Raw genomic sequence first — 72089 nt, forward strand, 5'->3', positions numbered from 1 at the left:
CAAGTTCTATGCTTGGCTCCTCATGCAAAATAGGATTTGGACGGCGGACCGAGTGCAAGCTAGAGGTTGGCCAAATTGCGACCGTTGCCCCCTTTGCAACCAAACTCTTGTGACCATTGACCACCTCTTCATCAAGTGCCGGTACACCATTCGGATTTGTGTTGCCATCAAGGAGTGGATTGGCATTCCATCCATCCATCCAACACAATGGGTCGGCCTCTCCATCGAGCATTGGTGGAACATGATGGCGGGGGGCACCACTCCTAGTAGGAAGGCTATTTCCTCGCTCACGCTTCTTGTCACCTGGGAAATTTGGAATGAGCGCAACGCAAGGGTCTTCCGCAACAAGCATACACCCTCTCGAGTTTTTATTGAGAAAATTAAAGCCGAGGCTCGTTTGTGGGTTAGGGCGGGTGCTAAGCATTTGGGAAACATCATGCCGGGAGAGTGATCCCTTGTAATATCTTTGGTTACTTTTGTAAAACTCTCCTTAATTAATAGATTAGGGCAAAGCTTTTGCCCTCGTTTCAAAAACAAAACTACGTGGTTTTCCGGAGGTTGGAGATGCGGTTCACGCACACGTCCAGGGCCTAGGTTCCATGCGTTGGAGTGAAATTCCACCAAAATCCAATAGAAGTTGACTAATTGCTTTCATCAAAAACCTCTTGTATTGCTCCCGGCTATGGTATCAAGTGGGATCCCATCTGAATCTCACTTGTAGTATATTTTGTTTTTTCTAGTATAAATTTGAACATAAGAAATTGAACTAAAAAAGACAAAATGATACGGGCATAGAGGCCTATGTGGAGCCCAGATTCAGGACTCCACCAGCTTAATTATCTTAGTTTATGTAATGGTCATATGTGGACCAATTAGGGTTTTTAATAATTTGAGTCAGTTTGGTTTGGGCCTGTCCAAACCAAGTTAGGGAGGCCCACAAGGGCTGGCCGGCCACCACTCCCCCTCATATAAGGAGGTGGGGCGGCTAGGGTTTAGATAGACAAGTTTAGACTAAAGTTTAGGGTTTACCCCATTGCGTGTGTTCACGTGTATCATCCCTCCGGGGGTACGGCGCTGCCGTTTATCTATTATATCCGCTGCGAAGGTTCTTGTGTTCATCAAGGATTGTCTAGCTCGTAGTTTGAGGCGTATCGTTCATCGATCCGTTGCTTGCTGGATTCGTTCTCTCTTCTCCAGGCTGCGTTCATCGCGTTGTTGGGAGGATTTACTACCCCGTGTTCTCGCTGTGAAAGATCGGGCATCAACCTAGGAGGATCTAGTGGGATCCCCCCCATATCATGTGGTATCAGTTTTCTGGGTTGCTCACGGCAAGGTTTTGTTGATCGATCTCTTTGGATCGGTTTGCATCGGGGAAGATTGGTTCTAGATCGGAGGAGATTGGCTCTCGGTCGAAGGAGGTTGAGTTGGAGGAAGTTTGGAGCTGTTTAGGTGCAGTTTGCCTATCATCCATGGCGGTTCCAGGTGCCAAAATCGCGTTTTCTGGCGTTTGGGATCGGAAAGAAGAGGCAAAATCGCGACGCGATCCGGCTCCAGACCGGACCCAGGACCGGCCGGGCGGGCTCTAGACCGGCCCCATCCGGCCAAGATCGGGCCCCAGGCTGGTGCCATCCGGGCAGGTTACTGCGGCTCCGGGCCGAGCAGCCAGTGGCCAGGCCGGTCAGACCGGGCTCTGGGCCGGCCCAACCGGCGCCCAGGCCGGTCCAACCGGGTGCTGGGCCGGGCAGGCTGCTGCTGCTGCTGTTGTTTCGTTTCCGGCGATGTTGGCTGATGCTGTTGTGTTATCACCAGAATTTGACCGAGTCAGAGGTGGGCCGTGATCAAGATGGGCTTGAAGAATATATATAGAAGAAATACGTGAATCGGCCTTACATGCAAAGTATTGGGCTAGTTTGCCCTTGTATCTGTAACATAGTAGATCGTATCTTAAATTAGAAGTTAGAGTTTGACCCGTGCACCGGTTAGGTGCACACCTAAATTAGAAAGTCCCCGGGACTATAAATATGTATCTAGGGTTTATGGAATAGACAACAACCAACGTTCAACACAATCAATCTCGGCACATCGCCAACTCCTTCGTCTCGAGGGTTTCTCCGGTAAGCACCATGCTGCCTAGATCGCAAGCCTAGATCGCATCTTGCGATCTAGGCAGCACAAGCCTATCCACGTTGTTCATGCGTTGCTCGTGCTGAAGCCTTTTTGATGGCGAGCAACGTAGTTATCTTAGATGTGTTAGGGTTAGCATTGTTCTTCGTATCATATGTTGTCGTAGTGCAACCCTTATACATCTAGCCGCCCTTACACCTATCTTAGGTGTAGGGGCGGCACCCCGCTTGATCATCGTTTAGTAGATCCAATCCGTTACGGTTGCTCCTTGTTTTGCAAGGATTAGTTTAATATCCGCAATAGTTAGGCCTTACAAAGGGTTGGAGGATCCAGCGGCGTGTAGGGTGTAGTTTGCTAGCCCTAGACAGGATGTTCCGGGGATCAACCTCGTGTTGGTTTTTAGGCCCTGTCTAGGATCGGCTTACGATCACCGTACGCGAGCGCGAGGCCCAATCGTGAATAGGATGATCCGATTATGCGGTGAAAACCCTAAATCGTCGTAGATCGCATTAGCTTTATCTTGATCAGCGTGACCACCATATATTCGGACACCTTGTACGAATCATGAGTGGATCGGCTCTTTGAGCCGATTCACAGGATAACCCGAGAGCCGATCGAGGCTCGTATTTAACGTTTACGTGTATGCCCTGCAGAAACTAAGCGAGGCATCATCCAACACCTTCCCCGACCAGGTATAGGTCGGGTGGCACGCCCTTGCGACAAGCATCGGATGTGTGACCGGAAGGCTTTGCGGGCCGTCGCTCCGAGGGACCGGGGCCAGCCCGCAGCCCTAGTTGTTCCCGGCTCTACGGTGTTGCCGCCGCTGCCCGCCGGTGGGTTTCGACCGCAACACATTCTGGCACGCCCGGTGGGACAATCTTCGACATCCACCGCATCACCATCTACATCCGAGATGGCGGAAAGCACTCCGGTCAAGTACGAGGATCTGCCTGACGAGCTCAAGAAGAAGCATGACGAGATCAAGGCAGTCCTCGAAGCCGACCTCATCGGCTCTTTCCACAGAACCCGCTCCCACGACGTCAGGTGGAAGGGGTTCTCACCTGAAGGCGCACTCGATGGAGTGGACCTGTCCGCCCCGTTGGAAGAACGCACCAGGTCGCTGCGTCAGGAAATCAACTACATGGTGGCTCATTCGCTGCACCGCCACTCTGAGAGCCTGGTGAACACTTTGGAGCGTGTCGCTCTGCGCGTGATCCAGGAAATCATGAGCCATCGGTATTCTCCGTCGGGACCAGCTCCGGGGACTTACAAAGGAGAGATGCCACTCCGAGTCCCATCCACCGCTGCCATTCGCGTGGGCAGCACCGTAAGTGCCGAACTCATCGGCATACGTCGTCTACAAGATTGGTGGTGATCCTAGTGACTACCAATTCCTACCGAGGCGCCCAAGGAGATCCCGCACGGATACACGTGCGCATACGTACCGGACCGCAGCACTCGGGCACTCTCGAACCAGAGCCGCAACAGCAGGGGCCTCCGGGAACAGCAGGAGGGACGTCGGAGCAGATCTTGAGAAGCAAACGTGGTTAGCTAAGTACGCCACTCCGACAAACCTCCGAGCTCAGCTCCCGCAGCTTGGCTCGGAACCGGAAAAGCAAGCATGGCCGGCTAAGTATGCCACCCCGGCGAATCTTCGTGGTTCGACACCTTCAGCCATCACCGCGGATCAGATTTGTACAATTCGAAAGATCAGTTCGGCATGATGCCGAAAAGGAAGACGTTCGGCTATACCAAGCCGTACCCCAACGAGTACGAATTGATCCCGCTACCACCCAAATATCGGCTCCCGGACTTCACAAAGTTTAGTGGATCAGATGGTTCCAGCTCCATCGAGCATGTGAGCCGATATTTGGCACAACTGGGCACGATCTCAGCGTCAGACGAGCTGCGTGTGAGGTTCTTCGCACAGTCCCTCACGGGATCGGCTTTCGGGTGGTACACATCGCTACCACCGAACTCAATCCGGACTTGGAAGCAGTTGGAAGAGCAATTCCATGAGCAGTATCACTCGCAGGCTTCCGAGGCCGGCATTGCCGATCTAGCACAAGTACGACGAAGCGCGGGGAAACAGTTTCGAATACATCCAGCGCTTCAGACCATTAGGAACCGATGCTATTCGGTTCACGTAAGTGAAAAAGAAGCAGCCGAGTTGGCGGTGGTGGGTCTCTCATCATCGATCAAGGACGTGGCCTCCCAGCAGACTACCCTTCATTGGCGCACATGGTGCGAAGCTGTCAGCATATGAACAAGCGCCACCCGCATGTTTACCGAGACAAATTCAAGCGTGCGGTGGTCCTGGTTGAGGCGTACGAGGATGAAGGTGCTGCGGGAGATCGAGAGGTAGCAAGGGCTGAATGGACTCGGGCGGCAGGCCCCGTGTCCTGCAAATGAGTTAAGCCACGGAGGCCCTCCAAAAGGGTTCGACTTCGACGTGACCAAAACCGAGCAGATTTTCGATCTCTTACTCACGGAGAAGCATATAAAGGTACCCGAAGGCCACAAGATCCCTACGGTGCAGGAGCCGAACGGAAAGCCATACCGCAAGTGGCATAACACGTTCACCCACACCACTAACGACCGCAGGGTGTGGCGTCGACAGATCCAAATGGCGATAGAAAAAGGACGGCAAATTTTCAACCAAGTACGCCATGAAGGTCGACACACACCCCTTCCCCGCCGTTAACATGGTGGAGTATACTTACCATGGAGGGTGCCAGCCAGATTTCTCGTGCAATATCAACATGGTGGGACCCGGGCACCACTCGGTAAGGACGGAGATGAGGGCAGCTGCTCTCATAGCAAAGACACAGAAGAAGCCGCTCCACGCGATCGGCTCCGCCACGACGGCAAGCGCTACGTCACAGAGGGAGAAGTAAAGAACATAAGATATCAGCGACCTCTCTCTGATCACCTCCTCAACAAGTATGTAAGTCAGTATGACCAACGCCGACGATACGACGACGATGATGAAAATCGTCTGGCTAGGGACGACAGGAGACGTCGTCGGCATGATCACGACGAGGAGCGATATGAGCGCCACGCCAAGGGAAAGTCAAGGGAGCAAGACGACGAGGATAGGCACTGGGACTGCCCCTTCTTCAGACACTGCTGGGATTCAGGAATGAGCCGATTGCCTACAATTGGCAACTGCCCAGAATGCAAACAAAAGAAGAAGGACGCAGCTAACGTGTATGTGTTCAAGCGTCTAGGGCCTCTCCCGCCTCGGAACAAGCGTGCTGAGTCCGCTCGGGTGGAAGATCTCGAGGAACTGGAGGACGATGATGAAGAAGACAAATATCATCGGCCGAGGTGGTGCCCTGATGGGCTCAGCCATTCCCAGAAGCGAAGGGTTCAGCGTTTACATGGGTTGGAAGAAGCCGAAAGGTTATACCTGCACACGTTGAGGAAGGCACGGCCTGATCTGGCCGCCAAAATTCAGCGAACCCTGGACGAAGAAGGTCGCCCACAGAGAAAAGAGTGGCGCCCCAAGCAAAGGAAAGCCGATGATGAGACATCGGCTGGCACAAACATGGTGCTCGTCCTTCCAACGAAGTCTGGTGCTCTAGGATTGCACGAGGCACCCAATTTCGACGACTGCGAGCGCATCGACGTGACAAAGGATGGGACTAGGTTGGTCTTATCCACGGGCCCGACCGTGTAGCGAACGCAGCGTCTATGGACAAACGTGGCGATGCCGATCCAGGAGATCGGCCCCAAGGATTTATGGAGGAACATTACAAAACCTTCATCGAGCAAACAATATGGAGGCCGATTCCAGCAATCGGCCAAAATTATCCTCATCATACATTCTGCCTGGGTTCAGCATTTGATCCAACAGGGGATACCTGAAGAGCCGATACCATCAAATCCCTTGAAGAATCGGCTCGGGGGGGCACCTAGGAGGATAAAACACGAGGATATGAAGTAGAAGCGTCTTACAATGCCCAGCAGCCCAAGATATCCTTTGATGATGGGTATTGAAGTATGGGGCCGATACATAAATCGGCCGTAAAAAAAATTCAAAAATTTTTAAGCACAGCCGATGCAGCAGACATCGACTTAAGGATAGAAAGCCGATGCATGACCATCGACTTAAGAGGTATAACTGTTATAAGCGGAGGGTCAATGGAGCAGGAAGTGGACTGAAGGAGCTCGGGGGGCAGCTCGCCCTGAAGATTTTGTGCTCTGAGGAGCCAATTTTGTTGAAATCGGCTAACTCTTCATTATGACTTGAAGGCCAATGGTGGCACATTTGGCTGACTTACCACTTTCTCGCCTTAAGTGAGGCTTGGGGGGCAGCTTGTCCTAATGGACCCTTTGCTATAGGAAGCCGATTTTGTTGAAATCGGCTGGCTCTACATCTCAGCTTTTGAGGAACGAGTCTGTCGCGGGAAAGATGGAGTGGGAGCCTGTCTCCGCGAAGTGTCATCTCCAGCCTCCGGGTTGAGTTAGTAATAGTCTCGCAGAGCCCCCGAAAGCAAAGGGGATTTGGAAAAGAAGGGTCTGGCAGGAAAATGTCTGAAAACCTGAGGTTAATGACGAGGCCAGGCATTATTTCAGAGGTTTTGCCGCTGAATCCAACACTACGCTCAGTGACTTCGGATTGGACATGTTCGGTTGGAAGTTTGGGGATCTGAATTTGAGCAAGGTTCGCAGGTTACCGATACGTTGCTATCGGTTTACTGAGCAGTGATCAAATTGACAATCGGCCAAATCAGTACAAAAAGAAATCGGCGGAATCAAGTTAAAGGAAATTCTTCATTAATATTGGGATTTCTTACAATGAAGAGCCGACTGCTCAAAGGAGAAAGGAAGAACAAAAGAAGAGCCGATTGCTCAGGGGTTACTAATCCTACATTGCTAGTCCTCGCTAGCATCATCGTCGGCATCGGAGTTGCCGCCGGCGCTACCTCCGGAGGCTTCCTCGTCGCTCGCCCCAGCCTTCGGCCGGAGCCTCTTCCTCCTCGTCATCATCATCATCATCCTCGCTATCCGCCCAAGTGCGGAAGCGCTTCGTCGGCGGGTACCCAGCGGAAGAGGAGGAATCATCTTCCTCCTCCTCCTCTTCTCCTTCCTCGGCATCATCTTCGTCCTCGCTGTCCGCCCACATGCGGGAGCGTTTCTTCGGCGGGAGCTTGGCGGAGGGGGAGGCCGTGACCTTCGCTACTTCTCCTTCTTTCTTCTCCTTGTCGGAGGAGATGGGGTTCGCCCCGGGGTGATGGTCGTCCTCATTCTTGCTCTTCGGCGAGGATTGGAGGGGGAGGCCTGAGGGGGAAGAGGAAGAGGAAGACATTGGTACAGGGGAAGAGGGTTTTTTTGGTGCTGGTGGACAGAACAGAGCAAGGGGATGGAGTGGCGAACCGTTTGGCACAGATAAATAAAGTGGGTGTCGTGGAGGTTTAGTTCCATGACGGTTCTCGAGGACGTTATGCCGAAGTTATCAATTCGTGCAGAGAAGCCCAGGAGGCGAGGTGAAATGATGGAAGATTCTGCGGCAGTTCTGCTCTGCCCCGACATGACCCGACGGAAGAAAAGCGCAATGATTTTGGAAATGTCATTTCCAAAACCAGGGGGGCATGTGTTATCACCAGAATTTGACCGAGTCAGAGGTGGGCCGTGATCAAGATGGGCTTGAAGAATATATATAGAAGAAATACGTGAATCGGCCTTACATGCAAAGTATTGGGCTAGTTTGCCCTTGTATCTGTAACATAGTAGATCGTATCTTAAATTAGAAGTTAGAGTTTGACCCGTGCACGGTTAGGTGCACACCTAAATTAGAAAGTCCCCGGGACTATAAATATGTATCTAGGGTTTATGGAATAGACAACAACCAACGTTCAACACAATCAATCTCGGCGCATCGCCAACTCCTTCGTCTCGAGGGTTTCTCCGGTAAGCACCATGCTACCTAGATCGCATCTTGCGATCTAGGCAGCACAAGCCTATCCACGTTGTTCATGCGTTGCTCGTGCTGAAGCCTTTTTGATGGCGAGCAACATAGTTATCTTAGATGTGTTAGGGTTAGCATTGTTCTTCGTATCATATGCTGTCGTAGTGCAACCCTTATACATCTAGCCGCCCTTACACCTATCTTAGGTGTAGGGCGGCACCCCGCTTGATCATCGTTTAGTAGATCCGATCCGTTACGGTTGCTCCTTGTTCCGCAAGGATTAGTTTAATATCCGCAATAGTTAGGCCTTACAAAGGGTTGGAGGATCCAGTCGGCGTGTAGGGTGTAGTTTGCTAGCCCTAGACAGGATGTTCCGGGATCAACCTCGTGTTGGTTTTTAGGCCCCGTCTAGGATCGGCTTACGATCACCGTACGCGAGCGCGAGGCCCAATCGTGAGTAGGATGATCCGATTATGCGGTGAAAACCCTAAATCGTCGTAGATCGCATTAGCTTTATCTTGATCAAGCAGGACCACCATATATTCGGACACCTTGTACGAATCATGGGTGGATCGGCTCTTTGAGCCGATTCACAGGATAACCCGAGAGCCGATCGAGGCTCGTATTTAACGTTTACGTGTATGCCTCGCAGAAACTAAGCGAGGCATCATCCAACACCTTCCCGACCAGGTATAGGTCAGGTGGCACGCCCTTGCGACAAGCATCGGATGTGTGACCAGAAGGCTTTGCGGGCCGTCGCTCTGAGGGACTGGGGCCAGCCGCAGCCCTAGTTGTTCCCGGCTCTACGGTGTTGCCAGTCGCTGCCCGCCGGTGGGTTTCTGACCGCAACATGTTGTTGCTGTTGTTGTGCCAGATAGGAGTGCAGATGTCTATTACGACTACCTCGGTATGATGACGGGTACGCGTTTGATGCATCTACAATCAAGTGGAGGTTGGCTAGTTCCGCGACACCGACGGAATTTCAACTTTGTGAATCACACATTGAAGGTGGATTTGAGAGATGCAAGGTGTTTGATAGTTCTTTTGGTGGCCAGACGGAATTTGTTATTGCATACAGGCGTGTTGATGATGTTGTGGCTAGTTGGTACCGTAATGCTCTCATAGTTAAGGGTATCATTGGTCTACGGTCTAGTTGGGCAGATTTCAAGTAGTTTCTGCGTGATAGCTTTAAGTTTGCAAGCTTGAATAAGCCTGGGGTGTGCTCTAAGCCTCTAACACTACCGTGGAGGAGGTTGTTCCAGTACAGACAGTCACTGAGGAGAGGAAACCTGGCTCTGATACCAAGAGCACTACTGTGACTGTTGAGGAGGATGTACCATTGAGCGGGCTGAATATGCAACTCAAGAAGGTACAAGATGATGCTTGCAAGACAGTTGACAAGGGTCAGCGGTGGAGTTTGTTTCAGACTCAGTGCATTATAAAGGGCAAGGCTTGCAAGTTGATGATTGATGGTGGTAGTTGTACTAATGGCATAAGCAAGGCGATGGTGGCAGCGTTGGGGTTGTCTACATGGCGTCTTCCTGAACCTAAGCATCTTGAGTGATTGAATAGATGTGGTATGCTAAAGATTACTCACAAAGTGCGTGTGCCATTTACAGTTGATGACTATGTTGATGAGATAGAGTGCGATGTGTTGCCATTGGAGGTGTGCGGATTGCTACTTGGGCGTCCATGGCAGTATAATCGTAATGTGACACATCCTGGGAGAGCAAATACATATTCTTTTATGCATGGTGGCAAACAACGGACTTTGAAGCCTATGGGTGATGATCATATCAAGTCCGATGTGGAGTTAGTGGTGCGTAAGGAGAAGTTGCACAAGCCTAAAGTGCAGCAAGAGGTGCATGATGTTCCGAGCATCGATGTTGGTGACGTTTCAGCCATGCCTGTAGATGACAAGCCAATTCTTGTTGGTGACAAGCCGGATGAAGCTACACTTGTTGTTGATGTGGATGTTTCAGCATGTGCTATAGTTCCAGTTTGTGTTGATGCCAGTATACAGACTGATGATGTTTGTGATGATGGTGTGTCAGTACATATGGCGCAGATGCGCGTGGGAGGAGTGGGAGGCGAGCGCGTCAGTGGAGACAGTGGGCAGCGGCACTACCGTGCTAGGAGTACTGCAGTCCAGTTTTCCGCGACACCGCGGATGCATCGAGGCAAGGATGGACATGTGAGACATTTATGTGGCCCAGGCATTACACATCTTGTGCAGGGTCATGTTCAGCGACACAGGGGTCCATCAAAACCTCGCAAGAAGAAGGTATTGGCGCCGAAGTCCAAGTTCATGTGGAGAAGAAAGGAGGCGCCAAGTGTTGTATCAAGTCAAGCAAGCCGCGAGGGAGGATGTGGTGTGGAAGGCAAGCAAGACCTGAGGACGGCGAGGACGTGTCATGTTCATATCACGTCACCTTTTCCAGAAGACCCTCACGCGTTGGGGACAACGCTTCTTGAAGGGGGGGGGATGATATGGACATGGAGGCCTATGTGGAGCCCAGATTCAGGACTCCACCAGCTTAATTATCTTAGTTTATGTAATGGTCATATGTGAGCCAATTAGGGGTTTTAATAATTTGAGTCAGTTTGGTTTGGGCCTGTCCAAACCAAGTTAGGGAGGCCCACAAGGGCTGGCCGGCCACCACTCCCCCTCATATAAGGAGGTGGGGCGGCTAGGGTTTAGGGCAGACAAGTTTAGACTAAAGTTTAGGGTTTACCCCATTGCGTGTGTTCACATGTATCATCCCTCCGGGGGTACGGCGTTGCCGTTTATCTATTATATCCGCTGCGAAGGTTCTTGTGTTCATCAAGGATTGTCTAGCACAGGTTTGAGGTGTATCGGTCATCGATCTGTTGCTTGCTGAATTCGTTCCCTCTTCTCCAGGCTGCGTTCATCGCGTTGTTGGGAGGATTTACTACCCGTGTTCTCCCTGTGAAAGATCGGACATCAACCTAGGAGGATCTAGTGGGATCCCCCCCATATCACAAAATACACTAAAAGTGAAATCCCACGGGATTACACCTTACTCCCGACGGAGTCCAAGGGTGAAAGCCTAATCGCCTCTGTTATCACCAGAATTTGACCGGATCAGAGGTGGGCCGCGATTGGAGATGGACTTGAAGAATATACATGGAAGAAATACATGAATCGGCCTTGTATACAAAGTTTGGGCTAGTTTGCCCGTGTATCTGTAACATAGTAGGATACGTGTCGGTTAGATAGAGTTTGGGCTCGTGCCCGGTTGGGATTATTCCCACGTTAGAAAGTCTACGGACTATAAATATGTATCTAGGGTTTATGAAATAAACAACAATCACGTTCACCACAAACCAATCTAGGCGCATCGCCAACTCCCTTGTCTCGAGGGTTTCTTCCGGGTAAGCATCATGCGCCTAGATCGCATCTCGCGATCTAGGCGATACACGTTTATTCGTTGTTCATGCGTTGCTCGTGCCGAAGCCTTTTTGATGGCGAGCAACGTAGTTATCATAGATGTGTCGGGGTTAGCATTGTTCATCGTATCATATGCTCTGTCGTCGTGCAACCCTTAGACGTCTAGCCGTCCTTACACCTATCTTAGGTGTAAGGGCGGCACTCCGCTTGATCATTATTTAGTAGATCCGATCCGTTATGATTGCTCCTTGTTCTTCAAGGATTAGTTTAATATCTGCATAGTTAGGCCTTACAAACGGGTTGAAGGATCCAGTGGCGCGTAGGGTGCAGCTTGCTAGCCCTAGACAGGATGTTCCGGGGATCAACTTCGTGTTGGTTTTTAGGCCTTGTCTAGGGTCGGCTTACGATCACCGTGCGTGGCCGCCAGGCTCAATCACGAGTAGGATGTTCCGATTATGCGGTGAAAACCCTAAATCGTAGTAGGTCGTTTTAGCTTTATTTTGATCAAGCAGGACCACCATCCGATCGTACACCTCGTACGGATCATGGGTGGATCGGCTCCTTGAGCCGATTCACGAGACAACCCGAGAGCCGATCGAGGCTCGTATTTAATGTTTACGTGTATGCCATGCGAAACTAAGCGAGGCACATCCAACACCTTCCCGACCGGGTATAGGTCAGGTGGCACGCCCTTGCACCAAGCATCGGACGTGCGTGCCGAGTCTTTGCGGGCCGTCGCTCGGAGGGACCAGGGCCGGCCGCGAGTCCCGGGAGCCTCCCGGCTCTACAGCATTGCCCGTCGCTGCTCGCCGGTGGGTTTCGACCGCAACACATTCTGGCACGCCCGGTGGGACAATCTTCGACATCAACCGCATCGCCATCTACATCTGAGATGGCGGAAGGCACTCCAGTCACGTACGAGGATCTAACCGAGGAGCTCAAGAAGAAGCATGACGAGCTCAAAGCGATCCTCGAAGCCGATCTCATCGGCTCTTTTCACAGAACCCGCTCACACGGCATCAGGTGGAAAGGGTTCTCACCTGAAGGCGCGCTCGATGGAGTGGACCTGTCTGCGCCGTCAGAAGAACGCACCAGGTCCCTGCGTCAGGAGATTAACTTCATGGTAGCACATTCGCTACACCGCCATTCTGAGAGCCTGGTGAACACTTTGGAGCGTGTCGCTCTTCGCGTGATCCAGGAAATCATGAGGCATCAGTACTCTCCGTCAGGACCAGCTCTGGGGACTCACCAAGGAGAGATGCCACTCCAGTCCCGACCACCATTGCCATTCGCGTTGGCAGCACCAGAAGTGCCGAATTCACCGGCATACGCCGTTGGCATGGTGGAGTGCACGTACCCTGGGAGGCGCCAGCCAAGATTCTCGGTCAACATCAACATGGTAGGACTCGGGCACCACCCTGGTAAGGACAGAGACAAGGGCAGCTCCTCTCACAGCGAAGACAAGGAGGAAGCCGTTCCACGCGATCGCCCCCGACACTTCCAAAAAGTCCTGGTTACAATCAAGATGAAGGCCGATTCCAGCGATCGGCCCGTATTATCCTTACCACACGTGCTCCCCGTATTTGGTGTCGACCTCACAGGTGACGGAAAGCTGGGGTATGGGTTTACATCGGCTGATGAGCTAGAAGAAGTCGACATCGGTCCTGGGGATAAGGCGCGACCGACTTTTATCAGCAAGAAGTTAGATCCACATCTTAGGGGTCAGATGATAGCTCTGTTGAAAGAATACCCAGATTGCTTTGCGTGGGATTACACAGAGATGCCTGGGTTAGACAGGAGCATCATCGAACATCGACTCCCCCTTAAGAAAGGATTTCGGCCGTTCCAACAACGGGCACGTCAGATGAAGGCCGAAATTCTGGAAGAGGTCAAGAAAGAGATCGAGAAGATGTTGGCTGCCGGGTTCATCAGGCCATGCAGATATGCTGAATGGATCTCCAGCATCGTTCCTGTAGAGAAGAAGGACGGCCGATGGCGTGTGGCCATCGATTTCCGAGATCTCAACAGAGCCACTCCAAAAGATGAATATCCGATGCCTGTGGCAGAAACGTTGATCAATGCAGCCGTCGGCCATAAGGTGTTGAGCTTCATGGATGGCAACGCCGGCTATAACCAAATCTTCATGGCTCCGTAAGATATACACAAGACCGCATTCAGAGTACCGAGGGCGTAGGCTTGTTTGAATATGTAGTCATGACCTTTGGGTTGAAGAATGCCGGTGCAACGTACCAAAGAGCCATGAATTATATATTTCACGATCTGATCGGCAAGGTGGTGGAAATCTACATCGATGACGTGGTAGTCAAGTCTATCTCCATGGAGGGACACTTGGATGATTTGCGACGCATCCTAGACCGAACTCGGAAGTTCGGACTGAGAATGAATCCAAAGAAGTGTGCCTTTGGTGTGACGGCCGGTCAGTTCCTAGGTTTTCTGGTTCATGAACGGGGAATTGAGATCGGCCTGAAAAGTCAGGAGGCAGTGCGTACCATGCAGCCGCCCACCACGAAGAAAGAGCTCCAACGTCTTATCGGCAAGATCAACTTCGTCCGACGATTCATCTCTAACCCGTCGGGACGAATCGAGCCGTTCATGGCGCCGGTGAAGATTAAATCCGATGACGAGTTTCACCGGGGGCGTAACAGCCAGCAGGCGTTTGACGAGATTAAGCGGTATCTGACAACACCGCCTGTGCTAGTTCCGCCCCAACAAGACAGGCCGTTCTATATCTACTTATCAGTAGCTGACACGTCCATCGCTTCGGTGGTGGTGCAACTCTATGAGGGTGTTGAAAAGGTCGTTTTCTACCTCAGCAGAAGGATGTTGGACGCGGAGACAAGGTATCCTGAGGTCGAGAAGCTTTGCCTTTTCCTGTTCTTCACCCGCACCAAGCTTCATCACATCCTTTTGACGGCAGAGATCATCGTCATATGCAAGTCGGACGTTGTCAAGCACATGCCGTCGGCCCCTGTTTTGAAAGGCCGTCTTGGTAAGTGGATGTTTGCGTTGACGGAGTTCGATCTTCGGTATCGCCTCGCGAAAGCAGCCAAGGGACAAGCGTTGGCCGATCTTATAGCTGAACGGATTAATACTAATATAGCAAGCACTATCCGTACGTGCGTGGGCTATGTTCTTCGATGGATCGGCTTGTGACGATGGTTGTGGCATCGGCATCCCGCTCGTGTCGCCTCGGGGGCAACATATTATTTCGCCATCGGGCTATCTACCCCTTGCACCAACAATGTTGCTGAGTATGAGGCAGTTCGCAAGGGAATGGAGTTGCTTTTGGAAGCCGGGCAGCAGGCGGTGGAGCTTTTTGGAGACTCGAAGTTGGTGATCTCTCAACTCACGGACGAATACAAGTGCGAGAGTGAGTCACTTTTTCCATATTGGGTGGAGTGTCGTGAGCTGATGACACATTTTCGGTACATCAATTTCAATTGGGTCCCAAGGTCTCAGAATACCGACGCCAATGATCTTGCACAGATGGCGTCAGGATACAAGGACATACCAGACGGGTCAGAAGTTCAGGTGCAGTTCCTGGAACAGGATGATTGGAGAGCCGATATCTTCAATTATTTGAAGGATTCGGCTCGGGGGGCACCTAAAAGGGTAAGATACAAGGCTATGAAATATGTCCTTATAGGAGATGACATGTTCTACAGGACGTTGGAAGGGTTACTACTCAAATGCCTGGGACCAACTGAGTCTAATCGGCTCTTACATGAGGTGCATGAAGGCGCCTGTGGAACTCACCAATCGGCCCATAAGATGAAGTGGTTAATTAGGCGATCAGGGTTTTATTGGCCTACCATGCCTGGAGGACTGCTTCAAGTACTACAAGGGATGCCAAGCGTGTCAGATGTTCGGAAAAATCCAGATGGTACCCGCATCAGCGATGAACCCCATCATCAAACCTTGGCCATTTCGAGGTTGGGGTATGGATATGATCGGCAAAATCCATCCTCCGTCGAGCAAGAACCACGAGTGGATTCCGGCCATTACAGATTATTTCACCAAATGGGTGGAGGCCGTTCCCATGAAGAAGGTAAAATCGGAAGATGTTATCCAATTTGTCAAAGAACATGTCATTCATAGGTTCGGGATTCCCAAACCATCACGACCGATGGAGGTTTGGTCTTTGTCTCTAAAGAATTCAGGAAGTTCTCGCGATGACATGGGGATTAAGCTAATCCGATCATCTCCATACTATGCTCAAGCCAACGGGCAAGCCGAAGCATCCAATCAAAGCCTCGATCAAGCTGATTAAGAGGAAGATTGACGAGAACCCTAGGGTGTGGCATGAGACGTTGTCAGAAGCTTTGTGGGCCTATCGCATGTCATGCCATGGAGCTATAAAGACTTCGCCGTACCAGCTTGTCTATGGGCAGGAGGCCGTATTGCCTTGGGAGATTACGGCTGGATCGAGACGTGTCACGTTTCAGAATGATCTGACGCCTGAAGAGTATGCAACCCTGATGATTGACACTATTGAGGATGCAACAGAATTTAGACTTTGGTCGTTGGAGAAGATTAAAGAGAACAAAGCCAGGGTAGCTCGGGCATACAATAAGAAGGTGAGACCAAAGGAGTTTCAAGTTGGTGATCTAGTATGGGAAGCCGTGTTGCCACTAGGAACCAGGGATAAAGCTTATGGAAAATGGTCTCCTAATTGGCACGGTCCTTACAAAGTCATCCAGGTTCTGAAGGGCAATGCCTACATGCTTGAACAGTTGGATGGTGTGAGGTTCCCAGTGGCCGTCAATGGCCAACATCTCAAGAAGTATTTCCCAAGCATGTGGGATGATGGGCAGTGAGATATGGAGGCCGATTTTAAATCGGCCAGTAAAAAAAAATCAAAATCACAGCCGATGCACAGACATCGACTTGAGAAAACATGTGGAGACAACAGTATGCGTACAGCCGATGCACGGGCATCGACTTCAGAATAATAAAAGCCGATGCATTGCCATCGACTCTAGAGGAACAAGCTCAATTAAGCAGATTAACAGATCGGTTTCCAACCAGAAATCATGATATTTGGGATGAGTCTCCTAGTGGTTGCTGAGGAGTTCGATCTGCACGTTTAAGATTGGAGGATGGTTTGGACGTGAGCTAGACCTGTCGGACCGTGTGGATAGGAAACGGCTTGGCCTCAAATCGCGTTTATAGTACGAGCCGATGCCCTGCCATCGGCTCTCTGTACAGCGACTTCGTTCGACGATCGGCAAAGTTGACAAGAAAGCAAGATTAATTGGGGAATATTTTCTTCATTAGTAGTGGATTTTCTTACAAAGAAAGAGCCGATTGCTCGGGGAAGAAAGAACAAAAGCCGACTACTACTACTAGTCCCTAATCTAAGGGCCGTTGCTACCCTCGTCATCGTCATCGCTGCCGCCGGCGCAGCTGCTGATAGGCTCCTCATCGCTGCTCCCGTAGCCTTCTACGGGAGCCTCGTCTTCCTCATCATCGTCATCGCTGTCGTCGTCCCACCAGGCGCGGAGGCGCTTCACCGGTGGGTAACCTTCGACGGAGTCGTCGTCGTCCTCCTCCGCCTCTTCCTCGGAGGAGGTGAAGTCGTCCCAGGAGAAGCGGTCGTCCTCGCTCTCCGCCTCCTCCTCCCCGTCGACGAGGAATTGAAGGTCGTCCTCTCCGTCGGTCAAGGATTTATCATCCTCGGACCAGATGGAGGAATCGTGTTCCTCCTTGTCCCACGTCGTTGGGGCGAGGATGTCGTGCGCCACCAACGAGCCCCACTCTGGCGTCGGCTCACGGAAGGGAGATGATACGTAGGAGAGGTTTGAGGAGACAGAAGAGGAGGAGGAGGAAGAAGACATGGCTATGGAGGAATGGGGGTTTTTTGCCGATGGCTAGTACGGAGCAGGAGGGTGAAGGGGCGAACTGCTCGATGCGGTTAAATAATGGGATATTGGGGAGAGTTAATGTTACAGCTGTTTCCGAGGAAGTGGTGCCAAAGAATTGTCAAATCGTGCATAGAAGTCAAGAAGGCAAGGCATCATGATGAAGGATACTGCAGCGGTTCGGCTCTGCCACGACGTGACCCGACGAAGGAAAAGCATAATGATTTTGGAATTGTCATTTCCAAAACCAGGGGGGCATGTGTTATCACCAGAATTTGACCGGATCAGAGGTGGGCCGCGATTGGAGATGGACTTGAAGAATATACATGGAAGAAATACATGAATCGGCCTTGTATACAAAGTTTGGGCTAGTTTGCCCGTGTATCTGTAACATAGTAGGATACGTGTCGGTTAGATAGAGTTTGGGCTCGTGCCCGGTTGGGATTATTCCCACGTTAGAAAGTCTACTGACTATAAATATGTGTCTAGGGTTTATGAAATAAACAACAATCACGTTCACCACAAACCAATCTAGGCGCATCGCCAACTCCCTTGTCTCGAGGGTTTCTTCCGGGTAAGCATCATGCTGCCTAGATCGCATCTTGCGATCTAGGCAGTACACGTTTATTCGTTGTTCATGCGTTGCTCGTGCTGAAGCCTTTTTTATGGCGAGCAACTAGTTATCATAGATGTGTTAGGGTTAGCATTGTTCATCGTATCATATGCTGTCGTCGTGCAACCCTTAGACGTCTAGCCGTCCTTACACCTATCTTAGGTGTAAGGGCGGCACCCCGCTTGATCATTATTTAGTAGATCCGATCCATTATGATTGCTCCTTGTTCTTCAAGGATTAGTTTAATATCTGCATAGTTAGGCCTTACAAACGGGTTGAAGGATCCAGTGGCGCGTAGGGTGCAGTTTGCTAGTCCTAGACAGGATGTTCCGGGGATCAACTTCGTGTTGGTTTTTAGGCTTGTCTAGGGTCGGTTTACGATCACCGTGCGTGGCCGCCAGGCTCAATCACGAGTAGGATGTTCCGATTATGCGGTGAAAACCCTAAATCGTAGTAGGTCGTTTTAGCTTTATTTTGATCAAGCAGGATCACCATCTGATCGTACACCTCGTACGGATCATGGGTGGATCGGCTCCTTGAGCCGATTCACGGGACAACCCGAGAGCCGATCGAGGCTCGTATTTAATATTTACGTGTATGCCATGCAGGAAACTAAGCGAGGCACATCCAACACCTTCCCGACCGGGTATAGGTCGGGTGGCACGCCCTTGCACCGAGCATCGGACGTGCGTGCCGAGTCTTTGCGGGCCGTCGCTCGGAGGGACCAGGGCCAGCCGCAGTCCTGGGAGCCTCCCGGCTCTACAGTGTTGTCCGTCGCTGCTCGCCGGTGGGTTTCTGACCGCAACAGCCTCCCCTCGCAACCTCACGGGGCCACCACCGGGAAAAGCCTAACTGGCTTTTGGTGGCAGTAAGGCCATTTTCTTCTCCCTTGCAAGGTTGGAGGGGATGGCTCACCAGCTATGCTCGTTGTGACGTCTTAGTGGCGGTTACTGCGTGTGCCACATTTCATCTTATGGACGGTGTGGCTTGGTGGAAGTCTTGGATACACCAATATCGGATGGCGTGACAAGACATCAGGAATAGGAGAGCGGTGCTGGTTCAACGGTGCCGACGGGCGGGCAACATGAAGGACTGATCTTAAGATGGCCATGGTATTCTGCCCCACTCGTAGCTGTGATTTTCGAAGGTGGTTCTGTAGTGACTGGAAGCACACAGGGGGTGTTGAAAAAAATCATCTAGAGGCAATCATGTGAAAATGACATTTCCCCATCTATGCATGATATTTTTGTATTGTCGTTGAACATCATGTATGGAACTATGGGCTCGTCATTTGCACATTAATACATAACAAAAAATCAAAGAGTGTGTGAAAAACTATTTAAAAATCTTGGTCTTCGCACTGACCCATTTATTGGTATAACTCGCCACGAAAAAAATCGCCACCTGATTTTGGAACTTTGCTCAATTTTATTTTTTTACCAATTTGCGCTGTTTTTGTTCTGGACCCATCACACCACATGGTTTTCAAAGACAAATCAAGTCCACAATTCATTTGAACTTGCATTAATTTTATTTTAGATTTTACGTGTTTATATTCTCACGCTGATGTACTTTTTGTGTGGTTTCCCTGGCGAAGTTTTCAGGCTGTGTAATTATCTAACCACAGGGCGGTTGTGAGGAAGGAGCTCCTGCTGAAATGAGAGGCTCACATGGCTCTCTTTCGTTACGAGCGTTGTCATGACTAGTGAGGATTTTAATATGTCTCTTCTTTGAATTATCAGAGTATGATCATCGAGGATTAAGTATCTCTCTTCTTGCATGCTTGCTATTTTTACGCTAATGAAAACAAACGTATCTATGTTGAGGCCACATAATTCCTTTAATAAAAGGTTGTGTGTATCTATTGATGCAGAGGCGGGGTATCCCCATTTCTAAAAAAATGATCTTATCTCTTTAGCCATATAACTGATTCATTTCATTATTTATATGTAAATAGGTGAAACATGGTGCAATTCACGGGCTATACCTCCTCCAACTATAGTGTAACTTTGAATCACCGACGTGCATTTGCTATCCAGGTGAAAATATGGTGTCATTGTTTTTTCAAAAAACACTGGCATTGTTTTGGACATGTTCATGTCCATATTCTACACGCTCATGTAAGACTTCATAAAAAAAGGTCCAGCTTTGGTGTCTTGAAAAACAAATCCGATGTTGTTAAAATTGCTTTTAAGAAACTTGCATTTTGTTATTGGCACGGCACACCAGATGTCTTCACTTCGTCACACACGTATAAGATACAAACTTGCATTTTTTTTTCTTATACTTTTGATGTCTTTACTGTTCATCTGCGTGAAAAATACACCTGGGGTACGCTCAGATTGCATATGCACAATGTCCACTCTCTTCTTGTACCCATGCATACTCTAATTTTACAAGTTTTACAATAGTTGACATTTTTAATAACCGTTCATCGACTCCGATCTGACGGTGGAAAAAAGACGGAACCAAACTAACGGAACCAAAAATGTGGGACCGGAACCAAAATCTGTAGGACCGGAACCTCCATTATATTTTACGAAAAGTATAAATAGCGAGCGTGCTTTTAAATGACCGAACCATCTGATAAAATTACGCGAATCGTACAGCAACAAAAACAAAAATCTTAAAGCAAGGAATTAAATTACTCATCCTGTCACTCTCTCGCTCTCCATCCGCGTGTCTTTCTCAGGCGACCCTCAGCTCCCTCCGTTGTCTCTCAGGCGACCCCCGCGTCGTAGAGGAGGTAGCCGTGACTTCATCCCGACAGCTGAATCCGTGAATTCGCCCCGGTTGCCGCTGACGCCACAGGTCGCTGCAGATTCTCCAGCGAACGCTCCTCTCCCTCCACCGTCTCTCCCGGCGATCTCTTGCCAGCAGCCATGGAGTGGAAGAAAATCTCCTTACGCTGCTTGATCTCGTCCATCCACGCGAGGTCAGGGAGGTTGCTTTCCATGGCAATAGAAGTCATCGCGTATTAGGGATCTTTGTTCTCATCCAAGTCGGACAACACCAGCTCGCCCCGGCTGCCGCGACGGAGGGGGAGGGGCCGCAACTTCGCCCCGGCCGCCGCAGGCACCCCAGGTCGCAGATTAGCCCCGGCCGCCGCCGCATCCGCGACTTCGCCCCGGCCGCCAAAGTCGCCCGAACTCGCCGCAGCTTCTGCCTCCACCGTCTCTCCCGTCGATCCCCGCGACGGAGGGGAGGGGGCCACGACTTCGGCCTGGTCGCTGCAGCCACCCCAGCTTGCAGAAGCTTCTCTGGCCATAGCTCCTCTCCCTCTGCCGTCCCCTCGGCCCGCCTCTGCCGTGCGTCGTCCTTGGCTCGGCTTCCCTGCTGTGGTCGCTGGACGCCCTGATCTTCGACGGTGACAACGTCATACTGTAGTCGGAGCATCTCTCTCTACCGGCAGGAGTACAACACCGGCTTCATGCACTTAGGCTCTGTCGGGGCAGCAACCGAGGAGAAAATTAGTTCTTATTCAAAGTATTGCGGTGGCGGACGCCTCCTAGGAAGAAACGCACGAGCTCCTTTTTTATCCTATTCTAATTTGATGAATTGATTCCTGGAACGTCCATTTAGAATAGTTGTAGTAATAATGTAATATAGAAATTACACAAAATTTATCACCAATTTAATCAACGGTTACAAAAAATTAGATTAGACGGAACCTAGATTTAATTAGACGGAGCCAAGGTTCCGTACCAATCACTGTAAAAGAGCTCCTCTAATTTTCTGTTGTCGTTTTTTCACCACGACAGATTGCATGTGTACAATGTCGACTGTCGATCCATTTTACAACGAAATCTTAATCAGCTGATCAAAAAGGATGTATTCCAACTGCGTCGCCTACTTGCATAAGCTGTTGCGAATCTGTTCTTTCTCATAGTTGGTAGTAGTGGTATAAGTGTAGAAACTTCCCGTGTCCAATTATTGTTCCGATGTGACTCAACATGTTTCTTTCCTTTTGCCATATATTTCTTTGATCCACCGACTATAATCTAGAGTACATGTTTGGCTTGACTTGTGTTAGCTTACCAAACTTCTCTGATCGAAACTGATTGCGATTGCAGGGTAGTATACTGAAGAAAGGAAGATCGCATGCAATTTCTTCCATCCTGAAGTACTACTTTCTGACAAGTACTAAGAATCTATGAATCGTTCACATTTAGTAGTATATGATTCATACTTTGTGATCTGCCCATCATGTTATCGGTTTTTAGCATTGTTTCAGTGGAGTCGGTGTAAACAGAACTATTAACCAATTCTTTTCCTCGACACCCCCATAGTTTTCGTGGGTACACAAGAAAAGATAAATATCTACCGAATTATAATTCGGCTTCTGGATGCATATGATGTCTCTACCTAAAAAAAAGTATTATTAATTGTCAAATGAATTCGCATATGCTCTTTCCATCTAAAAAAACATATTTATAATTGTCAAAAAAATTCAACAAAAAATTCTGTATGTACTTCTTGACAATCTATGCGCGTTCGTACAGTTCGAAAAAACGATATATTTTGTGGTCGATGTAAAAATGACAAAACATGTCTCACAAAAAGTCTTATTTTAGCACCAAATTTTGTCTTTTTGCACCGCCCATACGACATGCCATTTTTCCATGAAAGACTTTGTACGCACGTAGCATGTAAAGATAAACACATGAGTTTTTCTTTTAATTTTTTTAACATTTCAAAATGTATCGAAGATGAATTTTAAAATCAAGGGAGCATATACACCCAAGAGTCAAAGCATCACTCCCAGAGTGCTACATCATTTATCTAGTTATCATCATATAATAGGCGTGAAGAACCTTTAAGCAACAAATTTAACCAAGGATGACAAATATAGCGGTGTGAGTTGAAGGGTCGGCAATTGCGCTAGTGACACAACCGATGTCGCACACATTTTAGTTTGTGAAGTCATTTAGCATCCGAACATATCCTAAAGCGACATAACTCATGTAGCTCACTACTCGTCACATGATGACTCGGTGATGCCCACGGATCTATCTGGTGGGCGTTGTTGCGAGTCTAGAGCACAAGTCCCCCATGCCATATTTTCCACATTGTCGGGTTTGCAGGTTGTGGAATGGTGGCTTCTGGTTGTTTCATGCATATTTTTGTCAAATATTTGTTGAATAAATGAATGATAAATACCGTGTACATATGTTCGATGCAAAGGTCTGGGTCTTAACCTTCTTTTCGAAAAAAGTACAGAAGTATTCTTCATAGGATAAACCGTGTGGTGATGTGGTTGAACGGCTAGGAGGGCTGACATCCTATGTGTCTCCCTTAATAGGTTCAGTGCGATGATGAAGAGGAGAGGAGAGGGAGCGACATGAAGAACTTGTCGAGCTAAATGGAATACAAGTCGTGGCATGTCTTGTCAAGATTGGGTCTAGCTGGTCTCGCGGGATGTGTCATTTGTGAGGTTCGATGGTTTGGGATGTGATCTTTCCAACTCTTGAGTTCATCTAGAGTCTCATAATTATTGAAGCAAAAGGATAGGTACATTCTTACAGTTTACTACTGTTGCAAGTGGGGCACGGTGCATGATCTACTATTAGGAGGCAAGAAGCAAGCAATAGGGCGCCTTCAGTCTTTGTCCTCACCGTTCCAATGACAGACAAGAGAAACATGGAATCACACTGGACTTGTTGCTCCACTGTTTTTGGTTGTTATATATGGTACTCCCCATCATTCGCCCACTTATGTCTGTGCCCTGATCATCCGGGTGGAAAAAAAAAATGAAAGAAAAGGGCGAAGAAAAGATGAAAGAAAACCTAAAATGGGTAAGCAAAAGATAGAATCAACAGAAAGCTCACATGATTATCACTAACAATCGGCTTTTTAATGAAAGGTCGGTCTGGGATGGCCCAGGTTGTTACGAATCACTAATCATGCCTGTGGTTGCATTAACAAACTCTTTCTTCCGAATGTAATAAGTTTTCTTTTTCAACAAGCTTTGTTTGTCTCAAATCGTCGGCAGATCATATTCTGCCTTCATGTTTGCTCCCTGTTCATCTTTCGTTAGAAAGCGAGAAATGGGAAGTAGAAACTGGAGAATATAAAAACAGAGCAGGGAATGGGATTGTCTGAAACACAGAAAAGTATCTGAAACATATATTGGCACAACTGTTTGATGCTGGTGATTGTGCATGCACCGAACTGTAGAGCACAATCAAATGGGTCAAACCACTTATCTGAACTTTGACAGGGAAGTTTCTCGGTGATCTAAGCCGCCCTACAAATTGGATATCTATGGCGATTGCAGGTTTGAGTAGGCCGAGTTATGCACAATTAATATTTGATCATTAATTTGTTGGCCAAGCATGGATTCTATTCTGATGCACATTTGGTCAGTCAAGATATCTGCACTGACGCTGACAGCAGCTAGCCAAAGCCGTTAGAAAACGCTTACCAACAAAAGCTTCAATCATCTTGGCGCCAAGCCTCCAAATCACAACCCACTCCAGTTAAGCTAGCGATCAATATTATCCGCTGTTGTATCCATAAGTGAGCCCTACTATCTTTTTTTGTTGCCCTAAGCACTAGTTGAGATTTGGTAGTAGGTAGTACGATAGAAATCCGGTGGTTGTCTATAGATGATCTAATCGGATATGTCATGGGCGACATTTGTCCCTTTTATGCGAAACAAATGAGATAAGACCGCACGCATACACGTCAATACGGTCATGTCGCTGTGCAAGTCGTACAGATATAATGTCAAGATGTGCATTTGTTTGAACTTCGTTCATAAATTGAAGAAGATGTTGTGCACGAATCATTCTTGGGGGGACTTGAAGACAACAGTGACTGATGTGGCGGAATAGTCGAACTGATGCATAGCATTTATCACTCCTCAAGACTCGTATTCTCTCTGTTTTAGGATAAGAACTCTCATTTTGCTCTTAGGGTGGAATGGCCTTTCTGTAGCACATAAACCAGAGCCATAACATGTTGCACACATGTAGTTAATCTTGTAAACTTGCAAGTTCACAACATATATGGGCGGTGCCCGTACAACTGCTTAATGATGGTGATTGTGCAGCCACGCAAACTCCAGAGCACAATCAAAGGGGTCAGGCCACTTACTTGTACTTTGACAGGGAAGTTTTGCGCTGACCCAAGACGCCCTACAAGGTGCATATCTATGGCAATAGCAGGTCTGGGTAGGCTGAGTCATGCACAACAGGTACATTTATTCATGGATTAGTAGGCCAAGAACGGGCTGCTTTCTAAGCATATTTTGCCAGTCAAGATACCTTCACCTATACTGACAGCGGCTAGCCAAGGCCGTTAGAAAAAGCTAACCAACAAAAGCTTCAATCATCTTAGGCCCCAGGATCGCAACTCCCGACCCAATCTAGCTTGAGATCGATATTATCCACTCATGTATCCTAAGTGAGCCCAGTAGTAGGGATTTAGTAGTAGTTGTGATAGAAATATGGTGGTTGTGCATAGATGATCTAATTGGACAGGTGCGCTTGTCCCTTTTATGCTAAACAGATATAGGATTATATATGATTAGATCGAATGCATGTCACTTGTCGGAAATTTGCTCAAGTAAGTATCAAGGTAATATGTACATGCTTGAAGTATTTCATTTTTTCTCAAACATTGGAATAGCATTTTTTTAAAAAAAAAATATCATGTTCACCTACAACTTGGTTCCCTGACATTTTCACCGTCGATTTCATGTCTGCACTTTATTAGAGATCGATGTGCTTATTTTACACAGATCTTATTCCACTCCTCGACTCAACTGCATTTTTCACAGACAAAGCACGCCTCACATCGTCATGGTATGGTTCAGATGATAGTTCCAGCCTCTGAGAATTACCATGGGCTTGGAGCCCTCCGGAGCCTCGAAGGAGATGTCGACAGTCGTCTTCTCCCCTGGTGTGAGCGAGAAATAGTTGTCTGAGTAGTGAACTGGAAGGATTCTCGTGTCCTTGTAATTGTAATTCTCCTGGGTGGATGATTCAGAGGTGTGCACAGAAAACTGAAGGAAAAACGCGACGCCTGAATCGGTCCCGTTCACCTCAACTCTTCGCAGGCTGTCATCTGATTTTGCCACATCGGTTCCTCTGCATATTTTGCTCCAGAGGCTGCCAATTCCCTGTACCTCGGAAGTAGCTTCTCGGCCAATGCTGTGGAAACCATTTCTATCATGTAGTTGCATAGTTGAGACAGAGGTTGCGCTTTCTGTTGCCTGTTTCTTTGACTTGTTCTGCACAGACATTCTTACCTTGTATGTAGAGCCTGATACAGAAATTTCGGACCCAATCTCGAGCGGAATCATCTTCCGCCGATACTCTTCCAACAACTTGTAGTCTTTCCCAGGAAGATGCAGCCAATAGAAGTTTCTGGAAAGTACTTCCTTATCTGACAGCCTGAAGAGTTTAAGTAGTAGAAAATAGACAGGCTTGGCGTTCTTCATCTTAGGGTATTCCATCTCCATAATTTTCTTCACTTTCTTTGGCGGTATCACTATTTTCTCGGTAACTTTGTAATATGGGGATGTACCATCAAGATCCCATACTTGAATTTCTACAGCCACGTCTTTAAGTTCATCCGACTTAGTGTTAACTACCTAAAAAAGCACTTTTCACATATCAATTTCTAGAACGTTTGGCAGAGAGATTAACTGTTCTAAGTTGCAGAGAGTACCTCTATGTAGTAACTGGCCAAATTCAATTGGACATGAATTGGCTCAGCAGCACAACGACAACCATAAAACCCAGCAGTTTGATCTTGGAGGTGATCATAGAACTGTCCACGTAGTCCGGTCCATGGATTTTGTGTCTTCCAAATTAAAACACCTGTGAATTTTGTCCACATGAAAGAAGTCCATCCTTCTAGGAGTGCTCTGTACTGAACATAGTTGACCAATTGTGCCTGAAGATTAAGGAGGCCATTAGATACAAAGTACATTGCTTCATTTATGAAGCATAAAGCTTCTATAGATGGAGAAAGTGGCAGAACTAAATTACCTTTTCACAGAAATCATCAAGATCTGTTGGATGGCCGTATTGTTCAATTTGGTCATGGACCTTCCCTGGTTTTGAGTAGGGAATGTATTTGTGGTAATCCCATATCGGGTTTGGGACTTCTTTTATGTACCCATCAATTCCCTTCCTAAAGATCGGAATGCTCCATCCTTCTGGAGGCATGGTTGCTCTAATAGTCGCAGCGACTGGAACGCCCACATTACCAACTTCCGGGTTGAATCCATATTTGTAGAAACTGTCCTTGAAAAAGCTCTCTGGATACTGGATCTCATATGGACCATCACTGAAGTCACCCTCGCCATCGGCAAAACCATCCCACATTGATCCTTGAACATACACCCTAGTACCGTCCAGGTATTTGCTTGGGTCAGTTGAGTCTTGGGATAGATATTTACCTTGATCTTTTGTTTTCGGATTACTGGAAAACATCGGATGTAGCTTCAAATCATTCTTCAGTGCTTTGTTAATGTCAACTGGTGGGACTTGCTCATTACCACCAACCCATAGAGCTAGACTAGCATGATTCCTGAGTAACTTGACTGTATCTCTAGCACACAGAAGGAAGAGAGCATGGTCCAAAGGACCATCTGGGTTTGATACTGGATCTCCACGGCCATCAACATCTCCAGTTATCCAGAATTCTTGCCATACCTGCATAAAACGGTTTGATGCTAAGTAAACTCAGAATGGAACCAAACCGGTTACTATGTGAGTTAAAAATAATAATATCTTTCCAAAAGGATATTTCGGAACTGTATGTTTCCATGAAACAATAATCAAATTTAACTAGAAGTAAGTTATAAAAAAATCTAACCCAAATCACAATCATGTGAACGCAAGGAAACCCAGCAACCAGCTGGTAATTACCAGCTTTCTCAATACTAGAAGGAAGCAAAGGTTGGTCGATGTTATTCAAAACCCTTTACTCTTATGACAAACAAATATCTTGTAATCTGGATAAGAAAACAGGAAAAATAAATTGCCTGAGACAAATTTAAGCCTACCATCAAACCATATACATCACAAAAATGATAAAAATCAGGCCTCTCTGCTAATCCACCACCCCAACAGCGAAGCATATTGAAGTTCATATCAGCATGGAACTTGATATCAGTCATATATCGCTTCTTTGTTAATCGAAGCAGGCCATCTGACAATATCCAGTTCCCTCCTCGGATGAAAATAGGCTCACTATTTACCTTGAAGATCCTGCAGATGAGTTACATTTACACATGTTTTCACGGGCACAGATTTTATACACATGACAGATAATAGAATAAGTTACCTTCCACCAGTGGAACCATCAATGGTACTCTCAATCTTACGGAACCCGAAATAATGACTCCATGCATCGGACTCTCCTAATCCTTTAACATCCACACTAATTTCAACATTGTACAAGGATTGCTTTCCCATGCCATTTGGCCACCACAAGTTTGGCTTATAGAAGAATAGCTGCCAATATATAAAAGAGTTAACCAGTTTGTGTATTTGGGACTTCATGGCAATATAAATAACTATCACTAAACAGATTCAACACTCACGGATAGCGCAAGACGGATGTGCTTACACCAAGGTTACCGTGCCTTTAAGAATGAACACTGGATATTTTCTGCTAAAGATCTAGGTAGGAGAATGACAAGCTACTTCCTTGCATAACATGACAACAGGAGTCAATTTGGTGCTGTGGTGTTGTAATGTGCTGCACTAACATGGTTAGTTAAGGTGGTCTTATTAATTACATATCTCTGTTTAAAAAAGAACGGGTGAGGAAATAGACATTGGATATCCTGAGACCATCGTAGAAAGCATATGATGGAGAGATTATGTTCGATGGAGTTTGGTTGAAGCCTACATCTCCATGGGCCGTTGCTTGGGAGTTCCCCCCATGTATTAAAAATTGACATAACATAACTGAAGAAATTACTCGGTGATGCCTCAGACAGCATCTCCAACCAACCACCATGAGCGGTCTGGCCACCTTGCCCACTGGTGACCAAACTGCCCCTCTCAGGATCTCGTGTCTATACCTACTGTTTCGTCTAGTCTACTTGGGTACCTTGTGGTGTCTTCATATATTACGCCCAGGTTACAAGTGTTCGACTCCAACACCTAACCATCTGTTAATACCAAGTTCAAATTATAACCCTAAACACATGTGTGGCACTAATTCCAACAGAACCCATTTGTCGTGCTATGTCATAATCATAACTAAAATAAGAAAATTGACAAAAGAATGCAAAAGGCGCAACATGGAAAATTAACTTACAGGAGGAATGGTGTATTCAAGAACTGAACTAGGAGGAATTGATATGGCAAAACTCTGAAGATGTTCCACCAAACAAATATCCTCTTCAAGTTCAGCTGAGACCTGGATTTTCAATGTACAATCTGCAAGCCATGAACTTTTGTTCTCCAACTGAAGTGCACAATGTAGGTAAGATCTCTTAAAATCGTCATGAAAAGTTGAAACCAGATGGGGGTCAGTTATCTTCACAGCCTACATCGGAAAAAAAGTGTAAACAGACATAAGCAAAAAACCATGACTCAAACAATCATACAATCAGTAATCAAGGAGCAGTTTCTTCGATTTGCATTTCATGTTTGCAATATTCATGATGATACCACCAAAGGATAACATAAAGGAGAGAGTATAAGTACATGATAACAGGACTACTAAACTCACCCCAGTTACGCAAATTGACACTTCATCCCAGATTCCAGTGTTTCTATCCCTAGGATGCCAAAAACAATGAGAAATTACTGCTGTTGCAAATTACGATTTGAATAATCAAATAGGAAAATGAAAGGAAAAAACTTCCTGTAAAGTTTTTTATGGTGGTTTGTTAGTAAAAGTGCAGAAGAAACTATAGGAAGTGGCTATTTGGAACAATTAATCAAATGTGTAAAATAACAAGGACATTATATATTGTTGCCACTTGGCAGTAGTCTTCGCCACATGGACAAAATATTTGGCTAGTGATGACTTCTAAAGAAATTAGCACACACCCTGGGTTTACTGAAAAAAAATGTTGTGTGAACAGTAATGCAAAAAAAAAGATCCATTCTGGTGGTTTTATTTTTTGTTATAGTGGTCAAAATGGGAGAATGGAAATTCAACATAGAGGCTTTCCTGTGTTTGATCGACATTTTAATGTGTAGTTTCCTGCCAAATTATAAACATCATAACTAAACTGCATTACGATGCTATTTTTGGATGTTAAGAAAAATGTTGGTTTCCTGTTTTACAGTATTAAAAAAATCTTTGCTGATAATTCACATAGCAATCAAACTTGCCAGCTGACATCTATACCCCTGATGCGCTGGCCTGGTAATGAGATTTTCAAGTGCCTCAAAAGGGCAGACATGCTATATCATGTATCATGGTGGGGATACATAATGCTTTTAGAAGCAACCCGTTTGAGTGAATTAGTATCATGCCAATATGTGGTCGACGTTGAAAGTCGAGAAAGAGAGTGTATAAAAGGATTCAAGTTCAGCATAAGGTATACAAAATTTTCATGAAGTGAATAAAATTAATTATTGGAAATCGTAGGAATATACTATTGGTGTTAGAAAAACTAATGCGGAAAAATTATGTGCTTAATAATAGCATAATCATACAGGAATCACCAATTACCTTATCGGGCACATCCAATCCCATCCTTCAACATACTGCGTGGCAACATCTTTCCCAATCTGGAATGAACCGAGTTGAAAAGTATGACCATGCCGTATTCCTTTTCGGAAGAAAAGCATTGAAGGTGAAATAGAATGAAATTAACATCTTTTGGTGTAGATCATTGGTACCTCGTGATCACCACCCTGGCCTCCCTGAGGAGGAATTGTACCAGGATGATCAGGAGGATGGACGAGGACAGCAAGCAGGTTGGTGCCATCAGGATGCAGAACTTCAGTGATATCAAGGGTGTGCCTCCGGAACATTCCTTTCGGAAGCACCTCCTTGTGCCCATTTATGTACACTTCTGCTGAGTAGTTTATTGCACGGAAGTTTAAACTCACGTGCTGATTTCCTGCCTGGGGATGGAATGATGCAGAAAAAAAAATTGATAGCGTTAAGTCCAGCTCGCATCAGTTAAGAGCAGTTGCAGTATTTGGCACCGGTTAAAGCAGATAGTTCGGATAGAGAAATATGCAGCATATCTCATAGATTCATACAGTCATACACTGCTGCAAGGTCAGTTCCATGAGAAAATTCAGTACAATAAGTAGTAAATGAAACTTAGGTCGTGGAGATAGTTCTCCTGTGCCGAATTAACAACTGCCTAAATGAAAAGCAGGCCAGGCTGCCTTTTCGTAAAAAATAATAATAATAACAACTGCCTAAAATCACTATACTATACTAGGTTCATGCTACATTCGTGATTAAGCAATGGCATAATCGCGTAACTGCATTTTTTCGATAAAGGGAATATATTAAATCGCGTAACTGCATACCGGAGCACACTGGAAGGTGGTGAAGAACCAGAATGTGTAGTACTCCCTCCCGGAGTCTGCAATGTCGATGATCGCCTCGTTGTTCAGCCCGTAGAAGGGGTCAGGGATCAGCTTGTTCTTGAGAAGGGTCCCCAGCACGCTGCATTCGGAAGCATCCAAAAGTTTTGTTAGCAGTAAAGCAAGCGCCACGGTCCAAAAGTCCAAATAAACAAATCTTCCCAGTGCTTTACACCCAAACCGCAGATACTCTACTCCCCACGAATCCAGTCAGCCGCTGGAAGATGTAAACAATTGCGGAGGATAAATCGGCGAGGGGAAGCACGTACGTTCCGGGGACGGCGGCGTGCATCCACGGGGCTGCGGCGGAGCTGGACGGCGGGTGGGTGGTGGTGAGCTCGACGCCGGTGAGGGCCACTTCGGTGGAGCGCGCGGCGAGCCAGCCCGTGTCGAGCACCTGCTTGCCCGCGGCCGGTGCCCCCGCAGCTGCCATCGCGCCGGATCGCTTGCTCGGGAGGATGATGCCGCGCTCCGAAGGGAAGGGATTGGTGTGTTGGTAGTGAGTGAGTGCGCGGCGGCGGCGGGCTCTTGTTTTCGGCGGTTGCGAGGACAGGGGCGTCAGCGTCACGTGGACGTGGTGCTGAGGTGGGGACCGGGGCAGAGGCAGTGACGTGGCATGCGGCGGATTGGGTAGCGTAGGTCAATGCACCCCGAGCGGCGCATTCATCAAATTTTAGAAATCCAAATGTATCTTCAAGCACCATGTGAGTACAAGTCAATATACTTGCCCCTCCGATCTATAATACTTGCAGCTGTATCGTATATCTCTAAACATATTTTAGTGTATCTATTTACTCGTTTCACCATTAATTATATTATGTATCGAAGGGAGTAATCAACTTCAAGCCTCAAGACGAGCACACTTTTAGCGTTGGCATGTTCTACAGTGATAAATTACGAAAATATTGATTGTATTGATTTGAGCCGTATTAGGCTGTTTATATAGGGGTACAAGACTTGAACTCCAAAAAACCTAGAGATAGATCCAGATTATAATCTTAAGCTACCTAATTTGACTAACATGTAATATACTCTAACCCTCCCCCCCCCCCCCCCTCCCCAGTCAGATCGGTAGTGACGCAGACTTCGTAAATATAGGTCAATATGGGGGCAAATCCACATATGAACAAGGGGGTTTCACAACAATTTCCACCAAAGAGGGGGGGGGGGGGGGGCATGCCCCCTCTCTCGCCTATGTATATGTTGTAAAGCACATATATGAAGTTTACAAAAAAAAACATATCTGTCACGCTATTGATGCCCTGCACAATGGCCATTGTGGGATCTCAAGTGCTACCTCTTCCCTGAGGGAGCTGCAGTGGAATATGTGCCCGCACGCTGGGAGGACTGCGACGCGGTCACACCTACCCAACTCGGACACGTCGCTCGCTGGGTACGCCGTCCCCTTTGACGGGTACATGCAGAAGGGTATGTTACATCGTCGAAGCACAGTCTCCAATGTGATGAAACGGTAGAGAAGCACCACAATGGTCATCAATAGTGATCCTCCTATCGCGATGTAAACTACAATCTAGGCCCTTATTGTTAATTTTATGCTTCAAATATTTTGTTGGGAAAGCATGAATGTAAGTCGTAAGCCGGCATGGGTATCATGGGAAGCATTGTGTTTGCCTAAATACTCTCAAAGTTGGGCTTTTTGTGACATTGAGTTGTTGATACCCACAAGTATATGGGATCGCTGAAATCTTCAATGGAAAGTATTACCCAAATTTATAGTTCGACTCAAGGGGAACACAAGAATATCAATATGACTTTAGCAATTGAGACGTCACTCTCAACCACACTTGTATATCAATAAACTCACAAATCAAGTGGTGATTTTATAACATTTGATTTAAAGCAATAGAACAAGGAGGAAACAATAGCAAAAAAATTCCAGTTTTCATCGGAAGTAGTGATGTGTAACTTTCAGTGGCTAAAGGTGTAGGCATGAGGTGATAGCGGGGTGTTGCATGAATGTATTTATCATATAATGTAATCCTAATAACATAACATTTATCTCTACTTCAGTTGTGTATAGGTGTGTGATCCTAATATAATGCATACTAACCAAGAGAATTCTAAGAGAGTGCATATGATTAAAATATTTGGTCACTACATGTGATTCTAGGGTGGTGCTACACTACAAGAAAATTTGTCATGGTCGACTAATTTCAAGTCGGGCCGTGGTTGTTGATGCACATCCTCGACGATTTTTGCTCTCTCTCCGTGGTGCATTTCAAAGCTTTTTTCTCGTTTTTGAGGCCATCTAGCACCACAGAAACGTGAAAAACGTCGCGCATGATGGCCTATGACGTTGTGCATGATAAATTCTTGGGTGCACCGGCCAAGTCAACGCAAATCCGCACCCTCAGGGTTGCAGGGCCCAGATGGCAGCGTCTCTAGCGATGTTTTTTTCCGATCGTGCCCTCTCGTTCACATTCTCTAATCGACCATTTACGCTGCTGGCTCATGGGTCCCACATGTCATCCTCTCTGAACGATAAATTCTTTTTCTTGGATTTTTTTGAACCCGTAATTTTTGGTTACTTACTTTTTCTTTCAATCTCGTGCCGTCTTGGAAACGTTGAGACCGCTCCTGCAAAATGAGACCCGTATATCATCCTCCATATACAATAATTTTTTTATTGTATAACGTTGAGGACGTTGCTCGAAGATTGGTCCCACATGTCAGCCGCTCTGAACTATAAATTTTTCTTTCTTTGATTTATTTATGACCCCTGATTTTGAGCTATTTGTCTTTTTATTTCGATCCCCTGCCGCCTGGTTAACGATGAGGACGCCGCTGGCAGATCGGTCCCACATATCAGCCCCTCTGAACTATAAACCTTTATTTTTGGATTTATTTTTTATCCCTAATTTCTGGCTACTTGCCTTTTCTTTCGATCCTCTGCCGCCTAGTTAATGTTGAGGACGTTGTTGGCTCATGGGTCCCACATGTCAGCCTCTATGAATAATAAACCATTACTTTGTTGGATTGACCCCTAATTTTAGGCTATTTACCTTTTTCTTTTGATCTCTTGTCGCCTTTAAAATGTTGAGAACGATGCTGACTCATGGGTCCCACATGTCAGCCTCTTTGAGCGATAAACATTTTCTTATCTTGGATTTATTTTTGACCCATAATTTCTGGCTACTTGCCTTTTTCTTTCGATCCTCTGCCGCCTGGTTAACGTTAAGGACGCTGCTGGCTTATGGGTCCCACATGTTAGCCTCTATGAACAATAAACCTTTTCTTTGTTGGATTTATTTTTGACCCATAATTTCTAGCTATTTGCCTTTTTTCTTTCGATCCCCTACCGCCTTTAAAACGTTGAGGACGCTGCTGACTCATGGGTCCCACATGTAAGCCTCTCTTACTGATAAACCTTTCGTTTGTTGGATTTATTTTTTACCCCTGATTTTGAGCTACTTGCCTTTAAAACGTTGAGGTCTCTTCCACAAAATGGGACCCATATGTCATCATCTCTGTAAAATATACGTTTTCTTTATGAATTATTTTTGGCCCCTGATTTCTAGCAAATTAACTTTTTCTTTGGATCCCTTGCCGCCTTGTTAAGGTTGAGGCGGTTGCTGGTTCATGGGACCCATACGTCAGCCTCTATGTGCAATAAACTTTTTCCTTTCTTAGATTATTTTTGGCCCCTTGAGTTTTGGCTACATGGATTTTTCTTTCGATCCCCTGAAGCCTTTGAAACATTAAGGCCGCTGCTGCAAAATAGGTCCCACATGTCAGCCTCTCTGAACGGTAAATTTTTCTTTTCTTGGATTTTTTAAACCCATGATTTCCTGCCTACTTGACTTTTCTTTCGATCCCATGCCGCCTTATTGACGTGGCAGGATGATGGGTCCCTAGTGTCAGCCTCTAGGTACAAGAAATGTGTGATATCTCGATTATTTTTTACTCCCTCTGTTCCATTCTATAGTGCCTATTGTTTTTTGGCACGGAAATTAGCGCAAGAGTAATTTTTACACAAGACCCCAAGCTGAACGATTTGAGATCAACGTAAAATTTGGGAAATCCATATCTTCCTAACTTACCATAATAATTTTGGAAGCTGAATGATTTGGGAGCTGAACGGGGAGGGGGTAATTGAAAAAAAAGCTAAGCTACAACCTTATATTCTGAAACAAATGCCAAAAATCTATAGGCACTATAGAAAGGAACGGAGGGAGTACCATTAATCGATATTACGAGATATTTACCTTTTTTATTCCCTCCGTTTAATTTTTACCTTGTTATAACTATGAGGGATGCTAACGCTGTTGGCTGATGGGTCCCAGATGTCAGCCTCCTTGTACAAGAAACTTGAGATATCCTTATTTTTTATCTGTGATATTGCGGGATACTTTCCTTTTTTTCAATCCCTTCTGGTTGATTTAATTTACCTTTTAAAAGTTTAGGGACGTTGTTGGTTGATTGGTCCTTGATGTCAGCCTCCCGGTACAAGAAACGGGTGATATCTAGATTATTTTGCAGATAATGAACAATGTATTTCGCTCTAAGCTCTTGCAAAGAGATAAATTAAATCTTTATTTTTTCATAAACCAACTTAAATGTTGAATCTTCTCGTTTTTGTTTTTGTTTTTGTGAAACATAGGACTTTCGTATTTTGGAGTGGGCTGAAAGGACACGAGTCAAAAGGCCATTGTTAGTTATTGGGCTAGCTTCATGCATGGCCTGAAGTAAAATTAGTCCAGCAGGAAAGTTCGAAGGCTTAGATGGCTGGATGCAGTCCCAATTGAAATATTTGTCACTCCCTTTTTTTGCGGCAATAGTTTGCCAATACTCTTTGAAATCACAGAAGGGCGTGAGACTTCACATCAAGAAGGTTGCAATCCTCTTTGTGCAAAGGTTGTATTTCTAGATAGCTAAGGTGGATTCGAATATACCGTGGTTTAGGCAGCTCAGGTAAGCCTTCTTGCACTGATTAATGGAAGTTGTGTATAGCAGGGACAAGACGTGTGGCTAAGTGTATATAAAATGAGGGCAGTAAAAATGGCGGCCGAGTTCCCGAGCGCGGTGAATACACGGAGGGCGAGTCGCCGAGCGCGGCGAGCGAGTACCTGAGCGCGGCGAATGTCCGGCGAACGAGTAGCTGAGCATGGTGAGCCGGTGATGACGAGTCCGCGGCGGGAGAATCCCCGAGCGTGGCGACTCCGCGAAGGGTGAGTGCGCAACGGAAGGTCCGCGCTGGCGAGTCCAGCTGAACGAACCTGCTGAGGGCAAGTCCCCAAGCGTTCTGAGACGATCCCTGGCGGGTCGAAGTGGGCCATCGCGGCGTCTCAGATGATCGTGACGAAGATGTTGTTGGCTGAGTCCGCCTAACCCGGAAGTGAGTTCGCCGACTCGCCCATGCGTGACAAGCAGTTTTCTCCATCTTCTTTGTATTCAGCAGATCTTGAATCCATGCATAAGGTTCATTGTTTCAACCGAGCCATGCATAACAAATAGACATACATGCATGTGGGGGTTAGGTACGTATGAATCAAAAGTCCTTAGTTTTGTGTGTAGATTACGAAATTATACTGAATCTAGCTATTCACGAAACACCAATGTTCAGTTGTGATTTCCTTCAGATTTGCAGTCTGCAAAATTAGTGGTAAATGCTTTGTGATGAGCATTGCTTTTTGCCAATGAAATTTATATATGCAACATTAGTTAGTTTTCTGTAATTTTTTTTTCAGAAAAATCAGTTAATTTTCTCAAATTTTTACCTACAACATTCGGTAGTTTTCTGCAGCTTAGCTTTCTTCAGAAACATAAATGGCATTGATTAGTTGTTCTATGTAGCTTTCTGACTGAAATTGGCCAAGTATGGATGAATTTTTGCCTTTGGTCGCTTCAATCCATTGGATCACCAGTGGATGGTAGAGATGTGGACAATTTTTCACGGTGCCTTATGTACACAACGTCACTGAAGGTAAGTCCCCCTGAAACCTTCTCTTGTTCCCCTTGTATCTCATCTTGTGGTGTGGTAGTGGTAGATACATCGTGCTACTAGGAGAAATGGCAGCAGTGATAGATACATCTTGCCGTCGGAGAAGGGCCGGAGTTTTAGAGTTTCTTATTGCAATGCTTGATGTTGACAGAAGTGTGGTTCCTCATTTGTTAGAGAAATAAAATTTTCAGATGGTCATGGCCATTTGGTCCTGAGTAGCCCCTTTATCTTTTATTGAAACTGAGAGAGAAATCTTGATTGTTATTATGTAGGCAAATCCATATGCATAATTCAGTGCGAGAGGTTAGAGGATCGTTGATTTTTTAGCCGATAATGTATTGTATCACATATATTGTTTTCTGCAAACACATACCATCGTCATGTTGCGAGAATAATTATATGATTGGTTAATGTGTGTTTGATCATCAATAGAGGCAACCTTAACCGAAGTGCAGATCCTTCCAAATTAAGAAAACAACATTCGTAAGATGGAGCGTGTAGCTTTACAAGGGTGGGAAACGAGACAGAATTTTGCTTGATGACATAACACATATGCGTATAGAATGCGTAATTGAGATTTCAAGTTTGGAGCGGAGTTGGGCTTCTCGCATACTATATTTGTCATGATCTATCCATCCAATGATCTAGCAAGCACGATGTGCACAAGTACATCATAAACTAAAAGTCATGAAATAATTTAGTGATTTTCTTAAAATTACATTTCATATCAAGATAAATATATATTATATATACTGCAATATATTTCATTTTAAATGTAAATTATGGATTTTTTGTTATCATAGAAAGCCGTAGCAACGCACAAGCATTCAACAAGTTTAATTAAAATGTGCGACTCACCTTAGTGGGCCCGTCTCGGAGGGGAGCCCATTAAGGAGGCTGGCCTCATGGATAAGGATGGGGATGCTAGGGTTTGGGGGGGCACCTTGGCCGCACCCCTTCCCCTTGGTCGGCCATTCCCTCTCCCCCTCTCCCATGCGCCTCCACCTCTCCCATGCGCCTCCACCTCTCCCTCTCTCGTTTTCTCTCTCGTGCGTGGTTCCTCGAAGATATCTACACAAGGGTTGACTCCATCACAATACACCATCATGATGTTGGTGTTCCGATCCAAAAGATCTACTTCCACATTCTTGGATGGATCAGAGAATTGGGAGTCGTTGTTGAGCATCATACATGTGCGAAACCACAGAGGTGTTGCCATTTGTGGCACCTGTCGTTTTACGAGGATCATCTCGACCCTGATGTCGGCGATGAAGTACAACTACATCATCCATATTCTAGCGGAATGTTAACCGCTTACAGTCTACAAGGGTACGTCAGTGGAATCTTCCCATTACACCATTACTCCCAGATAGATCTGGGTAATCCGTGTACGCTAGTTGGAAAAAATATTTTTCCCGCGAACCCCTTTAGATGTTCCTTTAAATCTATGTACATCTATGCTGACTAGCACACCAGTGTTCGACCACAAGTGATGTTCTTAGACATACAAAAATGGAAGATACGAGTGACAAAATGAGTTTGCTAAATCTGTGGAGAGACTCATGGAAGTTGAAAGGGCATCTTTTTCCTCCCAATAGATTTTGGTTGATTGACGACATCACCTATTTTGTGACTAACTTTTCTATCTAGTATTTTTTTAGGCACACAATCACAACATGGTTGCTGTACTATCCATCATCACCCAATACAAAGTGCTCATGCATCTATACACCAATCTACATAAACATTAGGCGTGCTTGAAGAACCCCTTGCAAGGCAAACATTGGTGTCGCACTACACGAAGAACTCAAGGAGAAATCACTTGGGTCTACACAAGAACCAACTCCTACTCATTGAGGTCTATATACTACCAAGGTTACCACTCACAAAAATCATGAGGTAATCACGAGTGCAACCAAATGCTTACATCAAGCAACTGAACTGGCTCTTGTGACAACCACTAGCTGAAGGGATGATGTCGTTTAAGAAAACAACTCAAGAAGCGCATGCATCATCTTGGAGCACGAGCAACTATAAGGCATCAACAATCTTCCTATTCTGGATTCGATGGCATGCTGGGAAGGACTAACTTTGGATGACAACCAACTCCAACATGTCACATTGGCTTCGGACTACCTTTGCCATAAAAAGAACTTGGAGCACTCCTTTGGCAGTAGTTCTAGCATGGTGCCTTAGGAGATCATGGCAAAATGGATCATATTCCAAAGTTTTTCTTTTAAGCATGAAAATATAATTTCTAATTCATAATCACACTAGGTGGCTCCTAGTGTTGTTACTAGCATTATAGATGCCACGTACATACTCAGGTTTGCTTCCTCCGTCCAAAGGACGATCTTTGTATTCATTATAGAGTAAAATGCACCGAGGGTCCAAAAAGAATAGTGGGGGTTTCAAGTAAGTCCTACCTGTACGAAAATGCATATCCAAGTTTTCAAAGTTCCTCAAGCGTGTAACATGAGGTCCTACCTAGGCCTAACATGCATGTGGGGCCCGTTGAACTGGTGCCACGTTTGCAATATTTACAAAACCCCCTAATTAAGTCCATATTCTAATATCATAGTCCTCACTCACCGATTCTTCATCCCACTCCCTCTTCTTCCAGAATTACTCTACATCCCCAATTCCACATCTCCTCTCAACGAACGAGCATGGCCTTCCCTCTCTCCTTCAACACGATGGCACGAGGCACAAAGGTAGTAGCACAAAACAATGCAAGGAGGAAGCAACAAATGTGGCGGTGTGGGGGCATCCCCATCTCCATCTCTGGTGTCCCTCTCTACCCCTTCACCGACGCCCTCTTCCCCCATGTATAGCGCAACAACCATGTGGTAGTGGTCGATCTTCTCGAGAAGGACGCCATTCGCCTCAGCCACGACATGCCCACATGCAGTTGTAGTATGATGAGGCGGTCCTCCGCATTGTGCGCAAGGACTCGATCGGCGAGGCACTCGCCAGCGAGCGACTTCACGGGCGCGTCCACGCCTGCACTGACCATGATCACGAGGCTACCAAAACCACCCCTCGGAGGAGGCCTTCTGCATGGATGGACCATGGAAGAATTGCGGTTAGCGAGGGACCATTCAATTAGAACAACGACTTACTTTGGGGTCTTTTATAAAATATTGCCTACATGGCACCCGTGAACGGCAACATAGGCATGTCAGATCCAAGTAGGACCTTAGGCAAAGGGTGACACAGTTGATAAACTTTTAGTACTTAGATATGCATTTTCTCACGATTAGAACTTAATTTAACATTTTATGGCAATAAATTGCCACCGATTCAAAAAGAAGAAGATGAAGCATGGGCATACCGCACATGTGCAAAGATAAGTGAAGCCATCGTCCAAAACCAAGTTGTCCTTGATGCTGGTTCACTGCAATACTACTACTTAGTGGTTAAATAAGTGATTTGTCCCATCAAAGCTACTCGCATCAACAATCAACATTAATCCCAAGATCCAGATCTACTCCCATCCGCAAAACCACCTTTCTCAATCGCCATGTGCAAGGCATGCAACCGTACTTAATCTCTTAAACAAACGGTGATGCAGATCGTTCCAGCCCATTTTGGTGGTTTTGAATTTGGATCAAGCAAGCACAAAAAAGGGTAGAAGTGGGGGAGAAGAAAGGGTACGATCCCAACGATCTCCCTCCATTTTTCCACCCTGTGGTGGTGGTGGACTCCCCTAGCAGTGGCTGGCCGCTTCTCTTCCCCACCGCGACCACGAGCTCCCACCAACCGATCCCCTCCACTCCACCCGCTGGCCGCTGCCGGCATCCCTCACTGCTCAGCTCAGGAGTAACCCACACTCCAGCTCCACTCCCCGACCGACACCCCGCGACGCCGCGTTCTCGTTTCCCCGGCGCCGATCGCGACTCCCCACCCCACCGCGACACCGATCTCCCGCCTTCCCCTCCCCTCCCCGCCTCGCTGTCTGTCGGCGCCCACCGAACCCAACCACCCCAAATCCCGCGCGCCCCTAATCCCCAACCGAACCCGCACGCACTCCACTCCACCTCCAGATCCACCCCGCCGACGAGACGATGCCCGAGATGCTGGTCCAAGACCGCGTCTTCCCGGACGGCGGGAGCAAGCCGCCCACCTCCCCGCGCGCCGCGCCGGGGTCGGACAGGCGCCACCCGCGCCCCTTCGCCAAGAGCCTCGACTTCAGCAACTGGGCCTCCGACAACTCCTCCAGGCTGCTGCTCATCCTCTTCGCCCTCGCCTCCGTCGCCGCCGTCTTCCTCCTCCGGGGCGCCGGGCCGGACGCCGCCGCGCTCCTCTGCCTCGACCGCTCCCACCCCTCCTCCGCGCCCACCACGCTCCCCTACCCGGACGTCGCCTGGTCCAAGATCCGGCCCCTCGCGATCCCCTCCTCCGCGCCGTTCGCCACCTTCCGCGCCGAGCGGTGGATCGTCGTCTCCGTCTCCTCCCCGCCCACCGCCGCCCTCGCGGCCCTCACCCGCGTCAAGGGCTGGCAGCTCCTCGCCGTCGGCAACTCCCACACGCCCACCGACTGGGACCTCAAAGGCGCCATCTTCCTCTCCCTCGACCTGCAGGCGCAGCTCGGCTACCGCTCCGTCGACTTCCTGCCCTACGCCTCCCACGTCCGCAAGACCGCCGGCTACCTCTTCGCCATCCAGCACGGGGCCAAGCTCATCTTCGACGCCGACGACCGCGCCGAGGTGCCCGGGAACGATCTCGCCAGGCATTTCGATGTTGATCTCGGATCTGGGATCGCCGACCACCCCGTCATGCTCCAGTACAGCCACGCCGACCCCAACCGCACCGTGGTGAACCCCTACGTGCACTTCGGCCAGCGCTCCGTGTGGCCGCGGGGGCTGCCGCTCGACAAGGTCGGGGAGGTGGCGCACGAGGCCTTCTACACCGAGGTCTTCAGTGGCCACCAGTACATTCAGCAGGGGCTGTCTGACGGCCTGCCGGATGTGGATGCCGTGTTCTACTTCACTAGAAAGCCACCGACTGCGCCGTTCGACCTCAGGTTTGATCCGGAGGCCCCCAAGGTGGCGCTGCCGCAGGGACTGATGGCGCCAGTGAACTCCTTCAATACATTGTTCCACACACAGGCTTTCTGGGGGCTGATGATGCCTGTTTCAGTGAGCTCTATGGCGGCAGATGTGATCCGCGGGTACTGGGCTCAGCGCATCTTGTGGGAGATCGGCGGGTACGTGGCTTTCTATCCGCCGACTATTTACCGCAAGGATCATGTGCAGGCCTACCCATTCGCCGAGGAGAAGGATCTGCATGTCAATGTTGGCAGGTTGATCAAATTCTTGACCGAGTGGAGATCAAACAAGAGGGCGCTGTTCGAGAGGATTCTTGATTTGAGCTATGCCATGGCTGAGGAGGGGTTCTGGATGGAGCAGGAAGTCAGGCTGACGGCTGCTTGGCTGCAGGACCTGCTCGCAGCAGGGTATCGCCAGCCTCGGCTCATGTCGTTGGAGATCGACAGGCAGCGCGCGACCATTGGGGAGGGTGACATGAAGGAGTTTGTGCCCAAGAAGCTGCCATCTGTGCACCTTGGGGTGGATGAGATTGGCACAGTGAACTATGAGATTGGAAACCTGATTAAGTGGAGGAAGAACTTTGGTAATGTTGTGCTCATCATGCATGTTAGTGGGCCCGTAGATCGTGTGGCCCTGGAGTGGAGGCTGCTATATGGACGGATATTCAAGACGGTTATCATTCTTGCCGAGCAAAGCAATGTGGAGCTTGCTGTTGACCGCTGCGCTCTGTCACACGCATACAAGTGAGTGATTGCTGCCCCTAATTACTCTTATTTTACTTGCGTTTATAACTTATCTCCAAAACATGATCACTACGTGATATGGAAATGAAACTATCAAACTACATAATTATTAGCATAATAACTGTGATGTTTATTCAGTCAGATTCAATGCTATCAGAAATTCGTAACCATTTAATCCGGAGTAGATGATGTTCCTATATCAATTTTCTGAACCCAGGCAAATAGAACTATTTTGCTCAGTTTTTTTTAACAACATTACTGTAGGGGAATCCCCTATGGCGTTGATTTTTTTATATTAATATGAAAGGGAATACAAAAGTGTATATAAATACATCAAGGTGGAAAGAAATGGGCGAGAAAGAATGAAAACATTGGGGTTACACACAAATGTTAAGAAGCCAATCAACAATACATAATCTTTTCTATTTGACTAAATTTTCTCCTAGTATGCTCCTTGCAGTTCTATTATCTTGATATTCACACAGTACCACCGTCTGTATATCTATTCTAATCATGTTAAAAATATTTTGCATTTTTTTATCAGGTATCTTCCCAAGGTGTTTGGAAGATATGGTGGTGCTGATGGATTTCTTTTCCTCCAAGACCACATGATTCTTAACTACTGGAACCTTCTGCAAGCAGACAAGGAAAAACTCTGGATTACCAATAAGGTTTGTTCCTGATCATGTACGTTCTCTATCAATGCACTTTATAGATTAGGATTCATAATACTTTTTCTTAATGCAGATTGCACATTCTTGGGTTACGGTTCCACTGGAGAGCAATAAAGAGGAATGGTTTGTTAAGCAAGGTGCGATGGTTAAGCAGGTCGTTAGTAATTCCCCTGTTCATTTCCAGACCAAATACAAAGAAAGCATGGGCAAAGATAAGATTGTATTCTGTGGCAGCGAACTGTTTTATGTGCCCCGACGGTTTGTTGAGGACTTCGGTGATCTTGTTGGTCTTGTGGGCGATTTGGATCTGCATCATAAGATCGCTGTCCCAATGTTCTTTTTGGCAATGGACTCGCCTGATAATTTTGATTCGGAAGCTCTGGCTGGAACAGTTTTCAGGACCAACCTGGCAGCCAATGAGACATTCTCCAGTATTTATACAGCTCAGTCGCCCGCTGTTTTCCCAGTGAAAGTGATGAACGAGATTGATTTCATAAAGGTGATTCGGCTTATGTCCAAGGGAGACCCTCTTCTGATGGAGTTGGTATAAATATTCATTCCTGTTAGTCGAAATGCAAACATCATCCTTGTGGCAGTGAGGACAGAGTAGACAGCGATAGTTTTGAGTTTTCAGGGAGTTCTCTGTTGTAATTTCATTTATTCTGTAGATGTTACTTTCAAAGGTGTTGTATATTATGTTGTATCAATAGTGACAAGGTTACTGGGGATCAGCTCGGTCCAGCTGTCCTACTGAAAGAAAGGAAGGATGGATACGAGTCTACCAAGGAGAAGAAGAGCTTCAACACGGTCAGCTGTTTTGCAAGAGTTTTGGTGGCTGGTTGTCTATAGTACAGATCCACATTTGAGCTTTCTATTGTATCCTTCAACATTGACAAATGAAAATCAGGCATACTCTCTTAGAGGAACACCTCATGTTTGTATCAACATGCTTTCCTGGGACAGTAGGTTATTTACAAATCAGAATACAAAACAATTATCTGTCTGGCAGCAGTAACCTTCTGGACTGAGACAAAAAAATGTGTGGATTGCAAAATTTTGTTGTAGCAATTTTATCTTCGTTCTTGCTTTATGAGAGCTGAGCTGTTGTTCTAATCTGGGTAATTATTTACAATGTCTGTTCTAGAAATTTATTTTTTGTGGAAAATTAAAAGTATTCATTTGTGGTTGAATCAAATTGAAAGAAACATGAAACGCAATGATTAACCATAAAAGCAAAAGTTACATTAAGGTTCTTCAAAGTCGTTGTCTCTACACTTACCTTTTACATCTCAATTTTCCACCAAGACTCATGTGAAAGTTTCTAGACGAACAAATGTAGAAACTAATATTACCTCTGTCCGTAAAAAGATGTTACAAGTTTGTCTAAATTTGGATGCATCTACACATAGGTACATCTAAATTTAGACAAATCTCCGACATCTATGAAAACATGTTGTCCATTTGGCTCATACTGAATGTAATCTTGAATTTTAACAAGTAAATATTACACTTTTGCTATATATCACTCGGTTGTTTTATATTTCGGCATCACTCGAATTTTCTAACGTGTGATTCTAATCATGGAAGGAAGAATTTGCACGTTTGTCAAGTCTCGCGTGTTTTACCGGTTTTTTGTCGTTACTGGTTTTCTCTTTCCTGGTTTTCTCCCGGTTTTTTCGTTCGCGAGACCCACACCGGTAACGGCCTTTTCCCTTCACTTTTTTCCCGTCCTTACCCAAATCCAGCGCGAGAGGAACACCAAAGAGGCAGAGAAGCGGGGGCAGAAGGGAAGAAATCGCCGCATGTAGTCGTCGGTCGGAGAGGAGACCGTGCGCCGCGGTTGAGCACAGTTCGCTGCGCCCTTCCGCATCCTGGGGGCGTCGTCGTGGGGTCTCGGAGCTTCTCTTCGAGCTCGGATCCTTTGGTAAGCTCGTTGTTCTTGCATTGCTGGTGGTGAAGAACAACTCCGTGAGCGGCAGGAGACCTGCGTATAGCCTTATATTGTTTTGGTGATGTTCGACTAGGCGGATTTTTGTGGATCTGTGATTTTGTTAATGCTTTCGTTCATGAGCGTGAAGCGGGACAAATTCGTGGAGTTTTTTAGATGTTTGTTGCTCCCTTGTTGCTTGTTGTGTGTAGCCCTATGCCCCTGCTCGTTTTTGTAACTGAGCGTTCTAGAGATGTGGAGAAGCTGAAGATAGGGGCGCATGTACACCACAGTGGATGCCGTGGATATGTGTTTTCGTTGTTTTTGTTTGGAGCAGCGTGATGTAGTAATTTCGACTTGCAGTAGTGTAATTCGAGTAGGGGTATTCAAAATGCAGTGTATATACATTGGAGTAGCTATGATTTTCTTCATTGGATATGCAGTATCATGCCAAGTGCAGGGGTATTCCAAATGTCTGAAAATGCTAGTGCAACTACTCTGTGTTGTGTGTGTGGAGTGATCTGGAGCTTTTTTGCTTTTACCGAAGTAATTGAAATGTAAATGCCTAAATGCAGTGTATATACATAGTGATTTTAGATGTAAATGCAGTGTGGGTTGAGTGCTTATTTGTTAATTTTGGATGTATATATGCTATGTGTATATGCCTTTGTGTTCTGTGTATATGCATTTCCCAGGGGCAAATCCAGTTTCGTAGTGTAGATACAACCGTAGCTGCAGTACTGGCCAGTGTGTCAGACAATGTTGTCCACCTGTTGTTTTCTTTCCGCAAATACACTCCGTATAGTGTATATGCATAGTATATATAGTGTATATAGAAGTGTATATGCATAGTGTATTTACATAGTGTACATAGCAGTGTATATGCATAGTGTATTTACATAGTGTATATTCTTAGTGCATATTATATATAGTGTATACAATTTGTTATGCATATTATACATATAGTGTATATGCAAATATAAACGCATTGTATACACATTGTAACTGTTATTTTATTTGGATATAAATGTACAGCTATGGATAAACTGGTTGATTCTTTGTTTGTTATAGCAGTTGCCCTTTTAAATTAGCATTCGTAATACTTTTTCTTGTAAAACACAGTTCAATTAATATACATTGATCTATTTTCTTTTCATAACAGATTTAAAACTTCATTACCTTGTGGAATATTCTTGTAACTCCTCACATTTCTTACCAAATAGACTTTGGTGAATACCAAACAAGATATCGAGCTGTTCCAAAACAGAACAACAGGTGCATGTCCTCCTCTTTTCTAGTTTGAGCTGGCATTTTCTTACAAATTTTCTTTTTTTGGCTGACCTTTTTTTATGTTCTCTGAAAACACCAGTGATGACTGCGGTGTGTTCATGATGAAGTTCATGGAAATCCATGATCCAAGAGCTCAAATGCAGAATGCATTTCCTCAAGCCGACATCATAAACCTGAGGATCAAATATGCCAACGAATTTACTTCAGCAATTTTAATACCATAGACAAAACTATTTTATCGGAATACTTTGGTGATGTATGTATCCTTTCCTTTTCCTTTTGCTAGCACCCTAGTTCTTTTTTTCAAGCTGGGTTAAAATTGCTAACCTTTCATTTTTACGGCACAAGTTGGAATGTGAAGAGATCAAGATTACAAGTCCAAAACGCGATGTTCTTTGATCACCAGAGGAGGTGTGGGCTGAGGGGTGCCAGGGGATTTATTTCCTTGTATTTTTGTTACTGATGTATACGAGGGTTGTCAAGAGCCAAAACTTGTGATGTGTGTAAAGCTAGAAGCAAATATAGTTCTATTTTTTCACTGTAAGATACTGCAAATGTTTGCGTAACTATGATTTTGCATACAGAATGGATGATTCCGAATCAATGTGTATGCTATGTTTTGCAAATTTCTTTATAATTTCTTCAGAAGTGATGTACATGTTTTTTTTTTTACTTTTTAAATTCTGATTATGGCCAATGCACAAGCTTTTTAAATGTTTGCCTATGATATTAACATATCAGATGTTTGCAGTACATATAGCATGAAGAGATTTTAATGATGAAGCACAAGAGCGGGAAACAAGGTATTAAAATCTCAAATATCCAGACTAAGTGTCTTTCAATGTCAAAGCAAAAAGCATTGTATGTCTTCTCATCATACAAAGTGTTGAATATTACATCCCAAATATCCAGACAATCAAATTGTATTCCGTTCTTCAAGAACAACTTCATTAACTCTTTCTGCATTGCTCCCGCCTGAAACTTGTTTGGGCTTCTTATTATTTTGATTCTGCCTAATTGTGCTCTTAGGCTTAGTTACCTTGCTTTTACAACCTGCTTAACCTGCAATACATAGGAAATGGTGAATTTCTCTTATCAAGATTTTATATTTATTTACACTACTCATCCCTCTGTTCTACCCATGCATGTGTATCAACATTACCATGGACAACAATAAATATTGAAAGTAACTCAAATTCCGACTTTAGAGAACTGTATGGTTCCTTAATCTTTTTCTGATTCCTCGGGTTAGATCTAGACCTCTTGCGCCCAGGTAGATCATAGTGTTTGTCTTTGTTTAGGCATTTTTTGATAGTGTGCTCATTAGAACTACAATGACTGCAAGTGTAAAATTTATTTTGCTTGATTGCCTCTCTTATTGTTAGCATCCGAGGTCTTCCTTTTGTGTTAACAACAACAACAACAAAAAACATCAGGATCTAGTAGCTCAATACTTGAAGAGGTAGCATCACCATCATTCCTTGAACTCACATGTGTTAGTGTTCTTGTGCTCATACTTACTGGGTCTGCTGATTGCCCTGCCTCATTATCCATGTCATTCATCTCTTTTTCTATCCTGCCTACTTTTTGCAGAAGGTAAAGGTACTTTCTTTTCTTTTTTACAGTGCATGTACAAAGTATTTAGTATTTACAGTGTATGTATACTAGAGACAATCTAGGAAGTGTATATACAATGTATATTTACAGTGCATGTACAATGTTTTTACAGTGTATGTATAGAGACAATCTAGGAAGTGTGTGTACAGATATACAGTGTATGTATACTGGAGACAATCTAGGAAGTGCATGTACAGTATATTCAGTGCATGTTCAATCATCTCAACTTATCCCTGTATTGACAGTGTATTTACTAGCACTTACATTGTATTTACATAGATGTACATTTTCTTTTTACAGTGCCTTTACAGTATATCTATAGTGTATTTACAGTATATCTTCAGTGGATGTCTTAAACATACTGGAGACAAACCAAATCCAAGAACATGAGCATTTTACAGTATATCTACAGGAAACTATTTTTTCCTGTTTATAGATTTCTTATACAGCTACAACTAATACATTATTTTTGCAGGACGGCAAAATAGCAAAGTCAGAAACACTCAAACGACTGAAAATTTGATGAAGAACCAGTAGGGAACTTTGCAGGCACGAGGCATCTGACTAAGTTGGTTGTTCTCCAAAACAGGATGTCCATCATCAGGTTGGTTCCATGCTACGATTTTCTCGTCCTCGTCTCCTCCTTGTTCTTTCTTCCGTTCTGTTTTCCCCCTCTCCCTCTCCTCCGTCTAGACCTGAGAGTGTCTTGCTTTTTCCATTCTTTCGTGGGATGCAAGAAGGTAGGAGCGTCGGGCGTGAGCTGTTGGCTTTTTACGGGTGTCAGGCAACGAACCGGAGTAAAGAAAGTGAAAAGAAAACCACTTTTCCGGCACTTTTGACTAGGGACCGAAAACAACTGTCAAACACCTGTCACATTGCAATTTGCTCAAAATATTCGAGTGATGCCCAAAACTAAAACACTCGAATGCCAAATAGATAGTCCCTTAATATACTCGGCTTGTCGAAATAAACATTACCTGAGTGTCAAAATAAACATAAACCTGAGTGTGCTCTACTTAATAGTTTAAACTATTGATCATAAATCGTCCCGATGCTCCGGATATATTGACAATAGTGGTAAGGAAATGATCCGATTGGTTTCTCCAGATCTTATAAATGATGACTATCTGAGAGCATCTCCAGTCACGTCCCCTAAAACGCGGCTGGGAACATTTTTTTATCCGACGCGCCCCAAATCCCTTTGGGAAATGGTTTGGGGGACGCGACTGGAGTAGGAGAGGAGGAGGCGGGTCAGAATTTTATTCGGTTCGATAGTAGGTTTTAATCCTGGAAAGGTGAGCATTGTTAGCCTGTGTGTCTCCTACATGGTTTAGTTTTCTTCTTCTTATTTTGAACCGTACACAGTTTAGATTAGGCGTGGGGGAGAAGGATACTATCTTGTTGTTTGTATACGTAAAATAGATGTTGGCCCGACTAAGGGAGTTAAACTTGGCGGTTGTTATTGATTTGATTATGGGCCACGCTGGGCGTCGGGCGACCGATCCCGCCCCCGGATCGGTTGTCTCGACCGCCGTACGTTTCGTGCGTCGAACGGCTGAAAATCACCATCTGGACAGGTCGCTTTCACCGCTGGTCATGGGACGCGCTGTGACTTCTCTCTTGTTCTAGCGCGCTGATGCCATTCATGCATGGAAAACGCTTCCTTTCGGCTGGAGGCTTCTCGTCCTCTCAACCTCCGAGTCCTGCGCACGACGCGTGTCCCCGGGGCCCACCCACGAGCGCTCAATCTTATCTTCTTCGCAGGCTTCGCAGCCAGTCTTTCCCCTTCGTTCTTCTCCCTTTCCCCATCGAGAGATCCCAGCCCTGAGACATGGCTTTTCTCAGCCACGCGCCGCCACAGCCCTCCGCCACAGCATAGAAAGGGGAGCAGCCATGGCCAACCACCAGTGCGACAGCCATGGCCAACCTCCCGCGCAGGAACACAGTGATGGTGCGCCGCGAAGACGAGGGCAGAAACGCTGGGGAGGGCGGCGACGAGGGGCCGCAGGCGTTGCAGAACCATGGCGGCTCCGCCCTCCATGGTTACCTCAAGCTGGCTGTGCTGCAAGTTGTCCACGCGAGAGCTGCAAAGCACCACCATGGTTGCTTCAAGGCCGGTGCAGGGCAGCTGCAAGCAGAGGTCGCCCCCATCGCTACCCGCAAAAGTTCGATGCTGCCAGGGCGCGATGGCGGCGCTTCCTTGGTGCGGCGACGTTGCTTCCAGCGTGGAGGCGCGATGCTGCAATGGCACTCCGCCCCGGCCACCCCTGGGGCGGCAAGCGTTGCCGTGGATGCTGCCAGGGTATATTGCCGGAGCTACAAAAGGCTCTCGTGGATGCTACCAACACCTACCGCCGAGGCGCCGAAGCTACAACGGCTGACGCCAAAGCTACGACGAAGCTGCAAGAGCGGCCGCGGATGCCATGAACGTCCACCGTCAGAGCTGCACTCGGCGGATGCGGTTGCTGCAAACACCTGTTGCCGAAGCTACAATGGCAGGGCGCTGGAGCTTCAAAGCAGCGCCACCGGAGGTCCTACATCTGAGCGGAAAGCAGCGCCGCCATGGATACGCCGCCGGAGGTCCACCGCGGATGCTACTGCAAGCTCAGGGTAGTGTTGCTTTTTTCGCTCGACGGGAGGCATGGTGTTCTCCGGCGGCGTGGTGTTCTCCGGTGACACGGTCTTCCGGCAACAGGCCAGTGGTGGAGTTCCAAGCCGAGGGAGTCATCGGTTTTCCTATGTGCGGGTGGTTGAAGTTGAGGACGGTTGGTGGGCAGGGAATCTTTTCTATGTATAAAAAGTGGGTCACGTGTCAATCGGGGGACTCGGAGGCTTAGGCGTTCTAATCCTCCGGAGGATTATCAGCACGGCCCTTCATGCATGTACGTGCGTCATGCCTAGTTAAGCTGGCTGCTAGCTGTTGCATGCCTTGCGTGAGTGCACATGCTTGCACGTGCATGTGAGTGCTCACATGGATACACAGCTACCTCCACACGTAATTACACGTAAAAAATGTGGCAATAGAGGTTTGAGTAGCTAGTAACAAAAATAATTAATCTAACAAAAGGTAGGCTGTTTTACAACAATACTCACAATGATTTCAACAAAAAGCAATAGTTTTAGCACTAATAATTATCTGTATATATGTACAACAAATCATTAATATAATTACAATAATAATTAACAACAAAACCAACAAATTTTTTAGGTGTTTACAAAAATAGTGAACTACGATTAAAAACAACAATTCCGACACTAAAATATTCCCAAGCCAAAAATATCTTTACAACAAATCATCAGTATATTTACAACAACAATAAAAAACAAAACCAACAAAAATATTGGGTGTTTACAATAATAGCCTACAACAAGTTCACAAACAATTCCCATGCCAAAAATATCTTTACAACAAATCACCATTATATTTACAACAAAACGTATCATCAAAACTAACATTTTTTGGGTGTTTACAACAATAGTAACTATGTTAACAAATTCCGAGGCTAAAAGTTTTCACAACATATCAGATAGTGATTTACAAAAATATTGCATAACTGTCTTAGCTAAATCAATTAACTAATCCAACTTTAGTAATATTCCCATGCAAAAACGTATTTTTCAATAGAATCATAAGTCTTTTTCAACAAATTTCGTGGCAAAAAATGTTGTCCATTGCGGCCGTATACTCATGATTCAGCCAGGCAACCACGAATCCATCCCACGGGTCGCTCGTGTATTTGCAGCGAAAGATAGATAAGACACTTGTTTGTCAAAAATAATTTATACATAAAATCGAAAATCTAATTCTAATTTTGGCACTAAAATTTTAGTTAATCACTGACATTTTTGTAGCTACGCAATAAATAAAATATGTTGGATAGCTAGCTTGTGTCACAATCTGTTATCACCAGAATTTGACCAAGTCAGAGGTGGGCCGCGATCGAAGATGGGTGTGAAGAAATATATATAGAAGAAGTATGTGGATCGGCCTTTTTACCAAGTTGGGCTTAATTGCCCGTGTATCTGTAACATATTAGATCGTATCTTAGTTTAGAGATAGAATCTTATTCGTGCACGGTTTGGTGCACGCCCGCGTTAGAGAGTCCGCTGGACTATAAATATGTACCTAGGGTTTATGGAATAAACAACAACACAACGTTCACCCCAAAACAAACCAATCTCGGCGCATCGCCAACTCCTTCGTCTCGAGGGTTTCAATCGGGTAGCGACATGCTTGCCTAGATCGCATCTTGCGATCTAGGCGGCACAAGCTCCATGTTGTTCATGCGTTGCCCGTATCGAAGCGTCTTTGATGGCGGGCAACGTAGTTATCATAGATGTGTTAGGGTTAGCATTGTTCTTCGTATAAACATGCTTACGTAGTGCAACCCTTGCATATCTAGCCGTCCTCATGCCTATCTCGGGCATGGGGCGGCACCCTGCTTGTTCATCGTTTAGTAGATCTGATCCGTTACGATTGCTCCTTGCTGCGCAAGGATTAGTTTAATATCCGCAATAGTTAGGCCTTACAAAGGGGGAGGATCCAGTGGCATGTAGGGTGGCGTTCGCAAGTCCTAAACGAGGATGTTCCGTGGATCAACTACATTGTTGGTTCTTTGGCCTTGTTTAGGATCGGCTTATGAGCACCGTGCGTGGCCGCGAGGCCCAACTCGGAGTAGGATGATCCGATTATGCGGTGAAAACCCTAAATCGTCGTAGATCTCATTAGCTTTATCTTGATCAAGCGGGATCACCAAGTATTCGTGCACCCCGCACGGATCATGGGTGGATCGGCTCTTTGAGCCGATTCACGGGATAACCGAGAGCCGATCGAGGCTCGTATTTAACGTTTACGTGTATGCCATGCGGGAACTAAGCGAGGCATTCCCCATCACCTTCCGACCGGGTATAGGTCGGGTGGCACGCCCTTGCACTTCGCATCGCCGCGTGTGACCGGAAGAGCATTGCGGGCCGTCGCTCGGAGGGGTCTCGGCCAGCCGCAGCTCTAGGCTCTTCCCGGCTCTACTAGTGCTGACTGCCGTCTGCCCGACGGTGGGTTTTGGCGGTCAACACATTACGGCACGCCCGGTGGGACACATCGTCTACATCAACCACATCGCCATCTACATCCGAGATGGCGACGGACGGCACGCCGGTCACCTACGAGGAGCTGCCTCGCCGAGCTCAAGAAGAAACATGACGAGATCAAGGCCACCCTCGAAGCCGACCTCATCGGCTCATATCACAGAACTCGTTTTCATGGCGTCAGGCGGAAGGGGTTCTCACCGGAAGGCGCACTCGATGAAGTGGATCTATCCGTCCCATCAGAGGGCGCACCAGGGCCGTGCGCCAGGAGATTGGTGGCATGGTGGCTCACTCGTTGCGTCTCCATTCCGAGAGCCTGGTGAATACTTTGGAGCACGTCGCCGTTCGGATGGTCAAAGAAGTCATGAAGAATCAGCACTCTCTATTAGAGCCAGCTCTCAGGACCTACCAAGGAAACGTACCACTCCAGCCCCGTCCGCCGTTGTCGTGCACATCGGCGGCACCAGGAGCGCATAATTCGCCGGCGCGTGCCGTTGACAGGATTAACGGTACTCACCCCGGGAGGTGCTAACCAGGACATCCGTTCAACATCAACATGATAGAACTGGGGCACCCCCTTGATGAAGATAAAGGCGAGGGCAACTGCTCTCGTGGCAAAGACAAGGAAGAGGCTGCTCCATGTGATCGGCCCCGACACCGCCAAAACATCCTGGTGATGATCAAGGTAGAAGCCGACGCTAGTAATCGGCCCGCTGTATCCGTATCGCCCGCTCTCCCAGTATGCGGAGTCGACCTCACAGGTGACGGGAAGGCTGGGGTACGGGTTCACATCAGGCTGATGAGCTAGAGGAAGTTGACATCGGTCCCGGGGATAAACCTCGACCTACTTTTATCGGCAAGAAGTTAGATCCGCGGCTCGGGGGACGGATGATAGCCCTGTTGAAGGAATACCCGGATTGCTTTGCATGGGATTACACGGAGATGCTGGTTTAGACGGGAGCATCATCGAGCATCGCCTCCCCACGAAGAAAGGATTTCGGCCGTTCCAACAACGAGCACGTCGGATGAGGGCCGAGATTCCGGAAGAAGTCAAGAAGGAGATTGAGAAAATGTTGGCCGCCGGATTCATCGAGGCCATGCGGGTATGCTTGAGTGGATCTCCAGTATAGTTCCGGTGGAGAAGAAAGACGGCCGATGGCGCGTGGCCATCGATTTCCGAGATCTTAACGAGCTACCCCAAAGGACGAATATCCGATGCCCGTGGCGAAACATTGATAAACGCCGCTGCCGGCCACAAGGTGTTGAGCTTCATGGATGGCAACGCCGGTTATAATCAGATTTTCATGGCTCCGGAAGACATACACAAGACCGCATTCAGAGTACCGGGGGCGGTAGGCTTGTTCGAGTACGTGGTCATGACCTTTGGGTTGAAGAATGCCGGTGCAACGTACCAGCGAGCCATGAATTATATATTTCATGATCCGATCGGCAAGTTGGTGGAGATCTATATCGACGACGTGGTGGTCAAATCGGTATCCATGGAGGGGCACTTGGACGATCTACGGCGCGTCCTAGAAAGGACTCGAAATTCGGGCTGAGAATGAATCCGAAGAAGTGTGCCTTTGGCGTGACGGGCTGGTCAATTCCTAGGTTTTCTGGTTCATGAACGGGGAATTGAGATCGGCCTGAAAAGTCAGGAGGCGGTGCGTACCATGCAGCCGCCGACCACGAAAAAAGAGCTTCAACGCCTCATCGGCAAGATCAATTTTGTCAGGCGGTTCATCTCTAATCTGTCAGGACGAATCGAGCCGTTCATGGCGCTGGTGAAGACCAAGTCGCGACGACGAGTTTCATCGGGGGCGAGAACAACAACAGGCGTTTGATGAAATTAAGCGATATCCGACAACGCCGCTCGTGCTAGTTCCGCCCCGACAAGACAGGCCATTCTACATCTACCCGTCGATGGGCGATACGTCCATCGCTTCGGTAGTGGTGCAACTTTACGATGGCATTGAAAGGGTCGTTTTCTACCTCGGCGGAAGGATGCTGGACGCGGAGACAAGATACCACGAGGTCGAGAAACTTTGCCTCTCGCTTATTCTTCACCTGCACCAAGCTTCATCACATCCTTCGACGGCGGAGATCATCGTCATCCGTAAATCAGACGTCGTCAAACACATGTTGTCGGCCCCTGTTTTGAAAGGCCGACTCGGCAAATGGATGCTTGCGCTGTCAGAATTTGATCTCCGGTACCAGCCTGCGAAGGCAGTTAAGGGCCAAGCGTTAGCCGATCTCATCGCCGAACGGATCAGCACCAATATAGCAGCACTATCCATTCGTGCATGGGCTATGTTCTTCGATGGATCGGTTTGTGACGATGGTTGCGGCATCGGCATTACGCTCGTATCGCCTCGGGGGACGAATACTCCTTCTCCATCAGATTGTCCGCCCCTTGCACCAACAACGTAGCGGAATATGAGGCAATACGTAAAGGAATGGAATTGTTATTGGAAGTCGGAGCTGAAGCTGTAGAGATCTTCGGGGACTCAAAGTTGGTGATTAACCGGCTCACGGAGGAATATAATTGCGAAAGTGAATCGCTGTTCCCATATTGGGTGGAATGCCGTGAGTTGATGACACGGTTCCGGTACATCAACTTCAATTGGATCCCAAGGTCCCGGAATACCGATGCCAACAATCTCGCACAAATGGCGTCGGGCTACATAGATATAGCCGATGGAGCGGAAGTTCAGATACAATTCCTGGAACAGAATGATTGGAGAGCCGAGATCTTCGATTATTTGAAAGATTCGGCTCGGGGGCACCTAAACGGGTGAGATACTGAGCCATGAAGTATGTCCTTATAGGAGACGATATGTTCTACGGGACATTAGAAGGGTTGCTACTCAAGTGCCTAGGACCGATCGAGTCCAATCGGCTCTTACATGAGGTGCATGAAGGCGCTCGTGGAACACATCGGTCGGCTCATAAGATGAAGTGGCTGATCGGGCGATCGGGGTTTTATTGGCCCACTATGTTGGAAGATTGCTTCAATTATTACGGGGGTGCCAAGCATGTCGGATGTTTGGAAAAATTCGGATGGTGCCGACATCGGCGATGAACCCCATCATCAAGCCTTGGCCGTTTCGGGGGTGGGGCATGGATATGATCGGCAAAATCCATCCGGCATCAGGTAAAAAACATGAATGGATTTTGGTTATCACAGATTACTTCACCAAGTGGGTGGAGGCCGTCCCTATGAAAAAGGTAACATCAGAGGACGTGGTCAAGTTTGTGAAGGAGCACGTCATTCATAGGTTTGGAATCCCCCAGACTATCACGACCGATGGAGGTTCGGTCTTCACTTCTAAAGAATTCAGGAAGTTCTGTGATGACGTAGGGATTAAACTGATCCGATCATCCCCATACTATGCTCAAGCTAACGGGCAGGCTGAGGCGTCCAATCAAAGCCTGATCAAGCTGATCAAGAGGAAAATTGACGAAAACCCTCGGGATTGGCACGAGAAGCTATCAGAAGCGTTATGGGCCTACCGCATGTCGTGCCATGGAGCTATAAAGACCTCGCCGTACCAGCTTGTCTATGGACAGGAGGCCGTATTGCCTTGGGAAATTACGGCTGGATCAAGACGCGTCACGTTTCGAGAATGATCGACGAGCTGAAGAGTATGCGGCTTTGATGAGCGACACTATTGAGGACGCAACGAGAACTCGAGGCTTTGGTCGTTGGAGAAGATTAAGGAGAACAAAGCCGGGGTGGCTCGTGCTTACAACAAAAAGGTTAAGCCAAAGGAGTTCCAAGTTGGTGATCTTGTGTGGGAAGGCTGTGTTGCCATTGGGAACCAGGGATAAGGCATATGGCAAGTGGTCTCCTAATTGGCACGGTCCGTACAAAGTGGTCCAGGCCTTGAAGGGTAATGCCTACATGCTGGAGGAATTGAGCGGCGAAAAGTTCCTTGTGGCTGTTAATGGTCAACACCTCAAGAAATATTTCCCAAGCATGTGGGATGATGGACAGTAAGATGGGCCGATCTCAGAATCGGACAGTAAGATGTGGGGGCCGATTTCAGAATCGGCCAGTAAAAAAAAAAAAAGAGAGAGGCACATATATATGAAAATCACAGCCGATGCACGGGCATCGACTTCAGAGAACAGAGCCGATACGCTGGTATCGACTTTAGTGAAGTAAGTTTATATAACAGCTTGGCCTCAGATAGCAAGATGAGCCGATATTCTGCCATCGGCTCCCTGTACGACAACTCCATTTGACAATCGGCAAGGGAGTTAAGGGGATTTCTTACATAGAAAGAGCCGATTGCTCGGGAAGGAAGAACAAAAGAAGGGTCTATTGACCAATCTACTACTGCTGGGCCTATACTAGTAGATCTTAATCTACGGGCCGTTGCTTCCTTCGTCGTCGTCTTCGGAACTCTCATCGGCACTACTGCCGATGGGTTCTTCGTCGCTGCTCCCATAGCCCTCTACGGGAGCTTCATCTTCGTCTTCATCGTCACCACTGCGTCGTCGTCCCACCACATGCGGAGGCGCTTCGGCGGCGGGTAACCCTCGAGGGAGTCGTCGTCGTCGCCGTCGTCTTCCTTTTCCTCTTCTTCGGAGGTGGGGCAGCCGTCCCGGGGAAACCGGTCGTCCTCACTCTCCGACTCCGAGTTCCCCGACGGCGAGGAACTGAAGATCTTCGTCCCCGCTCGGTCGGGGACCGGTCGTCTTCGGACCGGACGGAGGAAGCGTGGTCTTCCGGGTCCCATGCTTCGGGGCGCGGATGTCTGGTGGTGTTTCACGGGAGGAAGAGGACCCGTAGGAAAGCTCGGAGGAGGAGTCGTGGAAGACCGACGAGGAAGAGGAAGAAGAGGAAGACATAGCTGTGGGAGTTTGGGGGTTTTTGGTACCGATGGCCAGGACGGAGCAAGATGGTGAAATGGCGAACCACTCGGAGCGGTTAAATAAAAAGGGGGCTACGGTGAAAAAATTCAATGCCACAGCGGTTTTCGAGGAGCGCGTACTCAAAGACAACGGTCAAATTGTGCGGAGCAATGGTTCTGCTTCTGCCATGACATGACCCAACGAAAAATGCTGCAATGGTTACTGCTCTCGCCATGACATGACCCGACGAAAGGAAAACGTAATGATTTTGGAAATATCATTTCCAAAACCAGGGGGCATGTGTTATCACCGAGAATTTGACCAAGTCGGAGGTGGGCCGCGATCGAAGATGGGTGTGAAGAAATATATATAGAAGAAGTATGTGGATCGGCCTTTTTACCAAGTTGGGCTTAATTGCCCGTGTATCTGTAACATATTAGATCGTATCTTAGTTTAGAGATAGAATCTTATTCGTGCACGGTTTGGTGCACGCCCGCGTTAGAGAGTCCGCTGGACTATAAATATGTACCTAGGGTTTATGGAATAAACAACAACACAACGTTCACCCCAAAACAAACCAATCTCGGCGCATCGCCAACTCCTTCGTCTCGAGGGTTTCAATCAGGTAAGCGACATGCTGCCTAGATCGCATCTTGCGATCTAGGCAGCACAAGCTCCATGTTGTTCATGCGTTGCCCGTACTGAAGCGTCTTTGATGGCGGGCAACGTAGTTATCATAGATGTGTTAGGGTTAGCATTGTTCTTCGTATAAACATGCTTACGTAGTGCAACCCTTGCATATCTAGCCGTCCTCATGCCTATCTCAGGCATGGGGGCGGCACCCTGCTTGTTCATCGTTTAGTAGATCTGATCCGTTACGATTGCTCCTTGCTCTGCAAGGATTAGTTTAATATCTGCAATAGTTAGGCCTTACAAAGGGGGGAGGATCCAGTGGCATGTAGGGTGGCGTTCGCAAGTCCTAAACAGGATGTTCCGTGGATCAACTACATTGTTGGTTCTTTGGCCTTGTTTAGGATCGGCTTATGAGCACCGTGCGTGGCCGCGAGGCCCAACCTGGAGTAGGATGATCCGATTATGCGGTGAAAACCCTAAATCGTCGTAGATCTCATTAGCTTTATCTTGATCAAGCGGGATCACCAAGTATTCGTGCACCCCGCACGGATCATGGGTGGATCGGCTCTTTGAGCCGATTCACGGGATAACCTCGAGAGCCGATCGAGGCTCGTATTTAACGTTTACGTGTATGCCATGCAGGAACTAAGCGAGGCATTCCCCATCACCTTCCCGACCAGGTATAGGTCAGGTGGCACGCCCTTGCACTTCGCATCGCCGCGTGTGACCAGAAGAGCATTGCGGGCCGTCGCTCGGAGGGGTCTCAGCCAGCCGCAGCTCTAGGCTCTTCCCGGCTCTACTAGTGCTGACTGTCGCTGCCCGACGGTGGGTTTTGACGGTCAACACAATCATAGCCTGGCACTCCACATCCCTGCCCGTAGGCTAGCACACAGTAAGTAGTACATGTGTAGTAAAAAAGTAAGCATGAGCAATGGTCCAAGCCACGTGTGAAAAGCAAGTTGCAAGATAAGACGAGAGATAGCGTGATACGAGCACGTCAGCTAGCTGGGCGTGAGAAAAGAGGCAGCTATGAGAGCTAGCTCGGCCAGGAACATAGGAAACAACCCACGCTAGCAGGAGCGACAACGACCGATATCACGCGACGCGATCGGTCGCCGGATGACAAGCATTTTCCTTTGATTATGGCTAGCTAATTTGCACCATTTGCTGTTAGTTATTTTAATAATAATATAATAGATAAGCACCACGTGTAAGACACTCCACTCCACGATGACATGGTCAGGCCCGGTGGTATTTTCTTGAAATATTTCTCTTCTCACGTGTTCTTATCACTGACCAGCCGAGTAGAAGTGTTATATACCTAACTAAGAATTGTTCTATCTTCATCACTATCTTTTATGGTATCTACTAGTCTTTTCTCTGATATCCTGGGAGCCGTTGAGTTCAAAGATACCGTTGTTGGAGAACTTGTTTGGTTTCTGTTGACGTCAGAAACCCACCGGCGGGCAGCGACGGGCAACACAGTAGAGCCGGGAAAAACTAGAGCTGCGGCTGGCCCCAGTCCCTCAGAGCGACGGCCCGTAAAGCCTCCTGGTCACACGTCCGATGCTATCGCAAGGGCGTGCCACCTGACCTATACCTGGTCGGGGAAGGTGTTGGATGATGCCTCGCTTAGTTTCCTGCAGGGCACACACGTAAACATTAAATACGAGCCTCGATCGGCTCTCAGGTTATCCTGTGAATCGGCTCAAAGAGCCGATCCACCCATGATTCGAACAAGGTGTTCGAATATATGGTGGTCCTGCTTGATCAAGATAAAGCTAATGAGATCTACGACGATTTAGGGTTTTCACCGCATAATCGGATCATCCTACTCACGATTGGACCTCGCGCTCGCGTACGGTGACCATAAGCCGATCTTAGATAGGGCCTAAAAACCAACACGAGGTTGATCCCCGGAACATCCTTTCTAGGGCTAGCGAATTACACCCTACACGCCGCTGGATCCTCCAACCCTTTGTAGGGCCTAACTATTGCAGATATTAAACTAATCCTTGCAAAGCAAGGACCAACCGTAACGGATCAGATCTACTAAACTATGATCAAGCGGGGTGCCGCCCCTACACCTAAGATAGGTGTAAGGGCGGCTAGATGTATAAGGGTTGCACTACGACAGCATATGATACGAAGAACAATGCTAACCCTAACACACCTAAGATAACTACGTTGCTCGCCATCAAAAAGGCTTCAGCACGAGCAATGCATGAACAACAAGATAGGCTTGTGCTGCCTAGATCGCAAGCAGCATGGTGCTTACCGGAGAAACCCTCGAGACGAAGGAGTTGGCGATGCGCCAAGATTTGTTTGTGTTGAACGTTGGTTGTTGTTTATTCCATAAACCCTAGATACATATTTATAGTCCTGGGGACTTTCTAATTTAGGTGTGCACCTAACCGTGCACGGGTAAAACTCTATCTCCTAACCGACTCATAATCTAATATGTTACAGATACACGGGCAATTAGCCCTAACTTGGTACACAAGGCCGATTCACGTATTTCTTCCATGTACATATCTTCAAGTCCATCTTGATCGCGGCCCACCTCTGACTCGGTCAAATTCTGGTGATAACACATGCCCCCCTGGTTTTGGAAATGACATTTCCAAAATCATTATGCTTTCTTTCGTCGGGTCATGTCATGGCAGAGCGAAACTGTTGCGGCATCCTTCATCATGACACTTTGTCTTCCCAACTCCACTTGTAAAATTCGATAGCTTTAGCATCACTTCCTCGGAAACTGCGATGGCATTAAATCTCCACTAGGCTCCCCATTATTTAACCGTGCCGATTGATCAGTCCTCTTCATCCCCTTCCTCTGTTCTAGCGGTCGGCACCAAAAAACCCTCTCCTCCTGTAACAATGTCCTCCTCTTCCTCTTCCCCCTCAGGCCTCCCCCTCCAATCCTCGCCGAAGAGAAAGAATGAGGACGACCTTCACTCCGGGGCGAACCTCATCTCCTCCGACAAGGAGGAGAAAGAAGGAGAAGTAGCGAAGGCCAAGGCCTCCCCCTCCGCCAAGCTCCCGCCGAAGAAGCGCTCCCGCATGTGGGCGGACAGCGAGGACGAAGATGACGACGAAGAAGGAGAAGAGGAGGAGGAAGATGAATCTTCCTCTTCCGCTGGGTACCCGCCGACGAAACGCTTCCGCTCTTGGGCGGACAGCGAGGATGATGATGATGACGAGGAAGATGAAGCTCCGACCAAAGGCTGGGGCAGAAGCGACGAGGAGCTTCCTGGGAGCAGCGCCGACGACATTAACGACGGCGATGATGAGGCCAGCGACGACTAGTAGATTAGGACTAGTAGTAGCAGTGCACTAGGCACCAGATCCCTCTTTTGAGAGCCATCGGTTCTTTCTTGTAAAGCTGCTCCTTTGAACTAATGAAAATTGTTCTCTCGATTTATCCTTCAATTAGTTCAATTTCAATCCTCCAGCTTGTCTCACCAAGGCCGATAGCAACGTATCAGACCCCTCCTCTTTTAGACGCCCATGAAGCCGGGCTCAAATATCGATTAGACCGTCAGTCAAGTACTTCTCAAATTCAGACTGTGATTTGATACTCCGCAAATCTATAGCCGGTGACTGTTCATCGGCCATTTTTAAGAATCCAGTCTTCCTCCCTTTCTTGTAGCAACAGGACGGTCCAAATCCTGTCAAAGACGACAGCCTCCCTTTCCGGCTCCCCTCCGTAGCCTTAGCGGTCTTCCTCTCGCAAGCGGTTCAGCATTTTTGGAGAAGGCCGCGATACGGGGGTCGGCCGATGCAACTCCAATCGGCTCCCGAACAATAAAGCATCCACCAAATTAGCTGCCCCCCGAGCCTTAATCAAGGCGAGAACATCGACGAGGATGCACAGATCTTAACAGGAAAGGCTTTGACTTCAGGTAATCTGGTAATCCGAGACAGCCAAACTTGCCCCATCGCAAAGGGTCTCGTGTAATTGTTCTAGAGTCCATGGCGGCGGCACCGGCTTTGTGTCCTTAAGTCGTCGTCTGCGCATCGGCTGTACCTTGCGAGAAACTGCGTGATTTTTTTTTACAGGCCGATTTTTCTATCGGCCCCCGATGTTTCGCTGCACATGCACATGTTCATCTGATCAGGTGCCCCCCAAGCCGATTACGCCGGAGTAGCTGCTGAAATCGGCTCTGTGATGAACCAATGTACTTTATGCGAACGTCGGCTTGATTAGGACCAGTGTGGACTTCTTCTAGCTTATTAGCCGACGTAACCCTATTGCCCATTGCGTTGAATCCACCAAGCCGATTGGTGAGGATAATTTTGGCCGATTGCTGGAATCGGCCTCCACGTTGCTTGCTCGATGAAGGTTTTGTAATGTTCCTCCATAAATTTTTTGGGGCCGATCACAAGGATCAGCCTCGCCACGTTTGCTCATTGATTTGCTCCGACTACATGGTTAGGCCGGTGGATAAAACCAGCCCAATCTCTGACTTTATCATGTTGGTGCGCTTGCTTGTCGTCCACTTCGAGTGCATCGTGTAATCGTGGAGCACTAAGCTTCGTCGGAAGGACGAGCACCATGTTTGTGCCGGCCGATGTATCATCATCGGCTTTCCTTTGCTTGGGGCGCAACTCCATTTTCCGTGGACGACCCTCTTCATCCGAGGGTTCGCTGAACTTTCGCGACGCAGATCAGGTCGTGCCTTCCTTAGCGTATGCAAGTATAACCTTTCGGCTTCCTCCGGGCCGCGCAATCGCTGAACCCTGCGCTTTTGGGAGCGGGCTGAGTCCATCGGGGCACCACCTTGGCCGGTGGTACCTGTCTTCTTCTTCTCCCTCGTCTTCTGAATCCTCGAGATCTTCCAACCGAGGGGACTCAGCGCGTTTGCTTTGTGGCGGGAGATGCCCTAGGCGCTTGAACACAGACACGTTGGCTGTCTCCTTCTTCTTCTGGTTGCATTATGGGCAATTGCCGATTGTGAGCAATCGGCTCATTCCTGAATCCCAGCAGTGTCTGAAGAAGGGACAGTCCCAGTGCCTGTCCTCGTCGTCTTGCTCCCTCGACTTCTCCTTGGCGTGGCGCTCGTATCGCTCCTCGTTGTGATCATGCCGACGACGTTTCCTGTCGTCCCTAGCCAGACGATCTTCTTCATCATCGTCGTTGTATCGCCGGCGTTGGTCATGCCGACTCACATACTTGTTGAGGAGGTGATCGAGAGAGAGGTCGTTGATATCTTATGTTCTTCACTTCTCCCTCCGTGACGTAGCGCTTGCCGTCTTGGCGGGGCCGATCGCGTGGAGCGGCCTCCTCTGTGTCTTTGCTATGAGAGCGGCTGCCCTCATCTCCGTCCTTACCGAGTGGTGTCCGGGTCCTACCATGTTGATATTGCATGAGAAATCTGGCTGGCACCCTCCATGGTAAGTGTACTCCACCATGTTAACGGCGGGGAAGGGGTGTGTGTCGACCTTCATGGCGTACTTGGTTGAAAATCAGCCGCCCATTTTCTATCGCCATTTGGATCTGCTGCCGCCACACCCTGCGGTCGTTGGTGGTGTGGGTGAACGTGTTATGCCACTTGCGGTATGGCTTTCCGTTCAGCTCTTGCACCGTGGGGATCTTGTGGCCTTCGGGTACCTTTATATGCTTCTCCGTGAGTAAGAGATCAAAAATCTGCTCGGTTTTGGTCACGTCGAAGTCGAACCCTTTTGGAGGGCCTTGTGGCTTCACCCATTTGCGGGACACGGGACTCGCCGCTCGAGTCCATTCGGCCACTGCTACCTCTCGATCTCCCACAGCACCTTCATCCTCGTACTGCCTCAACCGGGGTCACCGCACGCTTGAATTTATCCTGGTAAACATCCGGGTGGCGCTTGTTCATATGCGCGACAGCCTTACGCACCATGTGCGCCAATGAAGGGTAGTACTGCTTGGGAGGCCACGTCCTTGATTGATGATGAGAGACCCACCACCGCCAGCTCGACTTGCTTCTTTTTCACTTACGTGAACCGAATAGCATCGGTTCCTCACGGTCTGAAGCGGCTGGATGTATTCGACACTTGTTTCCCCGCGCTTCTGTCGTACTTGTGCTAGATCGGCAATGCCGGCCTCGGAAGCCTCTGAATGATATTGCTCATGGAACTGCTCTTCCAATTGCTTCCAAGTCCGGATGGAGTTCGGTGGCAGCGATGTGTACCATCCGAAAGCCGATCTGTGAGGGATCGTGCGAAGAACCTCACACGCAGCTCGTCGACGCCGAGATCGTGCCCAGCTGTGCCAAATATCGGCTCACATGATCGATGGAACTGGAACCATCTGATCCACTAAACTTTGTGAAGTCCGGGAGCCGATATTTGGGTGGTAGCGGGATCAATTCGTACTCGTTGGGGTACGGCTTGGTATAGCCGAACGTCTTCCTTTTCGGCATCATGCCGAGCCGATCTTTCAGAATTGTACAAATCTGATCCGCGGTGATGGCTGAAGGCGTCGAACCACGAAGATTCGCCGGGGTGGCATACTTAACCAGCCATGCTTGCTTTTCCGGTTCCGAGCCAAGCTGCGGGAGCTGGGCTGCGGAGGTTTGTCGGAGTGGCGTACTTAGCTAGCCACGTTTGCTTCTCAAGATCTGCTCCCGACGTTCCTCCTGCTGTTCCAGAGGTCCCTGCTGTCGCAGCCTGGTTTGAGAGTGCCCAGGTGCTGCCGTGCGAGTACGTATGCGCACGCGTATCCGTGCGGGATCTCCTTGGGCGCCTCGGGTAGGAATTGGTAGTCACTAGGATCACCACCAATTTTGTAGACGACGTATGCCGATGAGTTCGGCACTTCCGGTGCTGCCCATGCGAACGGCGGCGGAGGATGGGACGGAGTGGCATCTCTCCTTTGTAAGTCCCCGAGCTGGTCCCGACGGAGAATACCGATGGCTCATGATTTCTGGACCACGCGCGAGCGACACGCTCCAAAGTGTTCACCGAGGCTCTCGAGTGGCGGTGCGGCGAATGAGCCACCATGTAGTTGATCTCCCGACGCGGCGACCTGGTGCGTTCTTCGACGGGGCGGACAGGTCCACTCCATCGAGTGCGCCTTCGGGTGAGAACCCCTTCCACCGACGCCATGGGAGCGGGTTACGTGGAAAGAGCCGATGAGTTCGGCTTCGAGGGCTGCCTTGATCTCGTCATGCTTCTTCTTGAGCTCATCAGGCAGATCCTCGTACTTGACCGGAGTGCTTTCCGCCATCTCGGGTGTAGATGGCGATGCGGTGGATGTCGAAGGTTGTCCCACCGGGCGTGCCAGAATGTGTTGACGTCAGAAACCCACCGGCGGGCAGCGACGGGCAACACAGTAGAGCCGGGAACAACTAGGGCTGCGGCTGGCCCCGGTCCCTCGGAGCGACGGCCCGCAAAGCCTCCCGGTCACACGTCCGATGCTATCGCAAGGGCGTGCCACCTGACCTATACCTGGTCGGGAAGGTGTTGGATGATGCCTCGCTTAGTTTCCTGCGGGGGACACACGTAAACATTAAATACGAGCCTCGATCGGCTCTCGGGTTATCCGTGAATCGGCTCAAAGAGCCGATCCACCCATGATTCGAACAAGGTGTCCGAATATATGGTGGTCCTGCTTGATCAAGATAAAGCTAATGAGATCTACGAAGATTTAGGGTTTTCACCGCATAATCGGATCATCCTACTCACGATTGGGCCTCGCGCTCGCGTACGGTGACCATAAGCCGATCCTAGATAGGGCCTAAAAACCAACACGAGGTTGATCCCCGGAACATCCTTTCTAGGGCTAGCGAATTACACCCTACACGCCGCTGGATCCTCCAACCCTTTGTAGGGCCTAACTATTGCAGATATTAAACTAATCCTTGCAAAGCAAGGAGCAACCGTAACGGATCGGATCTACTAAACTATGATCAAGCGGGGTGCCGCCCCTACACCTAAGATAGGTGTAAGGGCGGCTAGATGTATAAGGGTTGCACTACGACATCATATGATATGAAGAACAATGCTAACCCTAACACACCTAAGATAACTACGTTGCTCGCCATCAAAAAGGCTTCAGCACGAGCAACGCATGAACAACAAGATAGGCTTGTGCTGCCTAGATCGCAAGATGCGATCTAGGCAGCATGGTGCTACCGGAGAAACCCTCGAGACGAAGGAGTTGGCGATGCGCCGAGATTTGTTTGTGTTGAACGTTGGTTGTTGTTTATTCCATAAACCCTAGATACATATTTATAGTCTCGGGGACTTTCTAATTTAGGTGTGCACCTAACCGTGCACGGGTAAAACTCTATCTCCTAACCGACTCATAATCTAATATGTTACAGATACACGGGCAATTAGCCCTAACTTGATACACAAGGCCGATTCACGTATTTCTTCCATGTACATATCTTCAAGTCCATCTTGATCACGGCCCACCTCTGACTCGGTCAAATTCTGGTGATAACAGTTTCTTTCAAGCGTTTATAACATGTCCGGAAGATATTCAGCGTCCTTTTCTACCTTTTAAAAGGAGTGGTGATGGTACTTTAGTATTTCCTACAGGTAAGTTTGTAGGTGTCTATTTCTCTGAGGAGCTAAAATTTGCAGAAGAACATGGGTACTTGGTCGTCCCACTCCGTGGCTGGCAGTTTGATAGAATAAAATCACCATTCTACGATTTTGTACACCATCTATACCAAAGGAGGCTTGAGGCAAAGGAGATCCTTTTTTATCCAATGCCGAATCGACGACCTATCTATAAAAAAGAGAAAAATTTTGGATTTGAAGAAAAAAAGAATTCTATTAATTTTCATTTTCCATTTATCTGGTTAGTTTTTCTTAATGAAATTGAAATTATTAACTAAAGGCCAAATCGAAATAAAGAAACAACTTTGCTGACCATCTAGGAGGAAGAGTCCTCTTAATTCTTAATATTTATCTAGTCTTATATAGGTTTCCATATATTATGGCTGAAATAGTTATATATCCATGTTACTCGTGATGCAATAGCCATCTTTTGTTCCGGCAGGTGCTAGAACTGCAGAAAACGGTTATTTTTTATTGTTCTTTTTATGTTAAACAATTTTACTTGATCACCTCGCAACTGAAATTTTGTCATATGGAAAGATATATACTTTTGATATACTATATCTTCTCTTTCTAAATAGCTGACCCCATTTTCTTGCCATCCTGTGAAGCCACATCAACCCTATTTGAGCAGCCCGTTCTTCTGTGCTTCTATACCCGCGCACTCAGTTCTCGAGAGAAGATGCGCTGCGTATTGCCCTGATCGATCCATACAGATGTGCAATTTTTATCCACATGGGCGGCGGGCTTCCCTTCTTAGTACGTGGGCTGGGAATCCTTACATGGGCCAAACGAGGTACTGGACCCCCCCTCCCCTCCCCCTCTTCGTCTTCTGTGATACTGGTAGTGCTCTCCGCTGCTGCAACCTACACAACTTCTTGGCCATAAAAGTCCTGCGATTAAGATCCCTGAATACATATCTTCTAGTAACGCACCCTTCACTAACGATCGGGCTATTAACACTCCCCTCCTCACCTTTTTATGCCTCCGTCATGACCGTGCCGCGGCTAATAATCTACAGTAATATGCAGCCGACTCACAGCCATGGCCACCAAGGGTACCAGCTTGGATATGGAGGCTGTCACCACCGTTGCCCCTGGGGAGGATTCGACTAAGCGTGCCTCCCAAGGGATTCAGCCAATTCCTCCGTCAGGAATCTATGTTTTTCTACCCAAATTCGTTCTGCAGGTTGTCATAAACTTTGCTCACCGCATCGCATCTTCCTGATCTTCTGGGTACACGTTTACGCTCATGTCTGATCAATTCTCTGTCAGCGTAACTCCACCAGGCCAGAGGCGAGCCCTCACTCATGCCGTTTTTTGGGCTGCTTATTTGTACCACATGTAATCTGAATTTTGCTAGATGTCATATTCCTTTTTTTTTTGCAGGTAGTAGATTCCACATTCATGCTCTCCCCTTTTCCAAAACTTTCTGAGACAATCAAAGGTCAGGTGCTCTCCCTGCTACAATCATCTTCAGGAGCTTCAATTTTATTATCAGTATTCAAAAATACAAAATATGTATGACATCAATCTGCAAACTCGAGGATGGGTTTATCTGGTGCTACACAATATTAGCTGACGAAACATGAACTGCAAGAAAATATATGCAGGCCCCAGTTAACCGGCATATACAGTGCCGTGTATCCAGAGAAGGTATGCAAGTTGACATCTCACAGTGAGCCAGCGTTTAGCAATGAATTCTGCTGCGCTCTTCTGGGATGTCACCGCTCGCCGGAGAGCAGTAGCCTGATACACTTCATTTTCTTTTGATCCCACGGTAATCTGGTCGATACATAGAACAAGCGTGGTGGGTGTTGCTGCTGAAAGGTGATGTGGTGTAAGTGGTGTTCTGCCTTTTTCTATCACAGATGGAAGCTGCATCGTTTCAGCTACCCCTCATGACAAAGATATGTTTCTTGATTACACTTTATAACCAAGGTAAATTGATACACATTTATTCTTTTCCTCTCATATTTATTTGTTTTATGCTCTTTTGTCCCATACGGAAGCTTATGCAAGGCTTGTGTTTTATAAGCCACGGGAACTAAGGGCATCTCCAACCGGGCGACCCATCCCGCGCCCGCGCGTCCGGATGGGTCGAAACGGACAAAACCGCAGCCCAGCGCGCGGACCCATCCCTAAAACGGATGGCCGCGGCGTCCGGGACGACCCAAACCCGGCCCAAATCTTGGACGAGTTTGCGTGGCCGCGGACGCGAAAGGCTGGTCGCTCGCGTCCTCCCTTGTCCGCACGGCCCGCCTGTCACGCCTCCCAAAACAGAAAACACTCCACTCGTACTCCCAAAACCTAGAGATGGCCGACGAAGCGGCCGCCGCCGCCACCGCCACCACCGCCACCATCGGAGAGGAGGCACCCGCGGCCGTTGCCGCTCCTGCCGTGGAGGCGGCTCTGAGCGGCGGAGGCCGAGCTCCCCCCCGGGCCGCCGACGAAGAAGGCGAAGGCCGACCTCACCTCGGAGCAGAGGAAGCTCGAGAGCAAGAAGAGGGCCGATCGACGCAGGGCGCTCGACCAACGGAAGAGGGAAACCGCTGCCGCGGAGGAGCGGCAGCGGGCGGTGGAGCAGCTTCTCCAACTCAACACTAGTAGGAAAAGCCTCATCAGTGGCGCACGAAAAATGGATTCTGTGGCGCACGGGAGGTGCGCCACAGAAACGTCGCCACAAAAATAAGGTTTACGTGGCGCACCTGCCCTTGCGCCACGGAATTAAGGTTCTACGTGGCGCACTAGTTCTTAGGTGCGCCACGGAAAAGCGTGCGCCACGGAATTGGTTTTTAGTGCGCCACGGAATTTTCTTGTATTATACAAGATTTTGTGCTGCACTGCTATACACATACACATGCGGTTTATAGACAGCAATACGGATACACGGATACACGGGTTATATACGGCAACATTCAGATATAATATAAATATCATGTACATTGCACGGATATAACATAGACATCATCATCACATTACTTAGAGCCCGATCGAGATACATATATAGTGGCAAGTGTCAAATGTTTTGCATACAACTCTTAATTCATACAAAATTCACTATTTCGAGATACAAAGTAGTCTTCATCCGGTTCCTCCTTTGCTCCGTCATCTCTACCCACCGGGCTCGCTTGCATCGGGGTCCTTCATCCAGTTCCTACTATGATGAAAATGGAAGAAAGTGAGACCAACAAATCCGATGCACAAGAGAAATGGAATAAATGCCTCATACATTGTTGGTCAACACAAATATTAACATTCAGGGACGGTGTAAGTGAGACCAAGTCCGATGCACAAGAGATTGATATTTGTGCAATCTTACCAGACTCACTTACGCCGCCCCGAGTGTACGGTGACCAAACATTTTAATCATCGGCATTTTGAAAATCTCAAAGCAAATGGAATGACAAAATGGAATAAGTGCCTCATACATTGTTGGTCAACACAAATATTAACATTTAGGGATGGCGTCGGTGAGGCCAAGTCCGATGCACAAGAGATTGATATTTGTGCTATCTTACCGAGCTCACTTACGCCACCCCCAAGTGTACGGTGACCAACATTTTAATCATCGGCATTTTGAAAATACCAAAGCAAATGGAATGACAAGGGCCTCATACTTTGTTGGTCGAAACAAATATTAACATTCCGGGACGGAGTTAGCGAGCCAGGTAGGATGCACAAGAGATTGATATTTGTGCAATCACACGAGGCTCACTAACACCGCCCACGAGTGTACGGTGACCAAGCATTTTAATCATCGGCATTTTGAAAATCTCAAAGCAAATGGAATGACAAAATGGAATAAGTGCCTCATACATTGTTGGTCAACACAAATATTAACATTTAGGGATGGTGTAAGCGAGGCCGGGTAGGATGCACAAGAGATTGATATTTGTGCTATCTTACCAGGCTCACTTACGCCACCCCCGAGTGTACGGTGATCAAACATTTTAATCATCGGCATTTTGAAAATCTCAAAGCAAATGGAATGACAAAATAGAATATGTGCCTCATACATTGTTGGTCAACACAAATACTTTGCAGAAGGGCCCCCTTTCCCCGGTCGGCGTTCCGTCAACGGGTGCTTGACGACACAACAACGCCGATCTGCATCTCCGGCGCAGAACCACGCCGGTCCCTCGCTGTCCGGTGAACGAGTCCTTGATGCAAAGACCGTGCCGGCCTGCCCAGCATTATGCCGGGCCGTGTTGCCGC

The 72089-nt window shown here is 47.5% G+C and overlaps 2 protein-coding genes across 2 annotated transcripts; one reads left to right on the forward strand and one right to left on the reverse strand.

The window, feature by feature from the left end:
• Positions 1 to 25470: 25470 nt before the first annotated feature.
• LOC124647930 (mannosylglycoprotein endo-beta-mannosidase-like) lies at positions 25471 to 31910 on the reverse strand. Its single transcript, XM_047187777.1, has 11 exons — positions 31747 to 31910; positions 31421 to 31559; positions 30773 to 31000; positions 30603 to 30661; positions 29649 to 29697; positions 29232 to 29462; positions 28248 to 28417; positions 27967 to 28171; positions 26945 to 27613; positions 26622 to 26849; positions 25471 to 26544 (listed from the first exon to the last, which is right to left on the reverse strand). Exons 1-11 carry the CDS (start codon positions 31908 to 31910, stop codon positions 25741 to 25743), a joined length of 2946 nt encoding a protein of 981 aa, XP_047043733.1. The 3' UTR covers positions 25471 to 25740.
• Positions 31911 to 41198: 9288 nt separating this feature from the next.
• On the forward strand, positions 41199 to 44852 carry LOC124706677 (probable glycosyltransferase STELLO2). Its single transcript, XM_047238350.1, has 3 exons — positions 41199 to 43233; positions 43778 to 43904; positions 43981 to 44852. Exons 1-3 carry the CDS (start codon positions 41507 to 41509, stop codon positions 44455 to 44457), a joined length of 2331 nt encoding a protein of 776 aa, XP_047094306.1. The 5' UTR covers positions 41199 to 41506; the 3' UTR covers positions 44458 to 44852.
• Positions 44853 to 72089: the final 27237 nt, after the last annotated feature.

This window comes from Lolium rigidum, chromosome 4 (genome assembly GCF_022539505.1).
Source record: "Lolium rigidum isolate FL_2022 chromosome 4, APGP_CSIRO_Lrig_0.1, whole genome shotgun sequence".
Taxonomy (NCBI): domain Eukaryota; kingdom Viridiplantae; phylum Streptophyta; class Magnoliopsida; order Poales; family Poaceae; genus Lolium; species Lolium rigidum.

Excerpts from the sequence above, each read along its gene's own strand:
- LOC124647930 (XM_047187777.1), bottom strand. The coding sequence starts at position 31,910 with ATGGCAGCTGCGGGGGCACCGGCCGCGGGCAAGCAGGTGCTCGACACG. Across the intron at positions 28,172-28,247 it reads GATGGTTCCACTGGTGGAAG|GATCTTCAAGGTAAATAGTG; the intron begins GTAACTTATTCT and ends ACTCATCTGCAG. Across the intron at positions 26,850-26,944 it reads TTGATGATTTCTGTGAAAAG|GCACAATTGGTCAACTATGT; the intron begins GTAATTTAGTTC and ends CTTAATCTTCAG.
- LOC124706677 (XM_047238350.1), top strand. The coding sequence starts at position 41,507 with ATGCCCGAGATGCTGGTCCAAGACCGCGTCTTCCCGGACGGCGGGAGC. Across the intron at positions 43,234-43,777 it reads GCTCTGTCACACGCATACAA|GTATCTTCCCAAGGTGTTTG; the intron begins GTGAGTGATTGC and ends TTTTTTTATCAG. Across the intron at positions 43,905-43,980 it reads AACTCTGGATTACCAATAAG|ATTGCACATTCTTGGGTTAC; the intron begins GTTTGTTCCTGA and ends TTCTTAATGCAG.